This window comes from Tachyglossus aculeatus, chromosome 2 (assembly GCF_015852505.1).
Source record: "Tachyglossus aculeatus isolate mTacAcu1 chromosome 2, mTacAcu1.pri, whole genome shotgun sequence".
NCBI lineage: Eukaryota > Metazoa > Chordata > Mammalia > Monotremata > Tachyglossidae > Tachyglossus > Tachyglossus aculeatus.
This window is the reverse complement of record NC_052067.1, coordinates 5,507,458-5,579,546: the sequence shown is the minus strand read 5'-3', so window position 1 is coordinate 5,579,546 and position 72,089 is coordinate 5,507,458. Positions and strand designations below refer to the sequence as shown.

The 72,089-nt window shown below is 45.9% G+C and overlaps 1 protein-coding gene across 1 annotated transcript; it reads right to left on the bottom strand.

Annotated features, from left to right (window-relative positions):
• Nucleotides 1-22,887: 22,887 nt before the first annotated feature.
• TMEM106B (transmembrane protein 106B) lies at nt 22,888-68,909 on the bottom strand. Its single transcript, XM_038760285.1, has 8 exons — nt 68,772-68,909; nt 50,801-51,022; nt 42,273-42,336; nt 41,095-41,254; nt 34,533-34,673; nt 34,397-34,446; nt 32,927-32,980; nt 22,888-28,543 (listed from the first exon to the last, which is right to left on the bottom strand). Exons 2-8 carry the CDS (start codon nt 51,018-51,020, stop codon nt 28,405-28,407), a joined length of 828 nt encoding a protein of 275 aa, XP_038616213.1. The 5' UTR covers nt 51,021-51,022; nt 68,772-68,909; the 3' UTR covers nt 22,888-28,404.
• Between the last annotated feature and the right edge of the window lie 3,180 nt (nt 68,910-72,089).

Sequence of the window (72,089 nt, the reverse complement as noted above, 5' to 3'; positions counted from 1 at the left end):
TCTGTCTCTCTCATCCATTTAAAGTAACCAGGATCCCACTGTCATGGTGTCATGTGGCCAATCCTACTGCAGAGAACCACCTGAAATCTTGTCAGTCAATCCAGCCCTTGGCTCCAAGCTTGCTGCTGATCTGAGCCACCTCAAGGATTATATCTCTACACAAACAAGTTGAGGCAGAAGTTCACGTCTTATTCTCCTCTGTGTGTCCCCCGCAAGTCTACTCATCACTGCCTAAACAGAAGACACAGGATAAGAAGCAGTGCAGCCTAGTGCCAAGAATCTGGGCCTGGGAGTTAGAAGACCTGGTTCTAATCCTGGCGCTGCCAAATGTGTGCTGTGTGACCATGGGCAAATCACTTCTCTGTGTCTCAGTTTCCTCCTCTGTAAAATGGGGTTTACCCCTCTCAGGGTCGCACCTGGAGAGTTTCCAGTCCTCTACCAGTCTCGGCTACTGGAGGGAGAGTCAAGCCGAGGTCTACCCATTCCATTCCTAGCTTGGGCAGTGGCTAACGAAGGGCAGGCCATCTGCTACAAGTCAAAACTTCTCTGTGCTGGGCAGCAGCAGCATGGGAGAGAGTCGAGGGCGAAGATTCGAGTTGACTGCGCGGAAGGTGGCAAATGGTCAACCACTTCCAGATTTTGACCAGGAAAACTCTCCGGATCCACTACCAGAACGATGGCAGATGGAAGTGGGGGGGCTCTGGGAGAGGTGTATCCGTTGTGTCGTTATGGGCCGGAGACGACTCGATGTCATAAGACCTGACAAGATGGGGTTTAAGTACCTGTTTTCCCTCCATAAACTGAGCCCCTTTTGGGACAGAGACTCTGACCTAATTATTTTGTATCTACCCTAGTGCTTATTACAATGCTTAGCATGTAGACTTTTAGACTGTGAGCCCACTGTTGGGTAGGGACTGTCTCTATATGTTGCCAATTTGTACTTCCCAAGCGCTTAGTACAGTGCTCTGCACATAGTAAGCGCTCAATAAATACGATTGATGATGATGTAGTAAACACTTTAATACCACAATTACTGCAGTAAATACTGTTTATTATCAGGAAATAGACTGCCATTAATCACGTAGGCTAGCAAATCAACCCAATATAGAGTACATGCTCAAAACCATCATTGCATCCCTACTTTATTATGAGTCTTCAATTCAAACATTCTGTCTTGTCGATATGAACCACATCTGAGTTTTTTAGTGCTCTTTTATTAGCTCCCTCATCAATTTTTCTCTTCCAAGATGGAAAAAAAAAGCCCAGCACAAATGTGATTTATACAATGCATTCAGTTGGTTATGGTACCTGCTTTTTTCACCTTGAAATTTATCCCACTGGCAATAGATTCAATTTATAAAACTCACCTCCAGTCAATACCATTTTCAGTTACAGTGACAAGCAATAGCACGTGGCCCAGCCTTACGATTTAATAAGAACACTTTTTAAATGCACGTGTGCTCACAAAAGAGAGAGATGCAATTTTCCTTTCAGCTATCCATTTCTCCCACTTTTTGTTATGGTCTTCTTCGAGACGCATTTACTGGGGAAAGTCCTGCTTTGAAAATTGAGTTTTCGAATGACTATCTGGCCTGTTTATGCATTTCTAAAGGCCTTGCTGAAATGTATTCTACACTGAACTGATTTATCATCTAGCCGTTCTCAGAGAGCAAAGATGCAGGGCTGCTGATGGGGAAAAACCAGATGCCAACAAGGTGGAAACAAGGAAAACAGGTGTTCGTGTCTAATTAGAGAAGCAGCGTGCCCTAATGGGAAGAGCATGGGCCTGGGAATCCAAAGACCTGGGTTCTCACCCCAGATCTTCCACTTGCCTGTGGTATAACCTTGGACAAGTCACTTCACTCTTCTGTACCTCAGTTTCCTCATCTGTAAAAAAAAAATAGGGATTCAATACCTGTCCACCACCCTCTTTCCTCTGTCAAGCCCATAACCTTGGCATTATTCTCGACTCATCTCTCATTCAACCCACATATTCAATCTGTCACCAAACCCTGTCTTCAGAATATTGCTAAAATCCATCCTTTCCTCTATTCAAACTGCTACCACATTAATCCAGGCATTGATCCTGTTCTGCCTTGATTACTGCAAAACACGGGCTTTGGAGTCAGAGGTCAGGGGATCAAATCCCGGCTCTGCCAATTGTCAGCTGTGTGACTTTGGGCAAGTCACTTAACTTCTCTGTGCCTCAGTTCCCTCATCTGTAAAATGGGGATTAAGACTGTGAGCCCCCCGTGGGACAACCTGATCACCTTGTAACCTCCCCAGCGCTTAGAACAGTGCTTTGCACATAGTAAGCACTTAACACATACCATTATTATTATTATTATTACCCCAGCGCTTAGAAATTTTTATTCTCTGTCTCCCCCTTCTAGACTGTGAGCCCACTGTTGGGTAGGGACCGTCTCTATATGTTGCCAACTTGTACTTCCCAAGTGCTTAGTACAGTGCTCTGCACACAGTAAGTGCTCAATAAATACGATTGATTGATTGACTGATAGAACAGTGCTCGGCACATAGTAAACGCTTAACAAATGTCATCATCATCATCATCCTGTATCTCCCCACTCCAGTCCCTACTTTACTCTGTTGCCCAGATCATTTTCTACAAAACCATTTAGGACATGTCTCCCCACTCCTCAAGAACCTCCCGTGGTTGCCCATCCACTTCCACATCAAACGGAAATTCCTCATCATTGGCTTTAAAGCGGTTACTCACCTTGCCTCTCCTACCTCACCTCGCTACTCTACTCTGACTCAGCCCGAACACTTCAAACCTCTAATGCCAACCTTCTCACCATCTCTCGATCTCATCTCTCTCACCTCCGACCTCTCGCTCACATACTGCCTCTGGCCTGGAATTCCCTCTCTCTTCGTATCTAATAGACAATGACTCTCCCCACCTTCAAAACCGTATTAAAATTACAACTGCTCCAAGAGGCCTTCCCTGATTAAGCCCTCATTTCCTCTTTTTTTTTTAAAGGCATTTATTAAGCGCTTACTATGTGCAAACCACTTCTGCAGTGCTCTTGCACTTTTTTTATTTTTTATGGTATTTATTAAGCACTTACTATGTGCAAAGCACTGTTCTAAGCACTGGGGAGGTTACAAGGTGATCAGGTTGTCCCACGGGGGGCTCACAATCTTCATTCCCATTTTACAGATGAGGGAACTGAGGCCCAGAGAAGCTAAGTGACTTGCCCAAAGTCACACAGCTGACAAGTGGCAGAGCTGGGATTTGAATCCCTGACCTCTGACTCCCAAGCTCGGGCTCTTTCCACTGAGCTTCTTCTTTTCACCCCTTCCTCAGCCCCACGGCACTTATGAACCACTCCATAATTTCCTTATTTATCATAATATCTGTCTCCCCCTCTGAACTGTCAGCTCGTTGTGAGCAAAGGATGTGTCTACTAACTCTGTTATATTGTTGCCAACTTGTACTTCCCAAGCGCTTAGTACAGTGCTCTGCACGCCGTAAGCGATCAATAAATACGATTGAATGAATGAACAAATGAATTGTACTCTCCCAAGAGAAGCAGCGTGGCTCAGTGGAAAGAGCCCGGGCTTGGGAGTCAGAGGTCATGGGTTCAAATCCCAGCTCCGCCAATGGTCAGCTGGTGTGACTTTGGGCAAGTGACTTCTCTGGGCCTCAGTTACCTCATCTGTAATATGGGGATTAAGACTGTGAACCCCACGTTGGACAACCTGATCACCTTGTAGACTCTCCAGCGCTTAGAACAGTGCTTTGCACCTAGCAAGTGCTTAACAAATGCCATTATTATTATTATTATTATTATTATTTAGTACAGTGCTCCTCATACAGTAAGAACTCAATAAAAATGACAGATTGATTGACTGATACCTTGAACGTGAGCCTCATTTAGGATAGGGGCTATGTCTGACCTGCTTATCTTTTATCTACTCCAGCACTAAGTATAGTGTTTGGCCCATAGTAAGCACTTAAATGCCACAGTTTGCCTAGACTTATTTATTTTATTTTATTTTGTTAGTATGTTTGGTTTTGTTCTCTGTCTCCCCCTTTTAGACTGTGAGCCCACTGTTGGGTAGGGACTGTCTCTATATGTTGCCAATTTGTACTTCCCAAGCGCTTAGTACAGTGCTCTGCACATAGTAAGCGCTCAATAAATACAATTGATGATGATGATGATGTAGGATGCGAGAAAATAGCTATTTTGAGTAAAAATCAACATCTTTGAGGAGAAACTGTGGCCATGTGACTTGCGTTGGAGGCCTGACAATACAGGGTGAATAATAATGGCATTTATTAAGCACTTACTATGTGCAAAGCACTGTTCTAAGCACTGGGGAGGTTAAAAGGTGATCAGGTTGTCCCACGGGGGGGCTCACAGTCTTCATCCCCATTTTACAGATGAGGTCACTGAGGCCCAGAGAAGTGAAGTGACTCGCTCAAAGTCACACAGCTGACAATGGGCAGAGCTGGGATTTGAACCCATGACCTCTGACTCCAAAGCCCGGGCTCTTTCCACTGAGCCACGCTGCTTCTCTGAACCGATTCAGCTGAATTGGTGAACCAATTCATAACTACATTTTCATGGAACCAGAAGGATTTGACTTTATCCTTGCCTCGAAGGATATTGTCCTCCCCCAAGAGCTTAATACCGTGCTCTGCACACAGCAAACACTCAATAAATACACCGATTGATTGGGCAAGAGGACTTTGTGGGGTGCTTTTCAGCCAACATTTTCAGGCCCTGCAGAGCTGACAGGCAGGGGTTTCTTTTTCCTATGGTATTCGTTAAATGCTTACCATGTGTCAGGTACTGTTTTAAGTGCTGGGGTAGAAACAAGCTAATCAGCTTGGCCCATATCCCACATGAGGCTCACAGTCTTAATTCCCATTTTCCAGATGAGGTAACGGAGGCCCAGAGAAGTGAAGAGACTTGCCCAAGGTCATACAGCAGACAAGTGGTAGAGAAGGGATAGACTGTGAGCCCGTTGTTGGGTAGGGACCGTCTCTATATGTTGCCGACTTGTATTTCCCAAGCGCTTAGTACAGTGCTCGGCACACAGTAAGCGCTCAGTAAATGCCACTGAATGAATGAACCCAAGTCCTCTGACTCCAGAGCCCAGTTCTAATCCTGGCTCTGCCGCTTGTTTGCTGTGTGACCTAGGGCAAGTCACTTCACTTCTGTGTACCTCACCTACCTCACCTGTAAAATGGGGAAGAAGATTGTGAGCCCCATGTAGGACAGAATGAGGCCCCTCCTTCCCAGACTGAGCCCCGTCCTTCCTCTCCCCCTCGTCCCCCTCCCCATCCCCCCTGCCTTAACTCCTTCCCCTCCCCACAGCACCTGGATATATGTATATATGTTTGTACGTATTTATTACTCAATTCATTTATTTTACTTGTACATATTTATTCTATTTATTTTATTTTGTTAATATGTTTTGTTTTGTTGTTTGTCTCCCCCTTTTAGACTGTGAGCCTGCTGTTGGGTAGGGACCATCTCTATATGTTGCCAACTTGTACTTCCCAAGCGCTTAGCACAGTTCTCTGCATACAGTAAGCGCTCAATAAATATGATTGAATGAATGAATGAATGACAGGGACTGTGACCAACCCAATTTCCATGCATTCAGCCTAGTGCTTAATACAGTGTTTGGCACGTAGTAAGCATCTAAACAAATACCACAGATACCTATTAGGCTAATTCAGCTTACTGTGATTATTCTATACATTTTGTACATCTATCCCATCAGTTGGAATGCAAGTTCCTTGTGGACAGGGAACACATCACTTCTTTGGTTTCCACTTCCCGAGCGTTTAGTACAGTGCTTTGCATATTGCCACCACTGCTACTCACCAACCCCTCATGTCCTTTTCATTCATTCAATCGTATTTATTGAGCACTTACTGTGTGCAGAGCACTGTACTAAGCGCTCGATTGAAGGAACAACCAGACTGAAATGATGAAATTAATTTTGATTGGGAACAAAGTCTTGTTTTCTTTTCACTTACTTCCGGAAAGAAAAGAAACACACCGTTTCCCCAGCTAACATTCTTGAGGCAAAGCTAGCAGTTTCAAGTTCCTTAATCGGCAAATCTTGTGACTAGTCTTTTTCCCTGCTTTCAGTGGCACTTGGGGTGTCAAAGTCAATCCCATTACAAAGGGAGAAATCAATGAGAGGTGCAAAACTAGGCTATCGTCCAAGCAAAATAATGAATCTGATTCTTCTTCCATGGATTAGAGTGCTGTGCAAGACACTCCCAGCCCTCCCCCATCCCTTAACCGTCAGGCAGACAAAAAAAAATAGGAACAATTTATCCAAGGAAGCCTTTGGAATCTCCCTCCGTTTTACAGGCCAACAGTTCTTTGCCTTGAATGGTTTAGTTATTGACCTCTCTGGAGGCTGCAGGCTGGACTTGGTGAGAACACTTATGGTTCTAAGACTCCACGACAGATTTCTCCGCAAACAAGCAATCGATAATTTATGTCACCTATGTTTCCATGTCAGTGTTGAAAAACGCAAGGCTTAGTGGAAAGAGCCTGGACCTCGGATCTAATCCTGGCTCTGCCACTTGCCCACTGTGTGACTTTGGGTCAGTCACTAGCCTTCTCTGTGCCTCAGTTCAATCAATTATAATAATAATAACGATGGCACTTATTAAGCATTTACTATGTGCAAAGCACTGTTCTGAGCACTGGGGAGGTTACAAGGCAATCAGGTTGTCCCACAGGGGGCTCAAAGCCTTAATCCCCATTTTATAGATGAGGTAACTGAGGCACAGAGAAGTTAAGTTCAGCGCTTAGAACAGTGCTTTGCACATAGTAAGCGCTTAATAAATGCCATCGTTATTATTATTATTATTAAGTGACTTGCCCAAAGTCACACAGCTGACAATTGGCAGAGCCGGAATTTGAACCCTTGACCTCTGCCTCCAAAGCCCATGCTCCAAAGCCCATAATCATATTTATTGAGGGCTTACTGTGTGTACAGCACTGTACTAAGCCCTTGGGTGAGTATAATATAATCATATAACAGTGTTTTTTTTTTGTTGTTTTTTTAATGGCATTTATTAAGCACTTACTATGTGCAAAGCACTGTTCTAAGCACTGGGGAAGTTACAAGGTGATCAGGTTGTCCCACGGGGGCTCACAGTCTTAATCCCCATTTTACAGATGAGGGAACTGAGGCCCAGAGAAGTGAAGTGACTTGCCCAAAGTCACACAGCTGACAAGCGGTGGAGTCGGGGTTTGAACCCATGACCTCTGACTCCAAAGCCCGGGCTCTTTTCCACTGAGCCACGCTGCTTCTCTTGTTGATAGACACGTTCCCTGCCCTCAGTGAGGTTACAACGAACAGGAGCCGGAGACGGACAATCATATAAATTCCCTTTTGATGAGGAACAAAGGAGAGTCCCCGTCATTTCCCACGTTCTCCTTTCGCTTCCCGCTCCAGTACCCCTGTCCATTCGAACAGCTGAAAGTGATAAAACACATTACAATAGCAAAACCCTTTATAGTCTTGTAGCCCTCAAATGTCTGTTCTCCTATGGAAGGGCCCTTATCTTCCGCAGCAGGAATTACTCTTTTGAGGGGCAATTAACCTCCCCGCTTTTTACTTCTCCTATCAGAGACTGTAACTATCTCATCAGAAATAACAGCTATATATTATTTCTTGCATGCTGTCTCCCACCCAGGATTTTGCTTTAATCTTCCCATGTGACTGATTTAGGCCCCAATGGGCATTCCGGACTTCTTTCCCCACGCAGGAAATGGACAATGCAAGGAACTTGAGGTAAATAGAGCACCGGGATAGTGACTGGAAAAAGCCTATCCTAAACTGGCATTGACTGGCACATACGCCCGCTCTAGAATGCTCCTCTCCCATCACTATCACCTCTACAATTGGACTCTGGGCTGAGCTAATAATAATATTTTAAATAAGAATAATAATTGTGGTATTTGTGAAGCACTTTGTTCCAGGAACTATACTAAGCACTGGGGTGGATATGAGTAAATCAGATTGGACACAGTCCCTGTCCCACATGGGACTCACAGTCTCAATCCTCATTTTACAGAGGAGGAAACCGAGACCCAGAGAAGTGAAGTAATAATAATAATAACTGTTATTATAATTATGGTATTTGTTAAGCGCTTTCTATGTGCCAAGCACTGTTCTAAGCACTGGTGTAGATACAAGGTAATCAGGTTGTCCCACGTGGGGCTCACAGTCTTAATCCCTATTTTACAGAGGAAGGAAGTGAGGCCCAAAGAAGTGAAGTGGCTTGCCCAAGGTCACAGAGCAGACAAGTGGTGGAGCCGGGATTCAAACCCATGACCTTCTGACTCCGAGGCCCAAGCTCTATCCACTGGGCCATGCTGCTTCCCTAAGTACTTCATCAATCATCATCATCAATTGTATTTATTGAGCACTTACTGTGTGCAGAGCACTGTACTAAGCGCTTGGGAAGTACAAGTTGGCAACATATAGAGACAGTCCCTACCCAGCAGTGGGCTCACAGTCTAAAAGGAGGAGACAGAGAACAAAACCAAACATACTAACAAAATAAAATAAATAGAATAGATATGTACAAGTAAAATAAATAAATAAATAGAGTAATAAATATGTAGAAACATATATACATATATACAGGTGCTATGGGGAAGGGAAGGAGGTAAGATGGGGGGGGATGGAGAGGGGGACGAGGGGGACGAGGGGGAGAGGAAGGAAGGAGCTCAGTACTTACTGTGTGGTAAGCACTGTATCCCAAGCCCTGGGGTTGTTTTGAGATAATTAGCCCTGTCCCCCATGGGGTTCACAATTTAAGTGGAAGAGACAAGAGGTATTTAATCCCCATTTACAGAGGAGGAAACATGAGGGAGGAATGAAATGACTTGCCACAAGGTCACATAGTTGGCACATGGCAGAGTTGGGATTAGCACCAAAACCTGCCGGTCTCACCTTCACAACATCGCCAAGACCCGCCCTTTCCTCTCCATCCGAACCGCTACCTTGCTGGTTCAATCTCTCATCCCGTCCCGCCTGGATGACTGCATCGGCCTCCTCTCCGATCTCCCATCCTCCTGTCTCTCCCCGCTTCAGTCTATACTTCACTCTGCTGCCCGGATCATCTTTGTACAGCAACACTCCGGGCATGTCACTCCCCTACTTGAGAATTTCCAGTGATTGCCTGTCAACCTTCAAATCAAGCAGAAACCCCTGACTCTCGGCTTCAGAGCTGTCCATCCCCTGGCCCCCTCCTTCCTCCCCTCCCTTCTGTCCTTCTCCAGCCCAGCCCGCACCCTCCGCTCCTCTGCCACCTCTAACCTCCTCACTGGGCCTCATTCTCGCCTGTCCCACCACTAACCCCTGGCCTACGTCCTCCCGCTGGCCTGGAATGCCCTCCTTCCTCACATAATAATAATAATAATAATAATGGCATTTATTAAGCGCTTACTATGTGCAAAGCACTGTTCTAAGCACTGGGGAGGTTACAAGGTGATCAGGTTGTCCCACGGGGGGCTCACAGTCTTCATCCCCATTTTACAGATGAGGGAACTGAGGCCCAGAGAAGTTAAGTGACTTGCCCAAAGTCACAAAGCTGATAAGTGGCGGAGCCGGAATTTGAACCCATGACCTCTGACTCCAAAGCCTGGGCTCTTTCCACTGAGCCATGCTGCTTCTCACATCCACCAAGCTAGCTCTCTTCCTCCCTTCAAAGCCCTATTGAAAGCTCACCTCCTCCAGGAGGCCTTCCCACACTGAGCCCCCTTTTTCCTCTGCTCCTCGTCACCATTGCCCCTACCCCCTCCCTCTGCTCTACCCCCCTCCCCACCCCACAGCATTTGTGTATATTTGTACATATTTATTATTCTATTTATTTTATTAATGACATGTATATATCTATAATTCTATTTATTTATTTTGATGCTATTGAATGTGTATATATCTATAATTCTATTTATTTTGATGCTATTGATGCCTGTCTACTTGTTTTGTTTTGTTGTCTCTCCCCTTCTAGTCTGTGAGCCCGCTGTTGGGTAGGGATTGTCTCTATCTGTTGCCGAATTGGGAGTCAGAGGTCATGGGTTCAAATCCTGGCTCCGCCGATTGTCAGCTGTGTGACCTTGGGCAAGTCACTTAGCTTCTCTGTGCCTCAGTGACCTCTTTTGTAAAATGGGGAAGAAGACTGTGAGCCCCACACGGGAGAACCTGATCACCTTGTATCCTCCCCAGTGCTTAGAACAGTGCTTTGCACATAGTAAGCGCTTAACAAATGCCATCATTATTATTATTACTTTCCGAGCACTTAGTACAGTGCTTTGCACACACTTAGCACACACTTAGCACTCAATAAATATGATTGAATGAATGAATGAATTAGCAGTCTGCCCTCTCCAGCAGGTCTCAAAATCACCCATCCTTGCCTCTCCTCACTGCTCTTCTTTCTCCTCAGGCGGTCCCTGTTTGGGATAGATGCAGAGCCAATAATAATAATAATAATGATTTTGGTATTTGTTAAGCGCTCACTATGTGCAAAGCACTGTTCTAAGCGCTGGGGAGGATACAAGGTGATCGGGCTGTCCCATGTGGGGCTCACTATCTTAATCCCCATTTTACAGATGAGGTAACTGAGGCGCAGAGAAGTGAAGTGACTTGCCCAAAGTCACACAGCTAAGCGGTGGAGCAGGGATTTGAACCCAGGATCTCTGACTCCCAAGCCCGGGGGCTTTCCACTGAGCCACGCTGCTTCTCATTAGGAATTCCAGATCCAGAGGCAGCCACCCAGATACCTTTGAGTTGCTGTCTGTCCTGTGCCGAACTAGAACTGCTGCTCAGGATCGACTCACTGACGCTCAGCAGCCCACGGGCACAAATCACAGGCCACGGCTACCCTTCTCGCCATACCTAAGTCTCATCTATCTTGCCGTCAACCTCTCGCCCACATCCTGTCTCTGGCCTAGTACGTCCTCCCTCCTCAAATCCTTACTCTCCTTCATCTTCAAAGCCTTATTGAAGGCCCGTCTCCTCCAAGAGGCCTTCCTTGACTAAACCCTCATTTCCTCTTCTCCCACTCCCTTCTGCGTCGCCCTGACTCGCTCCCTTTATTCATGGCTCAGTGGAAAGAGCCCGGGCTTTGGAGTCAGAGGTCATGGGTTCAAATCCTTGCTCTGCCAACTGTCAGCTGTGTGGCTTTGGGCAAGTCACTTAACTTCTCTGGGCCTCAGTTACCTCATCTGGAAAATGGGGATTAAAACTGAGAGCTCCCCATGGGACAACCTGATCACCTTGTAACCTCCCCAGCGCTTAGAACAGTGCTTGGCACATAGTAAGCACTTAACAAATGCCATCATTATTATTATTATTATTATCCCTCCCTCCCAGCCCCATGGTACTTATGTCCGTAACTGTCATTTATTTATTTATACTAATGTCTGTCTTCCCCTCCAGACTGTTAGCTCGTTGTGGGCAGGGAATGTGCCTGTTACTGTTATATATACTATACTCTCCCAAGTGCTTAGTACAGTGCTCTGCACACAGTAAGCACTCAATAAATACGACTGAATGAGCAACGACTACAGTTCAGGATTATTAAAGCATTCATTCAGTCGTATTTGAGTGCTTACTGTGGGTAGATCACTATACTAAATGCTTGGAAAAGCACAATACAACAATCAACAGACACATTTCTGGACTGTGAGCCCGCTGTTGGGTAGGGACCATCTCTATATGTTGCCAACTTGTACTTCCCAAGCGCTTAGTACAGTGCTCTGCACACAGTAAGCGTTCAATAAATACGATTGAATGAATGAATGAATTCCCTGCCCACAACGAGCTTACAGTCTAGAGGGGGGACAAGTTCCCCCATAAGCCTTGGCTGAACTCTAGACTGTAAGCTCCTTGTGGGCAGGAAACCTGCCTACCAACTCTGTAGTATTGTCCTCTTCCAGTCATTCCAGCTCTGTGCACAGTAAGCGCTCAATAAATACTATTGGCTAATTGGGTTGGCAGCACTGTTGGTGGCTAGCCAGTGCCAGGCTTCCCAGGGTCACAATAATAATAATAATAATAATAATAATAATAATAATAATAATAATAATTCCGGTATTTGTTAAGTGCTTACTATGTGCTGAACATTGTTCTAAGTGTTGGGGGTAGATATGATAATAATAATAATAATAATAATAATTCCGGTATTTGTTAAGTGCTTACTATGTGCTGAACATTGTTCTAAGTGTTGGGGGTAGATATGATAATAATAATAATAATAATAATAATAATAATAATAATGGCACTTGTTAAGCACTTACTATGTGCCAAGCACTGTTCTAAGTGCTGGGGAAGACACAAGGTAATTAGGTTGTCCCACGTGGGGCTCACAGTCATAATCCCCATTTTACAGATGAGGTAACTTGAGGCACAGAGAAGTGAAGTGACTTGCCCAAGGTCACACAGCTGACAAGTGGTGGAGCCGGGATGAGAACCCATGACCTCCGACTCCCAAGGTAATGAGGTTGTCCCACCTGGGGCGCCCGGTCTTCATCCCCATTTTACAGATGAGGTAACTGAGGCCCAGAGAAATGAAGCGACTTGCCCAAAGTCACACAGCAGACAAGTGGCGGAGCCGGGATTAGAACCCATGTCCTCTGACTCCCAAGCCTGGGTTCTTGCCACTAAGCCATGGTGCTTCTCTAAAACACTGGCAGCGGGTCAGAGACAACAACTCACTTACCACACAACCCTACTGCTGTGTGCGTCTCAAAAAACTGCTGTTCCAGTTGAGGAGCAGAGGCCTTGCTTCCAGAAACCCTAGCCTTGGAGATTCAGGGATGAAATCCTATTACCCCACAAGCAGGAAGGCGGCAAAAGATACTCTAGAGATGAGCCGTAACCATAAACACCACGGCACTCCATTTAAAAGGCTCCATCTGGAAATAATGAGGGAATTGTTCAATAGATGCTGACTGTGCTGTGTATGCTCTTTAAACTACTGACACCACAAAAAGAGACCCTCAGGTAGATTTACTTCTAATTATAATCACTCGGTGTTTTGTCAACACAAATTCGTCTGCTTGTTCCTTTATAATACCAAGTATTACAACCTGGGAGAAGGAGAGCCTGCTGTCCTTGCAGTTACTTTAAGCAATTGTACACGAAAACGTCAAATTTAAAATCAACCAGCTGTATTAGTTCAACTTCAACTGCTTAGGATTTTAAAACCGGAGTAGGTTAAAGATTCTGCTACTGTCTTTGTGGAGAAGAATACATGTTCTTTAGAGAATTCCACATTCCCCTCATCCTAGAATTTAGCTACAGCTTTTGTTCAAAGCTTTAGTGTGTTACATACATGTCTTTATACTCACTTGCTCCTTTAACTGCCATTTATTTTAAAGTCTGCCTCTCCAGTTAGTTAAACTAACTTAATCCAGTTAGTTTAACTTCCTTGAGGGTCGGAATCTTCCCTCCCAAAGCCTGCCCTCTCCCTGACTTTCCCATCTCTGTTGACGGCACTACCATCCTTCCCGTCTCACAAGCCCGCAAACTTGGTGTCATCCTCAACTCCGCTCTCTCATTCACCCCTAACATCCAAGCCGTCACCAAAACCTGCCGGTCTCAGCTCCGCAACATTGCCAAGATCCGCCCTTTCCTCTCCATCCCAACCGCTACCCTGCTCATTCAAGCTCTCATCCTATCCCATCTGGACTACTGCATCAGCCTTCTCTCCGATCTCCCATCCTCGTGTCTCTCCCCACTTCAATCCATACTTCATGCCGCTGCCCAGATTGTCTTTGTCCAGAAACGCTCTGGGCATGTTACTCCCCTCCTCAAAAATCTCCAGTGGCTACCAATCTGCGCATCAGGCAGAAACTCCTCACCCTGGGCTTCAAGGCTGTCCATCCCCTCGCCCCCTCCTACCTCACCTCCCTTCTCTCCTTCTACTGCCCAGCCCGCACCCTCTGCTCCTCTGCTGCTAGTCTCCTCACCGTACCTCGTTCTCACCTGTCCCGCCATTGCCCCCCGGCCCACGTCATCCCCCGGGTCTGGAATGCCCTCCATCCCTCTGCCCATCCGCCAAGTTAGCTCTCTTCCTCCCTTCAAGGCCCTACTGAGAGCTCACCTCCTCCAGGAGGCCTTCCCAGACTGAGCCCCTTCCTTCCTCTCCCCCTCGTCCCCCTCTCCATCCCCCCATCTTACCTCCTTCCCTTCCCCACAGCACCTGTATATATGGATACATGTTTGTACATATTTATTACTCTATTTATTTTACCTGTACATACCTATTCTATTTATTTTATTTTGTTAGTATGTTTGGTTTTGTTCTCTGTCTCCCCCTTTTAGACTGTGAGCCCACTATTGGGTAGGGACTGTCTCTATATGTTGCCAACTTGTACTTCCCAAGCGCTTAGTACAGTGCTCTGCACACAGTAAGCACTCAATATATACGATTGATGATGATGATGATGATGTCAGCTTTGGCGACTCTACTCCCTCAAGCACTTAGTACAGTGCCCTGTACATATTGAACACTCAATAAATGCCGATTGACTCACAAAACCCTCCACCTTAGCAACTGGACTTCTGACCGTTTAAGCCCTGTTTTTGCCAAGCTAAGAGGCAGCTCATTTCTTAACAAACAACTCGATTGTCCAACAAATTGTTTCATCTAAACCTATTCCCATCCTTATCAATTTATCAGTTATTTACACTTGTTATAGTCAATGATTGTAGGCTCATTACGAATGGTATCCACTAATTGTCACACTGTGCTCTCCCAAATGCTTAGTACAGTGCTCTGCACGTAGTAAATGTTCAAAAAAGGATTAATTGTATCAGAAATTTCACCCTGATAGAGTTACATTTTGTGTTACACCCTTGTTTTCCCTTTTACTTCCATAATTCATAAAGTATTTTTGCCTGTCACCCTCAGAATCTAAGTTCTTTGGAAAGCAGCATGGCCTGGTGAAAGTCATTTGATCGTAGTTATTAAGCTCTTTGTGAGTGCTTGGGAAAGTATAACAAAAAACAGTGAGTCGGGAGTCCTGGGTTCTCATCTCTGCTGTGTGACCCTGGGCAAGTCACTTCACTGCTCTGTTCCTCAGTTGCCTCATCTGCAAAATGGGGATTTGATCATTGTTCTACCTCCTATTGCCTCTGAGAGCCCCACGTGGAACCTGATTATTCTGTATTGAACTCCACACTCAGTACAATCTTTGGCATACAGTAAGTACTTAACAAATAACACAATCATTGAAGGGCAGTAATCTTGCCTGACTTTCCTTAACTACCTCTCTGATGCCCTCAGGGTAGTGCTCAGCACGTAATAATAATAATAATAATAATAATGGCATTTATTAAGCACTTACTATGTGCAAAGCATGGTTCTAAGAGCTGGGGAGGTTACAAGGTGATCAGGTTGTCCCACATGGGGCTCACAGTCTTAACCCCCATTTTACAGATGAGGTCACTGAGGCATAGAGAAGTGAAGTGACTTGCCCAAAGTCTCACAGCTGACAAGTGGCGGAGCTAGGATTTGAACCCATGACCTCTGACTCCAAAGCCTGTGCTCTTTCCACTGAGCCACGCCGCTTCTCAATACATATGGATGATATTTATTGAGCACTTTTTACGTGCAGAGCATTATACTAAGCGCTTGGGAGAGTACAATTAAATATAATTAGCAAACACATTCTCAGCCCATAACAAACTTACAGCACAGAGGGGGAGACAGACATTAAAACAAGTAACATCATAATGATGGTATTTGTTAAGCACTTACTATGTGCCAAGCACTGTTCCATTATAATTTATTCATTCATTCATTCAATCGTATTTATTGAGCGCTTACTGTGTGCAGAGCACTGTACTAAGCACTTGGGAAGTACAAGTTGGCAACATATAGAGACGGTCCCTACCCAACAGTGGGCTCACAGTCTAGAAGACTGTGAAGAATTTCTAGATATGTACCTAAGTATTGCAGTGTGAGGTGAATATCAAACGTCCACATGGGCCTGGGTTCTAATCCCGGCTCCACCACAAGTCTGCTGTGTGACCTTGGGCAAGTCACTTCACTTCTCTGGGCTTCCGCTACCTCATCTGGAAAATGGGGATGGAGACTGTGAGCCCCACATGGGACAGGGACTGTGTCCAACCCGATTTGCTTGTGCTTAGTAAGTGATTAGTGATTAGTAAGTGCTTAACAAATGCCCCTATTTGTATTATTATTATTATTGTGTCCCCCTGGTGTGTGTTCTCTCTCCAGGAATGGTCAGTCAACAGTGTCGCAACCTCTATAGTTTGATGATCCTGCCCAAATAACAATTCCATCCTTAGTACCAAAGGATTCTTTGCAGTTGGATCGGCCTTGGAGGATTCAGTTCTCTGGAAGTCAAAATTCCCCAGAAATCAGATCATGGTTTCTGTTCCCAGCCACTCAATCAATCAACCGTATTTATTGAGCGCTTACTGTGTGCAGACCACTGCCCCTGGGAGACGTTCTTATCAGACTGTAATCCCATTGTGGGCAAGGATTGTCTCTCTTTATTGCTATATTGTACTTTCCAAGTGCATAGTACAGTGCTCTGCATGTAGTAAGCGCTCAATAAATAGGATTGAATGAATTCATCCAACTCATTCTTCCCAGGGGATATTGGGAAATAAAGCACGTCACCTTCAACTTTAACCAAAACACTTGAGGTCCTACCTGCTAATGGAACCCCAATAACAAGAAATTCATTTAGATCAGTCGTTTTGAGCAAAAGCTAAAAAGGTACAACTTTTTCCAAATACCATGTCACATAGGATTCTTCTCCCCAGTTCAATAATTAACGGAGCTCATCTGTCCCCTCCAAATGAAATTAGCTCCCGAAACTACTCCATCTACATAAATCATCCTTTTTTTTTCCCGTGGATGGGGCAGTTAATCTTGGTCCAACTGCATAGAATCCCATTAGAATTATCTTAATTACACTCTACCTTTGGAAAAAAAATACACTTACCTTTCACTGGATGGAAGCCTCTGATAATTTATTAGCAGGTCAACCAATTTATTAGACAGTCATGAAATAATTCGTCATAGTGTCTCGGAAGTTGTCAAAAGACAGGAAAAATAAAAGAAAGAAGGTCTCTGGCTCTATTTCTGCTCCAAAAAGTGACACCAAGCCCAATGTGGAAAAGGAACTATGTCTGATCTGATCATCTTGCATCTACCCCAGTGCCTAGTACAGTGGTTGGCACATAGTAAGCACTTAAACCCCCCACAAAGCAATGGGAATCTAAATATCAAAAAATAAGAGGCAGATGCAAAGTTTTATGGAAGAATCTGTGAAGCTTTCATGCTGAATTCACACCCGGATTCTTTCTCGATCTCCCCATGCAGCATGGAGAATATATTTCTTAAGTTACCTATCTTTTGAGTCCCCTAGGAAAGGGCTTTTTAAAATTCGTGACACGATGGCAGTAACCCGGGGAAGACACGGGAACACCACCGGTAATAAAACATTAAAGGTTAAGTTGGGCCATGAGACATTTTGTACGGAGAATGACCATCGGTTGGATCACTGTAACCGCTGCAATTGTTTTAGCCCAGGATAATTAGAACATGGCAAGGATGATGCCCCTTCTAACCCATTTAAACCATCAAGAGTACAGTGCTCTGCACACAGTAAGTGCTCAATAAATACGATTGAATGAATTGTACATATTTATTCTATTTATTTTATTTTGTTAATATGTTTTGTTTTGTTGTCTGTCACCCCCTTCTAGACTGTGAGCCCACTGTTGGGTAGGGAACGTCTCTATATGTTGCCGACTTGGACTTCCCAAGTGCTTAGTGCAGTGCTCTGCACACAGCAAGCGCTCAATAAATACGATAGGATGAATGCAAGAGTATGTAATAATAATAGTAATAATAATGATGGCATTTATTAAGCGCTTACTATGTGCAAAGCACTGTTCTAAGCACTGGGGGGATACAAGGTGATCAGGTTGTCCCACGGGGGGCTCACAGTCAATCCCCATTTTACAGCTGAGGGAACTGAGGCACAGAGAAGTGAAGTGACTTGCCCAAAGTCACAGCTGACAACTGGCAGAGCCTGGATTAGAACCCATGACCTCTGACTCCCAAGCCAGTGCTCTGTCCTCTGAACCACGCTGCTTCTCTTCCCCACTTTCCAGATGAGGGACTAAGGCCCAGAGATAGGAAACGACTTGTCCAAGGTCACGCAGCGGACGAGTGGTGGAGTCAGGATTAGAGCTCGGGTCCTCTGATGCCCAGGCCCGTGCTCTTTCCACTAGGCCATACTGCTTTCCATTTGTTCATTCCCACTAGTTCGCCCATTGGCTTTGTCCAGTGGAGAACCTGACACACTTGGTAATTAAAGTAATAATAATAATAATAATAATGGTATTTGTTAAGCACTTACTATGTGTAGCTATAATTCTATTTGTTCTGACGATTTTGATTTCACCTGTCTACATGTTTTGTATTGTTGTCTGTTTCCCCCTTCTATAATAATAATAATGATGGCATTTATTAAGCGCTTACTATGTGCAAAGCACTGTTCTAAGCGCTGGGCAGGTTACAAGATGATCAGGTTGTCCCACAGGGGGCTCACAGTCTTCATCCCCATTTTACAGACGAGGTCACTGAGGCACAGAGAAGTGAAGTGACTTGCCCAAAGTCACACAGCTGACAACTGGCAGAGCCGGGATTTGAACCCACGACCTCTGACTCCAGAGCCCGGGCTCTTTCCACTGAGCCACGCTGCTTCTAGACTGCGAGCCCGTTGTCGGGTAGGGACCGTCTCTATATGTTGCCGACTTGTACTTCCCAAGCGCTTAGTACAGTGCTCTGCACACAGTAAGCGCTCAATAAATACGATTGAATGAATGAATGAAGCACTGTCCTAAGCGCTGATAATAATGATAGCATTTATTAAGCGCTTACTATGTGCAAAGCACTGTTCAAAGCGCTGGGGAGCTTACCAGGTGATGAGGTTGTCCCACGGGGGGCTCACAGTCTTCATCCCCATTTTCCAGATGAGGGAACTGAGGCCCAGAGAAGTGAAGTGACTTGTCCAAAGTCACACAGCGGACAAGTGGTGGAGCCGGGATTTGAACCCATGACCTCTGACTCCAAAGCCCGGGCTCTTTTCACTGAGCCACGCTGCTTCTCTGGACCTGACACTGCTTTCGGTTCTTCGTCAAGGTGTCGGCCTTTCCAATCCTTCCCTCCAAATGGGACCGTCCAGTCTCTCTGCAGGGAAGGGGTCAACCTGGATCCCAGCCTACTGTCCTTCCCAAGAAGAGGGGGGTCACGGAAAAGGTCCCCAGGAGAGAGGGAGAGGGGGGACGGTGGGAGAAGTCACCACTCACTTGAAAAGCAGCACGGCTCAGCGGAAAGAGCCCGGGCTTTGGAGTCAGAGGTCCTGGGTTCAAATCCGAGCTCCGCCATCTGTCATCTGGGTGACTTCAGGCAAGTCACTTCACTTCTCTAGGCCTCACCTACCTCATCTGTAAAGTGGGGATTAAGACTGTGAGCCCCCCGTGGGACAACCTGATCACCTTGTAGCCTCCCCAGCGCTTAGAACAGTGCTTTGCACATAGTAAGCGCTTAATGCCATTATTATTATCAGGGAACAGAGTATTTGGGGCAAACCTGCTCTGGAGAGAGGGAAGGTAGGTGGTCTAGCCTTAAAAGAGGGCCACGTTTGTCAAGGAGACAACTATCTAGACTGTGAGCCCACTGTTGGTCAGGGACTGTATATGTTGCCAATTTGTACTTCCCAAGCGCTTAGTACAGTGCTCTGCACACAGTAAGTGCTCAATAAATACGATTGACTGACCAAATGACCCAACAATCTTTTAGTCTTATTTATCCAAAAGTGCCACTGCTAGTTTTAGCATTACGGCATGTTAATTGGACATAAAAATGCATCCTTGGGACGAGGGGGCAATCGTTATTCACCCCACAGGATCTGTGTACATAATAGTTAATTCATTTTAATGTCTATCTCCTCACGTGGAGTGTAAACTCCTTATGCGCTGGGAACGTTTCTATCCAACTCTGCTGTACAGAATTCTCCCCAAGTGCTTAGTACAATGCTCCGGGCACAGTAAACGCCCAATAAACAATACAGATTGGTTGGATGACATTCACCAGGGCCCTGGGCATGAGATTTGGCAGTTTGTGGCTCTGAACTTTGGTTTTTCAAGTTTCGAGAGACTCACATTACTCCAAAATCATCATCTTCATTATTTATTGAGCACTTATGTGCAGAGCACTGTAGTAACCGCTTGAGAAAGTGCAACGCAACAGAAGTAGCAGACATGTTCCCTGCCCACATTGAGAATCTCTGCTCACTTGTGGGCATTTCTACTACTTTCAGTTTTCAGGCCAATATAACCATCATAAACCGCTCTTTTGCCAGATCATCAAATCCGTCTCCGAGCTACCTTCTATGACCGTGGCAAGATATGATGACGATGGGATTTATTAAGCGCTTACTACGTGCAAAGCACTGTTCTAAGCGCTGGGGAGTTTGCAAGGTGATCAGATTGTCCCACAGGGGGGCTCACAGTCTTAATTCCCATTTTCCCGATGAGGTAACTGAGGCCCAGAGAAGTTAAGTGACTTGCCCAAAGTCACACAGCTGACAAGTGGCGGAGCCGGGATTTGAACCCATGACCTCTGACTCCAAAGCCCGAGTTCTTTCCACTGAGCCACGCTGCTTCTCTATATGTGCCGTTTACACACATCAGGTGACAAGACGGGAAGCAGTGTGGCCTAGCGGAGAGCGCCCGGGTGGCAGAAGGACCTGGGTTCTAATCCCAGCTTTACCACCTGTCTGCTGTGTGACCTTGGGCAACTCACTTCACTTCTCTGGGCCTTTCTTCAACTAAAAACGTGGGGAGACCTGTTCTCCCTCATACATAGATTGTGAGCCCCATGCGGGACAGGGACTGCATCCAACCTAATTTGTACCTCTTTCAGTGCTTAAAACTAACATACAAAAAAAAAAAAAAAGAAAAACAAAACAAACAAAAAAAGAAAACAGGAAAAAAAAATCAACAGCAACAAGGTTCTCAAACCCAGTCCTTTTAGCATCAATAGTTGGTGCAGTTCTCTGCCAAGCAAGACGGCAGCAGGAGAATGGAAGATGGCAGGCAATACTTTAAAGATGTGATGAAGCTTAGCCTCAAATTTATTCGTTCAATCGTATTTATTGAGCGCTTACTGTGCGCAGAGCACTGTACACAAATGACACTGCTTACCTGACAACAGTTAGGAGACAGACCAGTTTGGTCTGTAATTGTGGTATTTATTAAGGGCTTCCATGTGCCAACAACTGTCCTAAGTGCTGGGGTAGATACAAGATAATCACATCCCAAAAGGAATTCACTGTCTAAATAGGAGGAAAAGGGATTGAATCCCCATTTTGCAGAGGGGAGAACTGAGGCACGGAGAAGTTGAGTGGCTTGCCCTACATCATACAGCAGACCAGGGGAGGAGTCAGGATCAGAACTCAGGTCTTCTGGGTTCATTCCTTCATTCATATTTATTGAGCGCTTACTGTGTGCAGAGCACTGTACTACGCGCTTGGGAAGTACAATTCAGCAACAAATAGAGAATTCCTTCAAATAGGGCAATGCTTAGAAAGGAGGCTTTGAAAAGGGTAAGTAAACTCGTTGTGGGCAGGGAACGTGTCTGCCAACTCCGTTGTATTGTCTTCTCCCAAGCGCTTAGTTTAGTGTTCCGCACACAATAAGTGCTCAATAAATATAATTAAGACAAACGGGGAGAAGCAAAGCGGAACCGAGCATTATGAGTAGGAAATGCGGTAGTGCAAGAAGAGGTGACTGCATGCACCCTGCTTGGGACGGTTGGGTAATTATCAGTTCTACCAGTCCAAAACAAGTACCCCAATAAAATCCTGGAATAATAATAATGATAATGATGGCATTTATTAAGCGCTTACTATGTGCAAAGCACTGTTCTAAGCGCTGGGGAGGTTACAAGGTGATCAGGTTGTCCCACAGGGGGCTCACAGTCTTAATCCTCATTTTACAGGTGAGGTAACTGAGGCACAGAGAAGTTAGGTGACTTGCCCAAAGTCACACAGCTGACAATTGGCGGAGCCTGGATTTGAACCCATGAACTCTGACTCCAAAGCCCGGGCTCTTTCCACTGAGCCACACTGCTTCCCTAATAATGGTATTTGTTAAGTGCTTACTAGGTGCAAAGCATTGTTCTGAGCACTGGGGAGGTTACAAGTTGATCAGGTTACCCCACAGGGGGCTCACAGTTTTAATCCCCATTTTACAGATGAGGTAACTGAGGCACAGAGAAGTTAAGTGACTTGCCCAAAGTCACACAGCTGAGAGTTGGCGGAGCCGGGATTTGAACCTATGACCTCTGACTCCAAAGGCCGTGCTCTTTCCACTGAGCCACGCTGCTTCTCCATGGAAGCAGCTGCTTCTTGGAATGAGTGGCATATTGAAGGTGGCATTTTCGCTGAGGAGGTACGGAGGAGATCAAGTCCCTGTCTAAACAACAGTATGTCTGCCAGGGGTTTTGTGTTAAGGATGGGCTCCGATGCCACCCCCAAAACGTTTATGAGCGCCTCACTTAGTCACCTCAAAATAGCATGCTAAATAGTCCACAGAACACTACATCCAGGCTTCAAACAAAATTCTTACTACTGATCCTTTAAAACGTTAACAACTCAAAATATTTTAAAAAGCAACAGAATCAACAGTATTTCACTAAGCACTTCCACCCCACGCTTCAGCGATCCTTTAACTCCGCGATGAATCCATTAAGAGCTTTAAGCCTGGACACTGGACGGAATTTCTTTTTTAGGAATCAAAAACTCAACTGCATCGAGTTCTAAACGTCGACATATGGAAACTTTATTATTCATGCTTAAGAAATGTTTTGTACAAACGGATTAGATTTTGACGTTCACCATTACAAGAGCAACAGGTACCACTCTTGGATTACAAAAATAGTTATCACTTTTTAGCATCTCTATACAACTGTTAACGACCATGTGCATATTTGATATAAATAATGGCTAGGGGCACAAGGATTACCCATTAATGCTAAAAGTCCAGGGGGTGGGGGGGGGGTGGGGGTGTGTGTGTCTCTCTCTCAACATATAGCTTAAATGACTGTGAATAAAACTACCCCCCCGAAAAGGGAACACTAGTGCCCCAAACCCCCCAAACCCAAGTTTTAAATTCCTGTTTTAATCCTCATGGCAGCTACAATAATCCCTCATTAGCCGGACTACCCGAAGTAAACAATTCACAAGGTCAAGCTTGCTAGGTCACGGGTCCAGTTTTATTTCTATCATCTTCCTGGGACGTCTGCTCTGGGACCAAGAGTCAACATGATCCCGATAACCACACACAGCCCTTGTGCTTCTCAAAACCTTGTATTTCAGAAGGGGTCCCACTCTAAAATGCAATTCCAGAATGGTAAAATATTTCATCTTTGGGAACGAATCCTGCTCCGTGGCTTAAGCGAAAGACCTCATTGTGGTAATGCCACCTTTTTAGGAAGCCAGAGCAGTGCAATAATGTATCCCAATTTCTAATTCTTACAATTCTGGGGGCACGAGACTAACTCCAGATTATCGAGTGCTCAGTACAATGCTCTGCACACAGGACACACTCAAATACCATTTATTATCTTCGCGGCAGAGAGCGAGAATTAACATAGAGCGACTGGCTCAATACTCTCACCCCACTTTTTATATATCAAAAAAAAAAATAAAACCAATTGAAAAAAGGTTCTGTGCTTCTGCCTTGAAAAGGCATTTCAATTCAGGTCATCTGCCGGAAGGCTTCTGAAAGCATTTAATTTGGAAAATACCGAGTTTGTGGTGATGAATAATGGGTCTTTGAAGTTTTAGTGCCCAAGGTCCGGTACAGTTTGGTCCAGACCAGTTTGTGACCCCATAGCACCAAATTACAAAGTCAGAGTTGTGTGTGGGGTACTGGGAAACTTCCAATCAGTTGGGAAGAAAAGCACCTTTCCAAAGTCAAAATTTTCCACACCTCCTCGTTCGTTTACCTACACGTCTCGACCAATTCTGCTCGGCACCACTCAGGTGAGAAAACTGGCTGAAATGCACTTTAGACACTTTCTCCTGTACAAAAGAAGATGAGGCTTCTAGGCCCCAAAGCACTCAAACAGGACAATTTTAGCTAATGGAATATAGGAAAGCTTAAACTTGAGGATGTTTCTATGGGTTTATGTCAAATGATTTTAGTTTATATACCCAGTACGCATGTCAAACATAGTCTAGTTTTAATTGGATCACACAACTTACATTGGTTTACAAAGTACAGCTAGGCAGTAGTAGTCTTCTTTAAACCAGACTTTACAGTCTCAAGTATTCAAGGTAAGCAGATGAGTTTGAGTCACCTAGTAAAACTGGAAGCAAAAGGAGACAAAAATAATATATTGTCCACTTTAAACTTTTTTTTAGAACAAGGAACATTTCCAAGTCCATAGGAACAGAGCAGCTATTGCCTCTAAAAACACAAAGGCTTAACATACATCACTTTGTATATGCTGAGTGTACCCTAATTGCCCACAAATACCCAAACTTCAGTGTTCACATGACTTACCAGAGCAGATCGCATAAGCTTATATTGAGCATTTTCCAAAGCTGCAATTGTCGTGAAGATTTTGGGTTTCACGAGTAGTCTACATTCAAAAAAGAATTTAAGTCCCTATGGAAAAAAATCAGTTATGTTTTTTGTTCCCCAAACGACAGGGCTCTGCTAGAGAACGAGATACCCGAAGAGATAAGTTTGCAAAACCACATTAAAAACATCCTGGAAAGCCTACCTCTTCATTTACAGCATCCTAGCAAGATATAAATGTACTCGAGGGTTTCCACAAATATAAAAATCGAGGGGAGGAGGGGAGTTTGATAAAGGGAATGATTGCAATACCTGCATTTCCCACCCCGAGGCTTCGCTTTCAAGGTTACTTAGGGTAGGTCAGTTTTCCTAAAAGTTAGCGACATTCGTTTTAAAGTTTACATTTATTTCTTGCATGACGCTGTGAAGTGAAAAAACTTACCAAGAGAGGGAAAACACCAGCCAACTGAGCCTGGCTGCCTATCTGGGGGAAGAAGCCACCAGAGGGGAATGTGTCCATGTATCAGGGAAGTCCAAGAAGCATAATCCCAAGGAAGGGGTATATTTCATAATGATCTTATTCTCCACAGATTGAGCCCCTTTTACTCCAAAGCACCTGGAGTTCTAGCACTGACACCTCCTGTCAAATCCTGCCAGCTCGATGTTAAAGAGTCTGGGGATGTGGAGAGAAAATGAGAGGATTTGGAATACAGGAGATAATCATGGCGGAGGGAGGGAAAGAGGGAGGGAGAGAGGGAAAAAACACTGTTCAGTAGGGGAGAGAAGGTTTTGAACCACCAGTGTGGTCACGCTGAGATGTGGGGCCCCGGATCTCCAGGCAACCCACTCACTCTTCTGCTTTCCAACTCACACCAAACAAGAGACTGATCCCCCTATTAAGCGGTCAGAGCTCCGCTATGCTCCAACAGTATCCCAATGAGCGTCTTCTCCATAAAAAAATCATTCTAACACCGGGAAGTACCTTTCACATCTTCTGCCACGTCAAGGCTACCGTGCTGATACCGACGCTAAACAGTTAATGCACCTGTCAACAGGTCTCTTTCGACCCGAGTTTTGTCCCCAGCTGCAACTGAAAGTTTTCCCTTGAATTAAAATTCTACAGTTTGAATTAAAATTCTAAACTTTCAAGACCTAGAAATAGATGATTTTAGCTGGCATGAACATGAAGTTAAATATTACATGATTCACTTGAAAAAACTGTTCTATAAAGGCAGTCATAAATATCTGAAAAGCGCTACTGTCATAACAATGGTTACGTAATCCAATACCAAAGAAACAGGATTAATATATTATGTACCTTTCCTCACTTTAGTACAGATATGTATATTTTAGCTTATTTACACAAAAAGACTCCATGAATGGACATATCATAATTTACATACTTTTCTGCAGTAATACCCACAGATAAATGACCAGTGAAAAATGTTAGGATTCTCCCGCCACCTCACCCAGAACACCAAATTCTGTTCTGTAATGCTTAGTCTAATTTCATTATTAAGTTATTTTAGAAGATGCTCCAGATACTTTAGTGTTCACCTGATTTTATCCTTTACGGGGGTGAAGGGGGGAAAAATCACTATTATTAAACCACTCAAGCCTCTACTAACGCAAGAGTGTGACATTAATTGCACAACAATGTATTTACAACTACTGTTGTTAAAACTTGTTTTTACAAGAGGATTCAAAACCAATCTTAAAAACTCATTCGTCCTAAGTTATCAGAGCTATTTTGTCTCCATTTGAGCAGCAGAATACCTAAAATTGTGCAATGGATAGTTCAGTGCTGTAGTAGTAACATCAATGCTATTTATAGTTTGTCACTTGAAATCTTAATATCCAAATTCAACATCCCATTTTTATATTTTGGAAAAACACATTTATAAAGATCATTAATTAAGCAACCCAGGAAGTTGGTCTGAGTCCTGTATTTACTGGCAAGTAGTTTGTTATCCACTCTCTCTCTCTAGTAATTGCCTTTGGAAAAATATCTTTCCCCACCTTAGAAACTATTCTTTAGAAGATTCGTCCTGCCACTCGTAACGAGCTGGACTTGGGAAGTAGTGTCCGTTTAAAGATGGAATACAAAAACACAACACAAAGGAAACCTGACAGGGATCAAATTTAGAGCCTGGAAATCAACCGTTGCCCCAATTATGACTTCCACTTGGGAGGTTAGTTCCTTTGGGTCCTGATTCATTCTCCCAATCCTCTGTTCGACTCTGAAGCAGAATACAAATTAAGATTGATTTCCTGAAGTTTTCAGTCTACCGTGACATCCTGACAGGGGGAGGGAAGGGCTAGCCTCTTCCGAACCCCAAAAGTGCCACGGAGCACAAAGAAACCTGATGACCAACTGCTGTTAGCTGGGCTGAAATTCCCAGAGTGAAACAAGTTAATTCTCCAGGTGAGTCAGTCAGGAACTACTTAACCCTCACTAACTGCCAAGATAAAGCTAGAGTGAGGAAACTGTGATGAAAAACCAAGCCCGTTCAGATTCAAGCATCTAAAAAAAATACAATAAAAACGGGTGGCTGTGGATGGACCGGTTGAGGGGGAAAAAAATTTTCAGCATAATTCAACTTAAAGTGCAAGAATACTGAATTCAGTGATCTGGCATTTAATGCATTACTTAAACCATCTAACCAGCGGGATATTTCCTTCCATTACAAAGCGTGCTCAACGCAGCCTCTATTTAGGCACTTGATTATTAGGGAAGGAAAACCAATCTCTGGGATCGTAGTCTGGGAAAAACAATGCAGGAGTGGAGCAAAGTGGTTTGATTATCTTTGGCTGACTACGTCCTTCTGCATTATGCCACATCAGGTTACAAAGATGCACACGGTATCGGCAGGGTCCAAACCGGGTGCAGACCCCCTGCCTCGTACCCAAGCGATCGTCTGAGTACCTTCGGTTTTCGATTTACTATACGCTGATTTCACATCTAAGTGACAGGAGTCGCAGAAAAGCCATGCCAGGGATAACTACTTACAACGACGGAGGGTCGCGGAGACCCACACCCTCAGAGTCACAGCGGTAAGAGAAGGGAGAGGCGGTTTATCGCCACACTCGAGACACCTGCAGATTCTGACGAAGATGCCTACAAGGGGAAGGTCTCGCCCAGGAGGAAGGGGCTCTCTACGGGATGTTAGAGCAGCCCAGGGGCACGATCCTGATCCAGGGAAAGCGAACTATCACGGAGACACCGAGGCGTACCTTCTCCTTAGAGATCACGGAACACTACTGCGCGGGGGAAAAGGAGAACCCTGATAACGGGCTTTATGTGTGGCAGGAGGTGATTTAGCAATGGCCACGTGAAGGCCGAAGCTCTCCTGTGTTCCTAACTACTGGCTGGCCCAGGGACCATTCAGGAAACTCTCCGGAATTCTGCACGCAGCCAGAATTAACAGAGCTGTGAGCCCGCGACCAAGACCTAGCGTTCCCTAGGGGGAAAAAAAACACGAAACGAAACACTCCCCCCTTTCCCGAGAGGGTCTGGGAGCGGCGGTGACTGCTGGGTGACGCGTGCCTGACAATGGCGGGGAGAGGCAGGGACAGTTTTGAACAGTCGCGGTTCAACACGTGGTGAGTGCCGCCCTGGGGACGGACGGTCGGCGCGGAGACCCGTGGGTCAGCGAGCTTGGTCTGTGACCCGTCCTACAGTTGTCCGTGCGAGCGGGGGGGCTGGGAGCGGGTTTCCCGGCCCCGGGGCGGGGAGGGTCTTCACTGCGGCGGCTGAAGCACGTTTAGGTACTCGGAGCGGCCCGATTGGTAGGTAGTGTTTCTGCCACAGTCGACGTACTGGTAGCGCTCTTGGGATATTTGTTCCGAGTGCCCGAAATAGGTGGTTGTCACAGTCACCCTAAAGAGAGGTGGAGATGGGGAGGGGGAAAAAAAAAATAAAACAAAAAAACACACACCCCCAATGTTGGCAATCTAGATTACCACCCTCGAAGCTCTGGAAAACTGGTCATAGGCAGTGAACCCATCTAACAATTCTGTTACTCCCCCAAGTTCTTAACACAGTACTCTGCACACAAGAACGGTGCTTGGCACGCAGTAAGCACTTCACAGATACCGAATAACAACTCTAGATTAACTGAAAATGCCACTGCACACAAGAACAGTGCTTGGCACGCAGTAAGCACTTCACAGATACCGAATAACAACTCTAGATTAACTGAAAATGCCATTCCAAATAGGGTGAAGTGACAGAAACATTAGACACCTCTGGGGAAGGCCTTCAACAATATAAGCAATTATTATTAATAATAATAGTGATGGCATTTGTTAAGCCTTATGTGCAAAGCACTGTTCTGAGCGATGGGGAGTTTACAAGGTGATCGGATTGTCCCACGGGGGGCTCACAGTCTTAATCCCCATTTTACAGATGAGGTAACTGAGGCCCAGAGAAGTTAAGTGACTTGCCCAAAGTCACACAGCAGACAACTGGCAGAGCTGGGATTTGAACCTATGACCGCTGACTACAAAGCCCGGGCTCTTTCCATTGAGCCACGCTGCTTCTCTATTAAGTGCTCAATACTACTGATTGATTTTTCCATAACATGGGTTTTGTCCAACACTGCCAGAGAACCGAGGTGTTTTTTAATGGTATTTATTAACTGCTCATTATGTGCTTATTATACATTGCCGATTTGTACTTCCCAAGTGCTTAGTACAGTGCTCTGCACCCAGAAACGCTCAATAAATACGATTGAATGAAACGAATGAATGTGCCGGGCACTATAGTAAGCACCGAGGTAGGTACAAGCTAATCAGGTTGGACACAGTCCACGTCCCACAAGGGGCTCACAGTCTCTATCCCTATTTTACAACGGAGGGAACTGAGGCACAGAGAAATGAAGTGACTTGTCCAAAGTCACACAGACAGGTGGCAGAGCCGGAATTAGAACCCAGGTCCTTCTCACTCCCAGCCCTGTGCTCTACCCACTAGGCCACGCTACTCGGTGTGAGACAAACCCTTCTCTTAAAGAAGCGGCGTGGCTGAATGTGGACAACGGGTAGAAGAATAGTTGTGGTGTTTGTTAAGCGCTTGCAGAGTACTGCAGCGTGGCTCAGTGGAAAGAGCCCTGGCTTTGGAGTCGGAGGTCATGGGTTCAAATCCCAGCTCGGCCATTTGTCAGCTGTGTGACTTTGGGCAAGTCACTTCGCTTCTCTGGGCCTCGGTTCCCTCATCTGTAAAATGGGGATTAAGACTGTGAGCGCCCTGTGTGACAACCTGATTACCTCGTAACCTCCCCAGCGCTTAGAACAGTGCCTTGCACAAAGTAAGCGCTTAATAAATGCCATCATCATTATTATTATTATTATTATTATTACTGGGGCGGATACAATGCCATGGGCTCAAACAGAGGCCCTAGCCCCATTCAGCGCTCACTTATCGCTGGGCAGATGCCGCTGAGTGGCAAAAGAGAACAAAGGGTGAAAAATCAGGGCACATGAGGAAAGAATAAGGAAGTTGGGAAAATTCTCGCCTTGGGTAGGGAACGTGTCTACCAACTCTGTTAGAGTTTACTCTCCCAAGCGCTTAGTACACTGCTCTGCGCACAGTAAACATTAGACAAACACCACTGATTGATGAACCACAGGAAAGCAGTGTGGCCTCATGAAAAGAGCACAGAATTGGGGAGTCAGGTGACCTGGGTTCTAGGTCTGGCTCTGCCACATGCCTGCTGTGTGAGCTTGGGCAAGTCACCGGACCTTCCTGGGCCTCAGTTTCCTCTACTCTGAAATGGGGACAAGAGCGCTACTCTCCCTCCTTTTTAGACCGTGAACCCCACGTAGACAGGGACTGTGTCCGCTCTGATTACTGGACAGCCACCCTAGCATTCAGCACATAGCACTTGAAAGTACCGCGATTATTATGACATTTGATGGGCGTAATTCAAGAATGGGGCTGCCTTTCTGTTCTCTGCCTCTAAGCAGGTAGATGAGGGGAAATGATCTTAATTGCGGCCAGGGGCCCTAGGGTAAGCTCCTGCTGCGCTTCAGAGCTCTGCACACATTAAGCCCACTGTTGGGTAGGGACTGTCTCTATATGTTGCCAACTTGTACTTCCCAAGAGCTTAGTACAGTGCTCTGCACACAGTAAATGCTCAATAAATATGATTGATGATGATGATGAAGCCCTTAAATAGCAGTGACTGATTCTCCCCGATGGGTCAATTTCCAATCCCTGCTCATCACTTGGATCGGGAGGCCCAGGTTCCATGTCTAATTCCCACCTAGGCGCTCTTTCAGTCCAGGGCTCTGCACCAAGCGAGCGCTCAATACAATTAATCCCAGTGTTTTCCTCTCCTAGTGCTTAGTCCAGTGCTCTACATACCGTCAGTTCTTAATACTATCATTACTATTACCACCACTACCAACACCAGTGGATTCTCTCCGCAGGAAGCAGTGTGGCCTCATGGAAACAGCCCGGGCCTGGGTTCTAATCCCATTCACTCAATCGTATTTATTGAGCGCTTACTGTGTGCAGAGCACTGTACTAAGCGCTTGGGAAGTCCAAGCTGGCAACATATAGGGACGGTCCCTACCCAACAGCGGGCTTACAGGCCAGCGCTGCCGACTGCTTTTAGACTGTGAGCCCACTGTTGGGGAGGGACTGTCTCTATATGTTGCCAACTTGTACTTCCCTAGTGCTTAGTACAGTGCTCTGCACACAGTAAGCGCTCAATAAATACGATTGATGATGATGATGATGATGATGCTAGCTGTTATCATCTCAGGCAAGTCACCTCACTTCTCTGTGTGTCAGTTTCTTCGACTAGAGTGGGGATTCAATCCTGGTTCCCCCTCCTACTTACAGCCCCAGGTGGGACAGGGACTGTGTCCACCCTAATGAACATGTACCTGCCCCAACACTTAGAACAGTGTTTGACAGATAGTAAGCGCCTAACAAATATCATAAAAAACCTCAAAGCCTTCACCCAGGGTTCTGCGGGCATTAAGGGGTCAATACAATGATTATTAGGAGAAGGTGAAGCTCAGCTGATCATGGGGCTTAGTACAGTGCAAGCGCTTAGTACAGTGCTCTGCGCACAGTAAGCGCTCCATAAATACGATCGAATGCATCGGGAAACGGTCAGAGTCAAGCGGGAATGGCTTGGGTGAAGACCGGTTTCTGGATTAAGTGGCCAGATGAGGTCTTCTAGACTGTGAGCCCACTGTTGGGTAGGGACTGTCTCTATATGTTACCAACTTGTACTTCCCAAGCGCTTAGTCCAGTGCTCTGCACACAGTAAGCGCTCAATAAATACGATTGATTGACTGATTGATGATCCTTGGCTTCCCTTGGACACGGTGGATGGGATTTTCTTGTCTGCCCCTCAGCTTTTAAAATGGTAGGCCGAGGGCGGCAGGATGCTGACCTTTTAGACTGTGAGCCCACTGTTGGGTAGGGACTGTCTCTATATGTTGCCAATTTGTACTTCCCAAGCGCTTAGTACAGTGCTCTGCACATAGTAAGCGCTCACTAAATACGATTGATGATGATGCTGACCTGTCAACACTGTGAAACAGGCTGCGCTGGTAGAAACTATTCTTGGTCTCTTCGCAGGGCACCTAGTTGAATAAAACTGGAGCAGCCTGGCGTAGTGGCGGCAGCCTGGGAGTCAGAAGGTCAGGGGTTCTGACCCTGACTCTGCCACGTGTCTGCTGTGTGACCTTGGAAAAGTCACTTCACTTCTCTGTGCCCCTGTTTTACTTCACCTTTAACATGGGGATTAAGACTGTGAGCCCCGTGTGGGGCAGGGGCTGTATCCAACCCGATTTGGTTGTATCCACCTCAGCGCTTCATACAGTGCCTGGCACGTAGTAAGTGCCTAACAAATACCATAATTATTATCCAATCAATGGCATTTGAGCACCTACTGTGTGTAGAGCACTGTACTGAGCACTTGGGAAAGCGCAATAGCCCCAAAGGCCTAAGAAACCACCACCAGACCCAAGTGTATATATGGTTATACATATTTATTACTCTATTTATTTATTTATTTTACTTGTACATATCTATCCTATTTATTTTATTTTGTTGGTATGTTTGGTTTTGTTCTCTGTCTCCCCCTTTTAGACTGTGAGCCCACTGTTGGATAGGGACTGTCTCTATCTGTTGCCAATTTGTACTTCCCAAGCGCTTAGTACAGTGCTCTGCACATAGTAACCGCTCAATAAATACGATTGATGATGATGATGATGATGAAGTGAGGAAATAAGTCATACTTACTGCATCATGACCACTATGTTATGGACTTTGATAGTTGGTAGTGTACAGAAATCACTGGAAAAGGAAAAAAAAGGACACCATTAATGAAAAAGGCCTCAGTATAATATCCTATCTGATCTACACTTCTAAGCCGTACATAGAAAACATCATAAATGCTCCACAGTCATACTTATTGAGCATTTACTGTATGCACAGCACTGCACAAAGTGAAGAAGCAGCGTGGCTCTGTGGAAAGAGCCCGGGCTTGGGAGTCAGAAGTCATGGGTTCCAATCCTGGCTGTGCCACTTGTCAGCTGTGTGACTTTGGGCAAGTCACTTAACTTCTCTGGGCCTCAGCTCCCTCATCTGTAAAATGGGGATTAAGACTGTGAGCCCCACATGGGACAACCTGAGCACCTTGTAACCTCCCCAGCGCTTAGAACAGTGCTTTGCACATAGTAAGCACTTAAATGCCATTATTATTATTATTATTATTATTATTATTATTATTAAGTGCTTGGGAGAGTACAACCTGAGTTGGGAGACACTTTCCCTGCCCATAATGAACTTCCAGTCTAGGGCAGTCAGAACCAAAACAGAAGTTTGCCAAGTGTAGCAAGTACGGCAGACTTTGTGCCAGATAATTCTTTAATAGGGCACTGCCTACAGTTATTAAGTGCCCGCTGTGTCCTGAGCTCCGGCCCATGAGCTAATAATAATAATAATAATGGTATTTAAGTGCTTACTACGTGCCAGGCACTGTCCTAAACATGGGTAGATACGAGCCAAGTGGGTTGGGCACAGTTCCGTCCCCACACGGGGTTCACCATCTTAATCCCCAATTGACAGATGAGGGAACTGAGGCACAGAGGAGCAAAATGACTTGCCCAAGGTTGCGCAGCAGACAACTAGTGGAGTGGAATTAGAATCCAGGTCAGCACCTGTATATATGTTTGTACATATTTATTACTCTATTTATTTATTTATTTATTTTACTTGTACATATCTATTCTATTTATTTTATTTTGTTAGTATGTTTGGTTTTGTTCTCTGTCTCCCCCTTTTAGACTGTGAGCCCACTGTTGGGTAGGGACTGTCTCTATAGGTTGCCAACTTGGACTTCCCAAGTGCTTAGTACAGTGCTCTGCACACAGTAAGCGCTCAATAAATACAATTGACTGATTGATTGATTTTAACTCCCAGAACCTTGTTCTATCTATTAGGCCGTGCTGAGAGCTTACGATGCACAGGGAGAATAAGCGAATGAACACCCAGGGATCGGATGTTTTTTGGAACAAAGGCGATAGAGCAAAGAACTACGATGGCATTTCAAAACATCTCCAACTTTTACATCAAAGGTTAAAATTGCAGATGTTAAAAGCGTTGAAAACTTTTGACGGACAGCTCTCACTTCATACAAACAGAGCATTATCTATTTATACTTCTATATTTTTATACCCTCCCCGTGAAAATTACAAAATTACCACTTACTACATGTAACTCATTTCATCAGCTATAACCGTAGGCACCGTGTAATCAATCTGAAACAGAAATACAAATAGGAACGAGTAAGAACCAACACAGTTGGTGTTAAAGGCTTCGAAAACACTCCACCGCTGAGGTTTACCTGTTTCATATCTAGTGGGCTGATAGCCGTCATGTTGTTCAAACGTGCTTTCCCAATAACCGTTTTCGAAAACAGGACTTGGGCTGTGATGTTGGCGACTTCCACGGCATAGTAATTGTTGTTTGTAATATTTAATGTGTTCTGAAAAGAAGTGTGTGGGGGGAACAGAACGGGTGGGTTGGGGGGAGAAGATGTTAAAGCACATCAACACACCGGAATTTGTCAAGCAAATTCTAAACGCATTCTGAAAATAAGCTAGAAGAACCAAGAGACTAATGCAGAACCCGAGAGTCAAATTAACCTTCAAGGAAATTAGTTACTCTGTCTTAACCTTGTGCAGTTCTTCCAGAAGATGGAGAACTATGTTCTCAAGCTCCAGACCTGAGCTAATAATAGCAATAATGGTATTTGTTAAGCGCTATGTGCCAGGCACTGTACTAAACACTGTTAGAACCAACAGTCTGTTTGCATTCCTTAATCGTCATCAGGCACGTGGACACAACCATTTCTTGCACTTGGATTTCATTCATTCATTCAATCGTATTTATTGAGCGCTTACTGTGTGCAGAGCACTGTACTAAGCGCTTGGGAAGTCCAAGTTGGCAACATCTAGAGACGGTCCCTACCCAACAGCGGGCTCACAGTCTAGAAGGGGGAGACAGACAACGAAACAAAACATATTAACAAAATAAAATGAATTGAATAAATATGTACAAGTAAAATAAATAAGTAGAGTAATAAATACGCACAAACATATATACATATATAGAATAAATATGTACAAGTAAAATAAATAGAGTAGTAAATATGCACAAACACATATACATATATACAGGTGCTGTGGGGAGGGGAAGGAGGTAAAGCGGGAGGATGGGGACGGAGATAGGAAGCAGCGGGCTCAGTGTGGGAAGGCCTCCTGGAGGAGGTGAGCTCTCAGTAGGGCTTTGAAGGGAGGAAGAGATTTGTACTCTTTATTCACCCTGCCCTCAGCCCCACTGAGATACATGTCTGTAATTTCTTGACATGAATTCATTCATTCATTCAATCATATTTATTGAGCGCTTACTGTGTGCAGAGCGCTGTACTAAGCACTTGGGAAGTACAAGTTGGCAACACATAGAGACAGTCCCTACCCAACAGCGGGCTCACAGTCTAGACGGGGGAGACAGACAACAAAACAAAACATATTAACAAAATAAAATGAATAGAATAGTAAATGTGTACAAGTAAAATAAATAGAGTAATAAATCTGTGCAAACGTATATACAGGTGCTGTGGGGAGGGGAAAGAGGTAGGGCAGGGGGGAGGGGGAGGGGGAGGAGGGGGAGAGGAAGGAGGGGGCTCAGTGTGGGAAGGCCTCCCGGAGGAGGTGAGCTTTCAGTAGGGCTTTGAAGGGAGGAAGAGAGCTAGCTTGGCGGATGTGCGGAGGGAGGGCATGCCGGGCCAGGGGGAGGACGTGGGCCGGGGGTCGACGGCGGGACAGGCGAGAACGAGGCCCAGTGAGGAGGTGAGCGGCAGAGGAGCGGAGGGTGCGGGCTGGGCTGGAGAAGGACAGAAGGGAGGTGAGGTAGGAGGGGGAGAGGGGATGGACAGCCTTGAAGCCAAGAGTGAGGAGTTTTTGGTCTGTCTCCCTCCTCTAAATCGTGATGCTTGTGGGCAGGGAACACGTCCACCAACTCTGCTGTTCCAGACTCTTCCAAGTGGTTAGTAAAGTGTTCAGCACACAGTCAGTGCTCAATAAAGATGATTGATTGATTGACTGAATCTTCCAAGCCCACGTGGTGTTCTATCCAGACAGATGCATGATGTTGGAAGGTTTCCTAGATCCCGACAGTGTTCAATCTAGAGTGAACGGGGGCCGGGGGGGGGAAACCAGAGAAAGAATCTCTCCTGACCAGGAAAGCCTATTTAAGGCTAGAACATGAAGCACAGCCTAATGGCTAGAGCCCGGTTCTAGACTGTGAGCCCACTCTTCTAGACTGTGAGCCCACTGTTGGGTAGGGACTGTCTCTATATGGTGCCAACTCGTACTTCCCAAACGCTTAGTACAGTGCTCTGCACACAGTAAGTGCTCAATAAATACGATTGAATGAATGAATGAATGACCTGGGTTCTACTCCCAGCTCCTCCATTTGTCTGCTGTGTGACCCTGGACAACTCACTTCACTGGGCCTGTCACCTCATCTGTAAAATGGGGATTGAGTCCCACGTGGGAAAGGGACTGTGATTGGCCTGTATCCACTCCAGGGCTCAGTAAAGTGCCTCACACACGGTACGTAAATACCATAAAAAGATGCAAAAAACATGCAACTCACCACAAGCCCCTCTGCAATGAAGTGGATTATAAAGCTGACTACCATCACTAAGTTCAAACCCCTTCTAAAATCAAAAATGTGTGGCTATAGTGGAGATGTCTGCACACAGCCAGATATGTGTCTCACTTCCCTCTGTTATTAGGTTATGTGGGGGCCTGGAGGCTAGAGAATAATAATGATGGTAGGTTGTTAAGCACTTTCTAAGTGTCTAGCACTGTACTAAGCGCTGGGGTATATATAAAATAATTAGGATGGATACAGTCCCTGTTCCACAGAGGTTCACAGTCCAAATAGGAGAGAGAAGAGGTCCTGAAGCCCCATTTCACAGATGAGAGACCTGAGGCACAGAGAAGTTGAGTGACTTGCCCAAGGCCATTCAGCAGCTAAGTGGCAAAGCTGTGATTAGAATAATAATAACTGTGGCATTTGTCAAGCATTTACTACGTGCCAAGCACTTTACTAAGCACCTGGGTGGATACAAGCAAATTGGGTTGGACACAGTCCCTGTCCCAAGTGGAGCTCACTGTCTCAATCACCATTTTACAGATGAGGAAACTGAGGCCCAGGGAAGAGAAATGACTAGCCCAAGATGACACGGCAGACAGGCAGAGGAGCCGGGATTAGAACCCATGACCTTCTGACTCCTAGGCTTATGATCTAATCCACTTCACCATGCTGCTTCTGGTCCTCTGATTCCAAAGCTCGTGCTCTTTCCCACCCAATACATTTATTTAGTCTCACTGTGGGCCCGATGACTTCAGGGTTTAAGTGTTAGGTCAAAACTGAGCCTAGGCTTCCTCATCTCCAGCTCTTATTACTTCCTTCAAAGAGCCGACGGTGCAAGTGATTACAAAAATCAGATACAGAAAGAAACGCATTAAAGCAATAAAGCTGAATAAGAAACAGGAAATAACAGATAGAAAATTCCCCAAGTATGATGCTAAGTCTGAGGCCAACAGAACCCATCTGTTGCACATTAAGGAAGTTATCGCTCCCTTGTCCTCTCCCACATAAAATATCATGCTCTTCTTTGGATGCCTTTTACGAGAGAAATATCAATCGGAAGGAGCTCCGACGAGAGAGGCGAAAAGGATGGGTTTAATTTGCAAGGAAATGGAGTAGATGAAAAATAATTAAGTGTGTGTGGCTTGGCTGAGTGGGTGATAGAGGAAAAAAAAACACAAGGTATGTGCATCAGAAATCAGCCCCCTCCTTCCTCTCCCCACAGCACCTGTATATACGTTTGTACATATATAAATTTACTCCATTTATTTTACTTGTACATATTTATTCTATTTATTTTATTGTGTTAATACGTTGTGCTTTGCGGTCTGTCTCCCCCTTCTAGACTGTGAGCCCGCTGTTGGGTAGGGACCGTCTCTGGATATTGCCGACTTGTGCTTCCCCAACGCTTAATACAGTGCTCTGCACACAGTAAGCGCTCAATACGACTGAATGAATGAATATATGTTTGTACATATTTATTACTCTATTTATTTCCCTTGTACATATTTATTCTATTTATTTTATTGTGTTGACATGTTGTGTTTTGTTGTCTGTCTCCCCCTCCTAGACTGCGAGCCCGCTGTTGGGTAGGGACCGTCTCTAGATGTTGCCGACTTGGACTTCCCAAGCGCTTAGTACAGTGCTCTGCACACAGTAAGCGCTCAGTAAATACGATTGAATGAATGAATGAGGAGCAAAACTGCTGAGCTACTTGTGATTAAATTATGGAAAAAAAAAACCCAGACAAAATGCCAGGAAATAACCTTCAGCGGTGACACCCATGGCAAATTCTCCCTTCTGGGCTTGGAAGGAGGCAAGCCACGGGACAGGACGTTGGTTCACCCCCTCGTTTCTCCCCTGAAGCAGTCTTAAGTCACGCCTTGCTCCCTCCCGACCCAAGAGGGAAGTTACTGAAAATATCTGTGGGGGAAGTGGGAAAAGAAGAGTATGCGGTTGATGCAACTGCGGTATTTGTTAAAGCTCTTACTATGTGCCAAGCACTGGCATAGGCACGAGGTCACCCGACTTGTACTTCCCAAGCGCTCAGCACAGTGCTCTGCACACAGTAAACGCTCAATAAATGCGACTGAATGAATGAATGGGGCTCACAGAAACTGAGAGGGGAGTCACCCCCACGTCATCTCGAGCTCCCAGCACGCCGGGGGAATCCTAACCCTGCCTCCCCAGGGGGCTCAGAGGCAGGGGGATGGCGCCGATAAGACTGTGAGCCCGTTGTTGGGTTGGGACCGTCTCTATATGTTGCCGACTTGTACTTCCCAAGCGCTTAGTACAGTCCTCTGCGCACAGTAAGCGCTCAATAAATATGACTGAATGAATGAATGAATAAGAGCACGGGATCTCACCCCCCAATTTTTTTTAATGATATTTGTTAAGGATTTACTATGAGCCAGGCACCGTACTAAGCACTGGGGTAGATACAACCCGATCAGGTTGGACACAGTCTCTGTCCCGTGTGGGGCTCAGTCTTAATCCCCATTTTCTAATAATAATAATAATGATGGCATTTATTAAGCGCTTACTACGTGCCAAGCACTGTTCTAAGCGCTGGGGTAGATACAAGGTAATCAAGTTGTCCCACGTGGGGCTCACAGACTTCATCCCCATTTTCCAGATGAGGGAACTGAGGCCCAGAGAAGTGAGGTGACTTGCCCAAAGTCACCCAGCTGACAAGTGGCAGAGCGGGGATTTGAACCCATGACCTCTTACTCCAAAGCCCGAGCTCTTTCCACTGAGCCACGCTGCTTCTCTGATTTTCTAGATGTGGGAATGGCAGCAAAGAGAAATGACTTGTCCAAGATCACCCGGCAGACCGGTGGCGGAGGCAGAATTAGAACCCAGGACCTTCCAACTCTCAGGCCCGTACTCTGTCCGCTAAGCCAGGCTGCTTCTGCCCTGGACCCTGTAAAAGGCCGAGCCTCCACAGCTTGCTTTTCCTTGATCCCATTCACAGACACCCAGAGAGTTGGCAAAGATGCCCTTGGCACAACGAGGCCAAAGTCGAACTTCTGTTTGATCGCAGAGGAGACCCATCCTCTACCCTTCTAGACTGTGAGCCCGCTGTTGGGTATGTTGCCAACTTGGACTTCCCAAGGGCTTAGTACAGTGCTCTGCACCCAGTAAGCACTCAATAAATATGACTGACTGAATGAATGAAAGATCTGGCAGCAGCGATGATTTTCCCTTTTAACCCAAATCAAAAGATGAGGAAATGATAGCTGCTCATTTATTTTATTTTGTTAGTATGTTTGGTTTTGTTCTCTGTCTCCCCCTTTTAGACCGTGAGCCCACTGTCAGGTAGGGACTGTCTCCATATGTTGCCAATTTGTACTTCCCAAGCGCTTAGTACAGTGCTCTGCACATAGTAAGCGCTCAATAAATACGATTGATGATGATGATGAACTGCTCATCGCATTCTCTCTCTCTCACACCTCCCCTGCCCGCCCCCACTCTCCCAAAAAAGTGCTGCCACTACCTTGTGGCTTTCCGGGAATATCTCTCTCCCCCTCTAGTCTGTAAGCTCCTTAGGGGTAGGGAATGTGGTCCATAATTTTGCCGTCTTATACTCTCCCAAGCAATTAAGACGGTGCTCTACACATAGCAAGCGCTCAGCGTGGCTAAGTGAGAAGCAGCGTGGCTTAGTGCACCGAGCACGGGTTTGGGAGTCGGAGGACGTGGGTTCTAATCCACTACGTTTCTGCTGTGTGACCTTGGGCAGGCCACTTCACTTCTCTGTGCCTCAGTTACCTCAGCTGTAAAATGACGATTGAGACGGTGAGCCCCATGTGGGACAACCTGATTACCTTGTATCTAGAACGGCGCTTGACACACAGTAAGCACTTAAATACCATCATTAGTGGCTAGAATGTGGGCCTGGGAATAAAGCACTTAAATACCATCGTTATCATTAGTGGCTAGAATATGGGCCTGGGAATCAGATTATTATTATTATTATTATTAGAAGGACCTGGGTTCTAATCCCAGCTCTGCCTCTTGTCTACTGTGTGACAAGTGTTGGGCAAAGTGGCTTCACTTTTCTGGGCCTCATTTCCCTCATCTGTCAAACGGGGATGAAGACTGTGAGCCCCATGTGGGACACGGACCGTACCCGGCCTGATTAGCTCGTACCTACCCCACTGCCTGACACTTACTAAGCGCTTTACAAACACCACTGTCACCCATCCACACCGTCGATGGACTGAGAAAGGAACAGGGAGGCGTACCGTGATATTTAGATAGATCATCCGTTTACTCTGGTCATAGCTGACGTAGGCCGACTTCACCCCGACGTACTTCACGTCGATGGAGCGAGGGAACAGGAAGAAGACGGCCAGACCCGAGAGGAGGAGGCACACCGACACAGAGGCCATCACGTACAGCTTCCTGAAATGACACCGCCCGCGTTTTCCGCCTGGCCATCGGGATACAGGTCACTAGCCGAGATTCCCAAGGCCATTTTGAACTGGGATGAGAACTGGAGAGTGGGAACCTAAAGTGGACTGAGCACCACGTAGGGATCTCAGCAAACTTGGGAAGAGCAGGGAGCTGAGACTACAATTCTACTGACGATGGTCCACACCCTGAATGGTTTTAGGTCGTGGAAGAGGAGCAAATATTTCAACTGTTGACTTGTAAATATTATGCAGAAAAAAAAAGCTTATAAAGGGAAGATCTCATTCACCTTCTAAAATGGTCATACCATACAACTACATTTGTATCACTCAGAAAAGGAACTGCCATATAGTCTTAAAAAGAAAATCTATATAAAGGAAACTGTGAATGTGCAACCCGGTAACCCTCTTCTGGTATCACACACTGAAAATACTCTCTTTAGCGCTAAGTGAAGAGGTTTAATATCGCACATTAAACTGGTGACACTATTTCCTCTTGGCCCAAAGCAATCTGTTTCACTTTAAAAACCCGATTAATCTTGGAAACTAATAACAAACTTATATTATAAACACATTCTTTTTCTAAATTGCCTAATATTTCAGGCTAATAGGCAGAAGAAACATATTTAATGCTATTGAGGACAAAAAATAATGGAAATCATTTTATCCCCAGTGTTACCACTATCCATTCCCACCACTGTGAATGCACCACATGATTTTCATTCCCATTTGCTTCCATATCATAAAATTTGCGGGGAAAATCATGACGAGAAAGCCAAACACTGGGAATTAAACTTGGGGAGCACCGTGGGTAATTCTATCTACAGTTAAGGAAATGCAACTGGAAATGAGCGTTCAGTTTTCCAAAAATCAAATATTCTTATACACTTTGCATACTGAAAGGTTACCAGGAAGAAAAAAAAAAAAGGTCGGCCATTCCTTTCAAAATAATCCAAGAATTTGGAATAAGTTCTGTTGGCAGCACACGGTTTCACACAAAGACTACTTACGTTCGTCTGGGCCTCAGTCTCTGGTCACTATACGGAATCAGGGCTACCAGCTGGTTTTCCTGACCTAAAATACAGGACATATTTTTAAGGCAGGGAAGGAGAAAGGTTGCAGTGGTACAAATTTGAATGCATAGATAAGCCTCTAGTACAGTTAAGCTGGAACAGAAAGACCAGATTTTGAGACAGTGGCTTTTTAAAAATTGTTTTAATTTAAGGGACTATGCTTCCCAGAGCACATGAGTACCACACAATCCGTTACCTACACACTGCGTCATGTATGTAGCCCCTTTCCCATCCTATGCCAATTTTTCATTTCTATTAGCGTCAGCCTCCCCAGAAGGACTGCAACCTCCATGAGGGCAGGGATCTTGAGCACTAGCTTTTGAATGCTCCCAAAGCACTCAGAGTGCTCTGCACCGTGGCCCAGTGGAAAGAGCATGGGCTTGTGAGTCAGAGGACCTGAGTTCTCATCCCAGCTTCACCACAAATCTGCTGTGTGACCTCACGCAAGCCGCTTGACTTCTCTGTGCCTCAGTTCCCTCATCTGTAAAACTAGGATTGAGACTGTGAGCCCCATGTGGGATGCAGATTGCGTCCACCTTGATTAGCTTGAATCCTTCCCAGTGCTTAGGACAGTGCCTGGCACAAAGCAAGTGCTAAAATACCACTGGGGGAGGGAAAAAAAATCAAGAAGTAGGCAAATGTGACTCATACATCTAATGCAGTAAATTTGAGGAATTGGATAAAATTGTGGTTAAGGGCACAGGATGTTTTCAACCAAATCAATCAACTACCTGAAAACAAGTCATTTAAAGGTCTTTTTTTTTAAAAAAAAATGGCACATTAAGTGCTTACTATGTGTCAAACACTGGTCTAAGCTCTGGGGTACATACAAATCAATCAGTCCCTGTCCCTTAAGGGGCTCACAGTCTAAGTAGGAGGGACAATGGGAAAACTGAGGCACGCAGAAGTTAAGTAACTTGTTCAAGGTCACCCAACAAGTATTTGGCAGAAACGGGGTTAGAACCTACCAAGGAATGGTACAGAAGTCTGGCAAGAGGATGCGACCTACCATTACAAATAGCCACTGAGGTAGGAGATCATTTTATGGCCAAAGTACCTCCCAAATAGAATAAGCAGCTCTAAGGGGGCTGCCCTGAGAACTGCAGACTGGGAAATCTCCCTTCAAACCCATACATCCACAGACAAAATAACCTTTTTGGGAGGGGGGAGAAAAAAAACACGGTTTATGTAAGGCAAAAAAATCACGCCTCTCCAATCTACTGAGGTTCCTCGAAGGGGTCAGGAAGTGTGTGGCTAGAGGAGAGCTGCTACACTAAATATGTTTAGATTTTTAAATGGTTTTTGACAAGGTTCTTCACCAAGCGCTTTTGAAAAACTGCATACCTGTATCTTGGAATTCGGGGGGGGAAATATTTTGGTCTGGCAACGGATAAGAAATAAAGGGGAAGGGAAAATGACTACTTTTTAGCTAGGGAAGTTTAAAAAGTGGGGGCCTCCAGGAACTGCCACTGGGAGCTATTGCTGCATTTAGTATTATCCTAAGGAATCTGACTTTTCCTAAGGGAAAAGAGGCAGTCAACTCTCCCAGCTGGGCAGATGACATGCCCTTTCGGAGGTTGAAATACGTTGATGGGGATACACTGTGGGAAGATTTCAAAGTGGGTAGGAGAGAGGCAAAGAAGCTTCACGACTAAAGGGTGATTAAAATCATTAATTTAAGGCAGGGAAACCCCCCGATGATAACAACACATTAGAGTCCTTTGAGCTTTAAGGTATGACTTTAGGATGATACCTTGGACTCTCCTTTGACTCGTTTCCTCAAATCATCAGTAGTGTTGTTGCCAAATTGGACTTTCCAAGCGCTTAGTACAGTGCTCTGCACACAGTAAGCATTCAACAAATACGACAATGAATCCAGGCCCAAGGAAGTTATACAAGGCAAGTACCAAAGGGCTCAGGGGGTCTGTAATAAATTCTGGAAGAGCCCCCTGACACTTATTAAGAAAGCAAGCTAGGCCCCTGACGCTTATTGAGAGAACAAGCTAGCGATGGCGGAAAGCTCGAGATGGACGAAAGAGATGCATGAAGGATAGGGCCACCCACCGTGGACAATTACAGAAAACTGGAAGACGCTCAATAAGGCAGAAGCCCAGCTGAGAGGAAAGATTTCCAGGGTAGCAACCTTCATTCTGGAGTATACAGAATAACGGGGCTGGAGGGCCTATATAACATTTTTCTCTCTCCCTCTTTGAGTTTTCATTTGGTAAAATCGGTATTCACTGTAAAACTCTTTAATGTCAACGAAAGCACAATTTTATCTACAGCATCATGTGGCGATGGGCCTTTCTTGTACAAGAGCTACCACACTAGAACATGGAATAATAGAACTGAAGCTCTTTGGATTGCTTACAATCAGTGATGATTTAACAGTAATAATCGTATTTAAGAGCTTACTATGTGCCAGCACTGTACTAAGCGCTGGGGTGGATAGACGAAATCAGGTTGGACATAGCTCCTGTCCCACATGGGGCTCACAATCTCTATCCTCATTTTAGAGGAGGTAACTGAGGCACGGAAGAGTCAAGTGACTTGCCTAAGGTCCCACGGCAGACAAATGGCAGAGTCGGGAATAGAACTCATGACCTTCTGACTCCCAAACCTGTGCTCTATCCACTAAGCCGTGCCGCCTCTAATGATTTGATGATGCTAGTGATGATTTACGACTGGACAGAGTGCTCATGTGCCCAGTGGTTAAATTCGCTCAATCGTATTTATTGAGTGCTTACTGCGTGCAGAGCACTGTACTAAGCGCTTGGGAAGTACAACTTGGCAACATCTAGAGACGGTCCCTACCCAACAGCGGGCTCACAGTCTAGAAGGGGGAGACAGACGACAAAACAAAACATATTAACAAAATGAAATAAATAGAATAAATATGTACAAGTAAAATAGAGTAATAAATATGTACAAACATATATATATATACATACAGGTGCTGTGGGGAGGGGAAGGAGGTAAGGTGGGGGGATGGGGAGCAGGAGGAGGGGGAGAGGAAGGAGGGGGCTCAGTCTGGGAAGGCTTCCTGGAGGAGGTGAGCTCTCACTAGGGCTTTGAAGGGAGGAAGAGAGCTAGCTTGGTGGATGTGCGGAGGGAGGGCAGTCCAGGCCAGGGGGAGGACGTGGGCCGGGGGTCGACGGCGGGACAGGCGAGAACGAGGCATAGTGAGGAGGTTAGCGGTGGCAGAGGAGCGGAGGGTGCGGGCTGGGCTGGAGAAGGAGAGAAGGGAGGTGAGGTAGGAGGGGGTGAGGGGATAGACGGCCTTGAAGCCGAGAGTGAGGAGTTTTCGCTTCATGCGAAGGTTGACAGGCAACCACTGGAGGCTTTTGAGGAGGGGAGTGACATGCCCAGATGCAAACAGAATAAGAGTCGACGCCCCTAAGTTGGAAAAGGGACAAAGATGTGTGTCCCGGGAGGCTGGGAATCTGAAGTGTCATTTCCGAGGAGAGGGGACGGGTCTCCCAGGCCCACTCCCGCCCGGCCCCTGAGCTACAGCAGTGTCCCGAAGCTGGGCCAGACCTGCCAGATCACCAAACCCGGGCCCGCTTGCTCTCCTCCAGGGCTCAACTGACCTCCGGCCCCCCCAAGACTCACAATGGGGGGCCACCTAAGCCAGGAACTGTGTGCCCAACGATACATCCAACAGAGCTTCCTCTCCCTCTCGCCGGTCAACGATCCCGACACTGGCTCTACTCAATACCCAGGCCCTCGGTGGGCTGCCCTCCCAGCATCCTGTCCCATTTTCTCCCATCTGGGAACTCACACGCTCACGGGTGGAAGGGTCGCTGAACAATCTGAGCTTCTTTCCGGATGGAGTGCCTCACAATGCTAAAATTCCTCTGTACCAATTTCTCCCGACATACCGTAAGGAGCCGAGACCCAAGACGCTGACAGCTGTACCATCTCCAAGGCCAAATAATAAAAGTTTGAATACTAATAATAATGATAATGATCCCATTTGTTAAGCACTTACTGTATGTCAGGCACTACACTAAGCGCTGGGGTGGATACAAGCAAGTCGGGTTGGAGAACAGGCGCTGTCCCGTGTGGGGCTCACAGTCTCAACTGCCATTTTCCAGATGAGGTAACTGAGGCCCAGGGAGGTGAAGTGACTTGCCCAGGGTCACACAGCAGACAAATGGCGGAGATGGGACTAGAACCCAAGCCCACGGCTCTATCCACTAAGCCAGGCTGCTGTTGGAGTGCTGAGATTTTAATCCAACAGTTTTCCCAAGGCTGTCTCCCCTATTAGAGGGTAAGCTCCTTGAAGGAAGAAGTTGTGCTAACTCTACCGTACTCTTCCAAGCGTCTAGTACAGTGCTCCTTACTCCAAGGGTAGGGATTGTGTCTCCTAATTCTACTGCGCTCTCCCACTTGCTTAGTACAGTGCTCTGCACCCAATAAACATTACAGATTAATTTGTACTCTCCCAAGGGCTTACCACAGTGCTCTGCAGATGGTAAGTGCTCAATAAATATCACTGATTATTTGGGTTGTGGATTACGTCAACCCTTTCCTTCTTCCTTCTCTCCCGCCCCCATCTTACGTGAACCTTCAAGAAAGAAAGTGAAACTTAAAGGAGCAAATTTAGATGAGTAATACCTGAGGTCAAAAGGTAACGGTGACATTATTTCTTGGCACCCAGTAAGTACGTACTTAATACATATATAATAATAATAATAATAATGATGGTATTTGTTAAGCGCTTACCATGTGCAAAGCACTGTTCTAAGCGCTGGGGAGGTTACAAGGTGATGAAGTTGTCCCACGGAGGGCTCACAGCCTTAACCCCCATTTTCCAGATGAGGTAACTGAGGCACAGAGAAGTTAAGTGACTTGCCCAAAGTCACACAGCTGACAACTGGCAGAGCTGGGATTTGAACCTATGACCTCTGACTCCAAAGCCCGGGCTCTTTCCATTGAGCCACGCTGCTACTCTACTCTGGAGACCGGAGCTTACACACAGCACGGCATGGTGGATAAAGCAGGGGGCTGGGGGTCAGAAGGTCACGGGTTCTAATCCTGCCTCTGCCATTTGTCTGCTGTGTGACTTTGGGCAAGTCACTTCACTTCTCTGGGCCTCAGTGAGCTCATCCGTAAAATGGGGATAAAGACTGTGAGCCCCACGTGGGACAAACTGATTACCTTGTATCTACCCCAGCGCTTAGAAAACTGCTCGGCACATAGTGAGCACTTAAATTCATTCATTCAATCGTATTTATTGAGTGCTTACTGTGTGCAGAGCACTGTACTAAGCGCTTGGGAAGTACAATTTGGCAACGTATGGAGATGGTCCCTACACAACAGTGGGCTCACAGTCTAGAACAAATGCCGTCATTATTTCGTTATTATTATTAATAAATATTACAAACTAATTGGGACTCTCCCCAGGGCTTAATGTAGTGCTCTGCACACAGTAAGTGCTCAATAAATTCACTGATTGATTATTGATTGATCTATGTATGTACCCTCACCTCGCTCCTCTCCCACTCCAATCCAGCCCACACACTTCGCTCCTCTAATGCTAACCTCCTCACTAAGCACTTAGTACAGTGCTCTGCACACAGTAAGCGCTCAATAAATACGATTGATGATGATGATCTCGCCGCCAACCTCTTGACCACGTCCTGCCTCTCGCTTGGAACGCCCTTCCTCCCTCATAACCGACAGCATCGCTCTCCCTCCCTTCAAAGCCTTATCGAAAGCCCATCTCCTCCAGGAGGCCTTCCCTGATTAAGCCTCCCTTTCCTCTTCTCCCACTCCCTTCTGCGTCGCCCTGACTTGCTCCCTTTATTCATCCCCCCACCCCCAGCCCCACACCACTTATGTCCATACCTGTAATTTATTTCTATTAATGTCGGCCTCCCCCTCTAGATTGCCAGCGCGTTGTGGGCAGGAAATATTATATTAAAGTCTCCCAAGCGCTCAGTACAGTGCTCTGCACGCAGTAAGCGCTCAACAAATACGATTGAATGAATGAAATACAACTGACTGACGCTGGTCCGCTTGGATCATATCTATGCCAGTGTGTAATAATAATAATAATGGCATTTATTAAACGCTTACTAAGTGCAAAGCACTGTTCTAAGAGATGGGGAGGTTACAAGGCGATCAGGCTGTCCCACTGGGGGGCCTCACCACTGTTGGGTAGGGACTGTCTCTATATGTTGCCAACTTGTACTTCCCAAGCGCTTAGTACAGTGCTCTGCACATAGTAAGTGCTCAATAAATACGATTGATTGATTAATGCCCATTTTACAGATGAGGTAACTGAAGTCTGGTAACTGAGGTAATCTCTCACTCCATCCCTTCTCCCCTCCTTAACTTCCATCTTCAACCGCTCACTCTCCACTGGTTCCTTCCCCTCTGCCTTCAAACATGCCCATGTCTCTCCCATCCTACAAAAAACCCTCTCTTGACCCCACCTCACCTCCTAGTTATCGCCCCATATCCCTCCTACCACTCCTTTCCAAACTCCTTGAATGAGTTGTCTACACGCGCTGCCTCGAATTCCTCAACAACAACTCTCTCCTCGACCCCCTCCAGTCTGGCTTCCGTCCCCTACATTCCACGGAAACCGCCCTCTCAAAGGTCACCAATGACCTCCTGCTCGCCAAATCCAACGGCTCATATTCTGTCCTAATCCTCCTCGACCTCTCAGCTGCCTTCGACACTGTGGACCACCCCCTTCTCCTCAACACGCTATCCGACCTTGGCTTCACAGACTCCGTCCTCTCCTGGTTCTCCTCTTATCTCTCCGGTCGTTCTTTCTCAGTCTCTTTTGCAGGCTCCTCCTCCCCCTCCCATCCCCTTACTGTGGGGGTTCCCCAAGGTTCAGTGCTTGGTCCCCTTCTGTTCTCCATCTACACGCACTCCCTTGGTGACCTCATTCACTCCCACGGCTTCAACTATCATCTCTACGCTGATGACACCCAGATCTCCATCTCTGCCCCTGCTCTCTCCCCCTCCCTCCAGGCTCGCATCTCCTCCTGCCTTCAGGACATCTCCATCTGGATGTCTGCCCACCACCTAAAGCTCAACATGTCGAAGACTGAGCTCCTTGTCTTCCCTCCCAAACTTTGTCCTCTCCCTGACTTTCCCATCTCTGTTGACGGCACTACCATCCTTCCCGTCTCACAAGCCCGCAACCTTGGTGTCATCCTCGACTCCGCTCTCTCATTCACCCCTCACATCCAAGCCGTCACCAAAACCTGTCGGTCTCAGCTCCGCAACATTGCCAAGATCCGCCCTTTCCTCTCCATCCCAACCGCTACCCTGCTCATTCAAGCTCTCATCCTATCCCGCCTGGACTACTGCATCAGCCTTCTCTCTGATCTCCCATCCTCGTGTCTCTCCCCACTTCAATCCATACTTCATGCCGCTGCCCGGATTGTCTTTGTCCAGAAACGCTCTGGGCATGTTACTCCCCTCCTCAAAAATCTCCAGTGGCTACCAATCAATCTGCGCATCAGGCAGAAACTCCTCACCCTGGGCTTCAAGGCTGTCCATCCCCTGGCCCCCTCCTACCTCCCCTCCCTTCTCTCCTTCTACTGCCCAGCCCGCACCCTCCGCTCCTCTGCCGCTAATCTCCTCACCGTTAGGCCTCGCTCTCGCCTGTCCCGCCATCGACCCCCGGCCCACGTCATCCCCCGGGCCTGGAATGCCCCCAATCCCTCTGCCCCTCCGCCAAGCTCGCTCTCTTCCTCCCTTCAAGGCCCTGCTGAGAGCTCACTTCCTCCAGGAGGCCTTCCCACACTGAGCCCCTTCCTTCCTCTCCCCCTCGTCCCCCTCTCCATCGCCCCCATCTTACCTCCTTCCCTCCCCCACAGCACCTGTATATATATATATATGTTTGTACAGATTTATTACTCTATTTATTTATTTATTTATTTTACTTGTACATATCTATTCTATTTATTTTATTTTGTTAGTATGTTTAGTTTTGTTCTCTGTCTCCCCCTTTTAGACTGTGAGCCCACTGCTGGGTAGGGACTGTCTCTATATGTTGCCAATTTGTACTTCCCAAGCACTTAGTACAGTGCTCTGCACATAGTAAGCGCTCAATAAATATGATTGATGATGATGAGGTCCAGAGAAGTTAAGTGACTTGTCCAAAGTCACACAGCTGACAGTTGGCGGAGCCGGGATTTGAACTCCAAAGCCCGGGCTCTTTCCACTGAGCCACGCTGCTTCTCTTACATAGTAATAATGGCATTTGTTAAGCACTTACTATGTGCAAAGCACTGTTCTTATACCACAACCATTAGTAAGCTCATCCCTCTAGACTGTTAGCTCCTTGTGGGCAGGGAACGCATCTGTTTATTGTTGTATTCACCTCTCCTAAGCGCTTAGTACAGCGCTCTGCACCCAGCAAGTGCTCAATAAATAAGACTGAATAAATTACACTGCTACGATCCGGCTAGTAAACATCACACAGGGCCACCTACCCCGAGGGATCCGTCCCGTGCCTTGACAGGTGGGACAGGTGACACTGTCTCTTCCCGTGAATTCCACGTAGGGAAACTGGGACACATCGCTGGGCCGCCCGTCCTCGTTGGTGACTTCCGAGTGGATGAGGCCGCTCCGCATGTTATCTCCCGAGCCGGACCCATTGGCCTTCTCTTCCTTGCTCGAGTGCAGGGGCAGGTGTGAAAGGGATTTCCCCATGTCTGAGGAACAAAGGGAACGGTCAGCTTCGGGGACGGCTCCCCCTCCTCAAAGTCCAACTCCAACACCGTCAATCAATCAATCAATCGTATTTATTGAGCGCTTACTATGTGCAGAGCACTGCACTAAGCGCTTGGGAAGTACAGATTGGCAACACATAGAGACAGTCCCTACCCAACAGTGGGCTCACAGTCTAAAAGGGGGAGACAGAGAACAGAACCAGACATACCAACAGAATAAAATAAATAGGATAGAAATGTACAAGTAAAATAAATAAATAAATAAATAGAGTAATAAATATGTACAACCATATTTACATATATACAGGTGCTGTGGGGAAGGGAAGGAGGCAAGATGGGGGGATGGAGAGGGGGACGAGGGGGAGAGGAAGGAGAGGAAGAAATCCGTCATCAATCGGATTTATTGAGCGCTTACTGTGTGCAGAGCACTGTACTAAGCGCTTAACACGATCGGTGCGATTTTGATAAGGAATTTGCATTCGCGCGGTTTAGAGATCTGAGGCGCGTGTGTGCCTCACGTGATTCTCTGAAGGCGCGGGGGACAAAGAGTCAGGTTGCGTCCTGGAATAAAATACAGTTTGGTGAAGGGAGACTTTAACATTTCATTCATTCAATCGTATTTATTGAGCGCTTACTGAGTGCAGAGCACTGCACTAAGCGCTTGGGAAGTACAATTCGGCAACATTTAGAGACGGTCCCTACCCAACAGTGGGCTCACAGTCTAGAAGGGGGAGACAGGCGACAACAACAAAACAAGCTGAGAAGCAGCGTGGCTCAATGGAAAGAGCCCGGGCTTTCGAGTCAGAGGTCATGGGTTCAAATCCCGGCTCCGCCACTTGTCAGCTGGGTGACTTTGGGCAAGTTACTTCACTTCTCTGGGCCTCAGTTCCCTCATCTGTAAAATGGGGATGAAGACTGTGAGCCCCCCGTGGGACAATCTGATCACCCTGTATCTCCCCCAGCGCTTCGAACAGTGCTTTGCACATAGTAAGCGCTTAATAAATGTCATCATTATTATTATTATTATTATTATTATTAAGTAGACAGGCATCAATAGCGCCAGCGTTTCAAGCTTTTAGGCTGGTCGCAAGAAAAAGAGGCTGTGAGGGGAGGGAGAAAGAAATCACAGCGTAAAAAAAAAGAAAAAAAAAAGATTTTGATCAATAGCCGAGGTACCAAATGGACCCCCGACACAAAAATAACTTTAGCGGAAAGAAAATAAGGACTCGAACACTTCGGAAAGAAAACGCTGCCCCAGACAGAAGCGGAAGGACAATGTTTTAGCAACGCTTTGATGAGGGGGACACCCTTTTCCTAGTTCTGCTAGAACTGGGTAGACTGTGAGCCCACTGCTGGGGAGGTACTGTCTCTATACGTTGCCAACTTGGACTTCCCAAGCGCTTAGTACAGTGCTCTGCACACAGTAAGCGCTCAATGAATACGATTGATTGATTGTGTTCTCTAAGAATCTCGTGCTACAGAAGGGTTGCATTATGTACCTCCACTCCGTGAACCTTGAGTTCCATTCAGATCAGGGAGTGGGATCTGATTGTCTTATAACTCTGCCGGGGCTTAGTTCTTGGCTCATAATAAATAAAGGTTTAAATACCACCATTATTTTGTGCACAAGTTTCCTTCTAAAATGTCTCTGGGCACCGATGAGGCCTGTGTCGCTCCCGGAAAGACCGACGCTGCAGGAAGAACAGTCCCTCGTTCTCCAGCAGTGGTCCATCCACATCGCCAAATTAAAAAGGTAGGCTAAAGCAGAACTGATCATCATCAATCGTATTTATTGAGCGCTTACTGATGATTTCCTTAGGTTCATAAAACCCCCTCGACTCCCCGCTCTAGACTGTAAGCTCATTGTAGGCAGGGAACATATCGCATTGTACTTTCCCAAGTGCTTAATAGTACTATAATACAGTGGGAAGGAGCATGGCCTAGTGGATAGGGACTGGGAGGTTTAAGGACCTGGGTTCTAATCCTGTCGGAGGTTGAAGGACCTGGGTTCTAATCCTCACTCCACCACTTGTCTGCTGTGTGGTCTTGGGCAAAGTCACTTCTCTTTTAGACTGTGAGCCCACTGTTGGGTAGGGACTGTCTCTCTATGTTGCCAACTTGTACTTCCCAAGCGTTTAGTACAGTGCTCTGCACACAGTAAGTGCTCAATAAATACGATTGATTGATTGATTGATTCTCTGGGCCTCAGTTACCTCATCTGTAAAATGGAGTTCATGACTGTGAGCCCAATGTGGGACAGGGACTGTGTCCAATCTGATTAGCTTATATCATATCTAGCGCTTAGAGCAGTGCTTGACACACAATAAGTACATAATGCTCTGCACACAGTAAGCGCTCAATACGATTGATGATGATGATAATAATAATAATAATAATAATAAACAATAACCGTGGTTTCTGTTGGCCACCTACTATGTGCCAAGCACTGCACTAAGCACAGGGGTGGATAAAAGAAAATCCCTGTCACACATGGGGTTCAGTCTCAATCCCCATTTTCCAGATGAGCTGAGGGACAGAGAAGTGATTTGCCCAAGGTCACACAGCAGACACTGCTTCCCAAATATTATTATTATTATTATTATTATTATTATTATTATTATTATTATTATAGTGCTCTGCTCACAGTAAGCACTCAAATACCACTGCCTGACTGATTCATAAATACAAGCTAATTTTCCACAAAGAAGTGCTTTTGCATATTGCATCATCGTCCTCACTTAAGTATAAAGTCTAGGCATGCAGTTTAGGATGAGAACCGGGGAAAAAGTACATTCAATCGTATTTACTGAGCGCTTACTGTGTGCAGAGCACTGTACTAAGCGCTTGGGAAGTCCAAGTTGGCAACATATAGAGACGGTCCCTACCCAACAGCGGGCTCACAGTCTAGAAGGGGGAGACAGAGAACAAAACCAAACATACTAACAAAATAAAATAAATAGAATATGTACAAATAGAGTAATAAATACATACAAACATATATACATATATACAGGTGCTGTGGGGAGGGGAAGGAGGGGGCTCAGTCTGTGTCCAATCTGATTACCTTACATCTAGCGCTTAGAGCAGTGCTTGACACACAATAAGTACATAATAATAATAATAATAATAATCATGGTTTCTGTTGGCCACCTACTACGTGCCAAGCACTGCACTAAGCACAGGGGTGGATAAAAGAAAATCCCTGTCACACATGGGGCTCAGTCTCAATCCCCATTTTCCAGATGAGCTGAGGGACAGAGAAGTGATTTGCCCAAGGTCACACAGCAGACACTGCTTCCCAAATATTATTATTATTATCATTATTATTACTATTATTATTATTATTGTTGTGCTCTGCTCACAGTAAGCACTCAGATACCACTGCCTGACTGACTCATATATACAAGCTAATTTTCCACAAAGAAGGGCTTTTGCCTATTGTATCATCGTCATCACTTAAGTATAAAGTCTAGGCATGCAGTTTAGGATGAGAACCGGGGGAAAGTACATGGAAAACAGAAACAAGTGAGACCCCTGCCCCAAGGTGTTTGTAAACGAAAGGTGGGAAGGAAGAAGAAACCACGCAAGTAACACTAAAACTCCTCAGAAATGTATGGAAAAGCGTATAGGAAAATGAGGATTAAAACCTGTCCTTCTTACTCGTGTCACTTACTGCTTTATCAATCCGGCATGGAGGGAGACTGCAAGGCGTAAGGGAATTCAATTTGCAAACTTAGAGGAATTCTAGAAACAAATGAATTTCCACCATTCGAGTGCTACTGTAATAGCCCAAATGTGATTTGCTTGAGGTCACCCTTATTTAGAACGACAAATTGGATAGCCCTTTTCTTCCCCGAAGCATCTCCGCATCAGTAATTGCATTTCTGTCTTACCCCCATTCTGATGAGGTGGGGAGAGGAGGATGCGTCTGTGTATAATAATAATGATGATGGCATTTATTAAGCGCTTACTATGTGCAAAGCACTGTTTTAAGCGCTGGGGATGGTACAAGGTGATCACCTACTGTAGATTTTCCTTTGGTCACAGTTCCTTCTCCATTAAAGGCCTGGATATTTTTACTCCCCTAGCCTGCAGGCTCGTTATGAGGCATGGAGTGTGTCTGTTTACTGTTACATTGTAATAATAATAATAATGATAATAAGGACGATGGCATTTATTAAGCGCTTACTATGTGCAAAGCACTGTTCTAAGTGCTGGGGAGGTTACAAGGTGATCAGGTTGTCCCGCGCAGGGCTCACAGTCTTAATCCCCATTTTAGAGATGAGGGAACTGAAGCACAGAGAATAACAATAATGATGGTATTTGTTAAGCGCTTACTATGTGCAAAGCACTGTTCTAAGCGCTGGGGGGATACAAGGTGATCAGGTGGTCCCACGGGGGGCTCACAGTCCTCATCCCCATTTTCCAGATGAGGGAACTGAGGCCCAGAGAAGCGAAGTGACTTCAAAGTCACACAGCTGACAAGTGGCGGGGCCAGGATTTGAACCCGTGACCTCTGACTCCAAAGTCCGGGCTCTTTCCACTGAGCCACGCTGCTTCTCTATGTGTATGCACGCGTGATCAGCTCCATTGCGCTGATGAGGAAGCAATGCAACGATGAGGTGGAGGTTTGTTTCTGTTCCTTATTTTCGTCTGACTCTTTTTTTTCCCGGCTGGATTATCAACTCCTTGCAGGCTGAAGGTGCTTCCCAACTCCTCTGTGCTCTCCCAGTGTTAAGCGGAGTGTTCAGCACACGGTAATCACTGAATCAAAACCCACCGCCTGATTATCCAAGTAGAGCTGAGAATGGAATTGGGTTTCAGGCTTCCCGAGCTGGCCTATTTCCCCTGGGACTACACTGCTTTCTTCCCATTAATAATAATAATAATAATGTTGGTATTTGTTCAGCGCTTACTATGTGCCAAGCACTGTTCTAAGCACTGGGGAGGTTAGAAAGTGATCAGGTTGTTCACGAGGGGGGCTCACACAATTTTAATCCCCATTTTATTCATTCATTCATTCAATCGCATTTATATATGTATATATGTTTGTACATATTTATTACTCTATATACCTATTTATTTTACTTGTACATATCTATTCTATTTATTTTATTTTGTTAGTATGTTTGGTTTTGTTCTCTGTCTCCCCCTTTTAGACTGCGAGCCCACTGTCGGGTAGGGACTGTCTCTATATGTTGCCAAATTGTACTTCCCAAGCGCTTAGTACAGTGCTCTGCACACAGTAAGTGCTCAATAAATACGACTGATGATGATGATGATGATTGAGTGCTTACTGTGTGCAGAGCACTGTACTAAGCGCTTGGGAAGTCCAAGTTGGCAACATATAGAGACGGTCCCTACCCAACAGTGGGCTCATACCTCCTTCCCTTCCCCACAGCACCTGTATATATGTATATATGTTTGTACGGACTTATTACTCTATTTAACTTGTACACATCTATTCAATTTATTTTATTAATATGTTTTGTTTTGTTCTCTGTCTCCCCCTTCTAGACTGTGAGCCCACTGTTGGGTAGGGACCGTCTCTATATGTTGCCGCCTTGGACTTCCCAAGCGCTTAGTACAGTGTTCTGCACACAGTAAGCGCTCAATAAATACGATTGATTGATTGATTGATTCTCTGTCTCCCCCTTCTAGACTGTGAGCCCGCTGTTGGGTAGGGACCGTCTCTACATGTTGCCAACTTGGACTTCCCAAGCGCTCAGTCCGGTGCTCTGCACACAGTAAGCGCTCAATAAATACGATTGAACGAATGAATGAATGCTCTGCACAAAGTAAACACTGTTATATTATGCTCTTCCATATAACTTGTACTTCCCAAGCGCTTAGTCCAGTGCTCTGCACACAGTAAGCGCTCAATAAATACGACTGAATGAATGTGGGGCAGGGACTGTGTCCAACTTGATTAGCTTGTAACTACCCCAGCGCTTGACCCATAGTAAGCGCTTAACATACCATCATTTAGACTGTGAGCCCACTGTTGGGTAGGGACTGTCTCTATGTGATGCCAATTTGTACCTCCCAAGCACTTAGTACAGTGCTCTGCACATAGTAAGCGCTCAATAAATACGATTGATTGATTGATCATTTTATTATTATTATTAAATCAGAGGGGAGGGGGAATGAGCCAAGGAGAGGTAGGTGTTTACTGAGCACTGACTGTGTGCAGAGCACTGTACTAAGCACTTGGGACTGTGAGCCCACTCTTCTAGACTGTGAGCCCACTGTCGGGTAGGGACCGTCTCTATATGTTGCCGACTTGTACTTCCCAAGCGCTTAGTACAGTGCTCTGCACACAGTAAGCGCTCAATAAGTACAATTGAATGAATGAGTGAGTGTACAATGCAACAGAGTTGATAGACACGTCCCCTGCCCATGATCAATCTCACTAGTTACTGCCAACATTGAACGGCCGCCTCTAGGCATTTCACGTATCTGTCTCCTTTAATAATAATAATAATGATGATGATGGTATTTGTTAAGCGCTTACTATGTGCCAAGCACTGCTCTAAGCGCTGGGGGAGATACAAGGTTTATCAGGTTGTCCCATGTGGGGCTCACAGTCTTAACCCCCATTTTACAGACGAGGGAACTGAGGCCCGGAGAAGTGAAGCGACTTGCCCAAGGTCACCCAGCAGAGAAGCGGCGGAGCTGGGATTATAATAATAATAATAGCATTTATTAAGTGCTTACTATGTGCAAAGCACTGTTCTAAGCACTGGGGGGGGATACAAGGTGATCAAGGTGTCCCACGTGGGGCTCACAGTCTTCATTCCTATTTGACAGATGAGGAAACTGAGGCCCAGAGAAGTGAAGTGACTTGTCCAAAGTCACAAAGCTGACAAGTGGCGGAGCCGGGATTTGAACCCACGCCCTCTGACTCCCAAGCCCGGGCTCTTCCCACTAGGCCACAGTGCTTCTCAACGTGCTTTGATCTATACTCCTTGAGCACTTAGATAACCCACCCCCCACGGCTCTTACGCTTATAGCCTTAAAGCAGCACGGCCTAGTGGAAAGAGCCTGGACTTGGGAGTCAGAGGTCGTGGGTTCTAATTCTGCCTCTGCCACTTGCTAGCTGCGTGACTCTGGGCAAGTCACTTCCCTTCTCTGGGCCTCAGCTGCCTCATCTGTAAAATGGGGAATAAGACTGTGAGCCCCACCTGGGACAACCTGACTACCTCCGGCGCTTCAGGGCTTGACACATAGTAAGCGCTTAACAAATACCTTCATTATTATTATTATTATTATTATTATTATTATTTGATAGCTGTAATTTACTTCACTAGCAGCGTGGCTCAGCAGGAAGAGCCCGGGCTTTGGAGTCAGAGGTCATGGGTTCAAATCCCCACTCCGCCACGTCTGCTGTGTGACCCCAGGCCAGTCACTTAACTTCTCTGAGCCTCAGTTACCTCATCTATAAAATGGGGATTAAGACTGTGAGCCCCACATAGGACAACCTGATCACCTTGTATCCCCCCACAGCGCTTAGAACAGTGCTCTGCACATAGTAAGCGATTAACAAATGTCATTATTATTATTATTATTATTTATTATTAGACTGTCAGCTTCTTGGGAACAAGGATCGTGTCTCTAAATTCTCCTGCACTGTGCTTTTCCCAAGTGCTTAATACAGAGCTCTGTCCCTGGTAATCACTCAATAAATACCACCGACTGGGAAAGAACTGAGGAACGTGCATTAAGACGCGTTCCCTTGTCCACAGGGGAAGGGAGGATTCATCCCCAATTTATTTATTTATTTGTACATATCTATTCTATTTATTTTATTTTGTTAGTATGTTTGGTTCTGTTCTCTGTCTCCCCCGTTTAGACTGTGAGCCCACTGTTGGGTAGGGACTGTCTCTATATGTTGCCAATTTGTACTTCCCAAGCGCTTAGTACAGTGCTCTGCACATAGTAAGCGCTCAATCAATACGATTGATGATTGATGATGATCCCCAAGGCAGTGGAGGGCTCAAGTCAGCAATTCTAAAACAAGTCTGTTGGTGCTTTAAATAATAATTAACAGTATTTGTTAAGCGCTTACTATGTGCCAAGCACAAGAACTGAGCCACACTTCTTCACCTCCCCGGCATGGCATGGATTGGGACTTCCCAAGCGCTTAGTACAGTGCTCTGCACGCAGTAAGCGCTCAATAAATACGATGGAATGGATGGTCAGCCCCCGCTGACCCCCGAAACCACCTTCCACCAGACAATCTGGATTATAAACTCCTCGAGGGCAGGGTTAACACAGAATACGGCTGTACCCTCCTCGTCCTCGTACAATCAATCAATCAATCGTATTTATTGAGCGCTTACTATGTGCAGAGCACTGTACTAAGCGCTTGGGAAGTCCAAATTGGCAACGTATAGAGACAGTCCCTACCCAACAGTGGGCTCACAGTCTAAAAGGGGGAGACAGAGAACGAAACCAAACATACGAACAAAATCAAACAGAATAGATATGTACAAGTAAAATAAATAGAGTAATAAATATGTACAAACATATATACAGGTGCTGTGGGGAAGGGAAGGAGGTAAGATGGGGGGGATGGAGAGGGGGACGAGGGGGAGAGGAAGGAAGGGGAGTACAGTGTTCTGCGCAAAGTAGGAGCTCAAATCAGTGCTTTTGATTGACTGCTTGGGCACCCCAGAGCCTCAAGTAGGCATTGATATTGAAAACCAGAAACCTCCAGCCCTGTAAGAAGGAAAGCTCTAGGCAGCTGGAGAAATGCGCAACAGGGCAGGTCAGGGAGAATCAATCAATACATAAATCAATCAATCGTATTTATTGAGCGCTTACTATGTGCAGAGCACTGTACTAAGCGCTTGGGAAGCACAAATTGGCAACGTATAGAGACAGTCCCTACCCAACAGTGGGCTCACAGTCTAAAAGGGGGAGACAGAGAACAAAACCAAACATACTAACAAAATAGAATAGATATGTACAAGTAAAATAAATAAATAAATAAATAGAGTAATAAATATGTACAAACATATATACAGGTGCTGTGGGGAAGGGAAGGAGGTAAGATGGGGGGGATGGAGAGGGGGACAAGGGGGAGTGTTCTGCGCAAAGTAGGAGCTCAAATCAGTGCTTTTGGTTGACTGCTTGGGCACCCCAGAGCCTCAAGTAGGCATTGCTATTGAAAACCAGAAACCTCCAGCCCTGTAAGACGGAAAGCTCTAGGCAGCTGGAGAAATGCGCAACAGGGCAGATCAGGGAGAATCAATCAATACATCAATCAATCAATCGTATTGATTGAGCGCTTACTGTGTGCAGAGCACTGTCCTAAGCGCTTGGGAAGTACAAGTTGGCAACATATAGAGACGGTCCCTACCCAACAGTGGGCTCACAGTCTAGAACTTCTAAGTACCCACAATCTCACGTCTTGCTAAACAACCTCTGCCCTTTGGGCTCTATTTCCCAACATTAGACTCTGAACTCATTGCAACCAGGACCTTTCGCACAAAAACTAAAATACATTAGACTCCTACCACTCCATTTCCAAATGCAGGCTGTTTCCCCCAACAGGCTACAGAGTAAGGATTGAGCCACCCCAACTTCAGTTCCTTAAGCACGGGAAAACGATTTTCCTAGAGGGTTTTCCAGCCTCTCCCCCACGTGCTTTCTTAATAATAATAATAATAATAATTATGGTATTTGTTAAGCGCTTACTATGTGCCAAGCACTGAAGCGCCGGAGGTAGTCAGGTTGTCCCAGGTAGGGCCCACAATCCTAATCCCCATTTCACAGGCGAGGCAACTGAGGCCCAGAGAAGTGAAGTGACTTGCCCAGAGTCACACGGCTAGCAAGTGGCAGAGCCAGAATTAGAACCCACGACCTCTGACTCGGGTTGACCCACGTGGGGCTCACCCTTTTAATCCCCATTTTACAGATTCATTCATTCAGTCGTATTTATTGAGCGCTTACTGTGTGTAGAGCACTGTACTAAGCGCTTGGGAAGTACAAGTTGGCAACATATAGAGACATTCCCTACGCAACAGTGGGCTCACAGTCTAGAAGGTAATTGGGATGAGGTAAGATAAGCGCTTTCAATCCTCCTTGGTCGTTTCACCACTCCGACAGGGTGGTTTCCAGCCACCCAAGCTGTTCACATGAAGAAGACACTCCTGTTTTTGGCTCAACTCCAAGCTCCTCTCCATTTAAAAAAAAAATAAAATAAAAATAAAAAATAAAATAATAATAATACAGAGAAAGAAAGGTGGGGGATAGAAAAGCTAAGACACGAGAAGCAGCACCGTGTTGTGGATGGCGCACGGCCCTGAGAGTCAGAAGGTCTAAATCTGGTTCTAAATCCAGTTCCACCACCCATCTGCTGGATGACCTTGGATAAGTCACTTCCCCTCCTCCCCCCTCCCCCCGGCCTTACCTCCTTCCCCTCCCCACAACACCTGTATATCTGTTTGTACGGATTTATTACTCTATTTCATTTGAAAATACTTATCCTATTTATTATTTTGTTAATATGTTTTGTTTTGTTCTCTGTCTCCCCCTTCTAATAATAACAATACAAGTACAAGCCCAACTTGTACTTCCCAAGCACTTAGTACAGTGCTCTGCACACAGTAAGTGCTCAATAAATACGATTAATTGATTAATAATAATAATAGTGGCATTTATTAAGCGCTTACTATGTGCAAAGCACTGTTCAAAGCGCTGGGGAAGTTACAAGGTGATCAGGTTGTCCCACATGGGGCTCACAGTCTTAATCCCCATTTTACAGATGAGGGGACTGAGGCCCAGAGAAGTTAAGTAGGGACTGTCTCTATATGTTGCCAACTTGTACTTCCTAAGCGCTTAGTACAGTGCTCTGCACACAGTAAGCCTCAATAAATACGACTGATTGATTAAGTGACCCACTCTTGGGTAGGGACCGTCTCTATATGTTGCCAACTTGTACTTCCCAAGCGCTTGGTACAGTGCTCTGCACACAGTAAGCGCTCAATAAATACGATTGAATGAATGAATGAACTTCACTAGGCCTCAGTGACCTCATCTGTAAAACGGGGATAGAGACTGTGAATCCCATATGGGACAGGGACTGTGTCCAACTCGATTTGCTTGGATAATAATAATAATGATGATGATGGCATTTATTAAGCGCTCACTATGTGCAAAGCTGGGGTGGTTACAGGGTGATCAGGTTGTCCCACGGGGGGCTCGCAGTCTTAATTCCCATTTTACAGATGAGGTAACTGAGGCACAGGGAAGAGAAGTGACTTGCCCATAGTCACACAGCTGACAACTGGCGGAGACGGGATCTGAACCTCTGACTCCGAAGCCCGGGCTCTTTCCACTGAGCCACGCCAGCGCTTAGTACAGTGCCTGACACACATCCCCCCTTCTGGACTGCAAACCCGGCGTGGGTAGGGATTGTTTTTATTGCTGAATTGTACTTTCCAAGAGCTCAGTACAGTGCTCTGCACACAGTAAGTACTCAGTAAATACAACTGAATAAATGAATACCATCATTATTACTATTACAAGGAGGGGGAGCAAGAAGATTGTGGTGGGGGGGACACGGAAAGGGTAATCGAGGGTATTTACTGAGCACCCACTGTGTGCAGAGCACTGTACTAAGCATTTGGGAGAGTACAGTGCAACAACATTGTCATTATATAAATGACAATATAAATACAATAAATACAATAAATAACATACAATATATAAATGTCATTATAAAAACAACAGACACAGTCCCTTACCACAGTGAGCTTACAGTCTAAAGGGGGAGACAGGCATTAATATAAATGAATAAATTACAGATAAAAAATAAATTGCCGATATAATACATACATTACGTTAGTATGCTTGGTTTTGTTCTCTGTCTCTCCCTTTTAGACTGTGAGCCCACTGTTGGGTAGGGACTGTCTCTATATGTTGCCAATTTGTACTTCCCAAGCGCTTAGTACAGTGCTCTGCTCATACTAAGCGCTCAATAAATACGATTGATGATGATGATACATTACAGTTACGATAAATACATTTCAGATATAATAAAGAAGTTACAGCTACTAAAAGCACCCACTGTGTGCAGAGCACTGTACTAAGCGCTTGGGAGAGTCCAATAAACCCCAACAGGCATATCCCCTGCCCACAAGGAGCTTCCAGTACAGAGGAGGAGACAGACACTCAGACGGGGGCAGGGAGGGGAGGGAGGAAGGAAGGTCCCAGCGCTTAGAACAGTGGTTGGCACATAGTAAGCGCTTAATAAATACCATAATTAATTAACCATCGAGGCTGCGGAGGCTCCTTGAGCAGGTGACAGCCGAGGGACAGAGAAAGGGGCAATCAAGGATCAATCAATCAATCGTATTTATTGAGCGCTTACTGTGTGCAGAGCACTGTACTAAGCGCTTGGGAAGTACAAGTTGGCAACATACAGAGACAGTCCCTACCCAACAGTGGGCTCACAGTCTAAAATTTTTGATATTTACTGAACACCCACTGTGTGCAGAGCACTGTACTAAGCGCTTGGGAGAGTCCAACAGGCACATTCCCTGCCCCCAAGGAGCTTCCAGTATAGAAGAAGGCAGGGAGGCAGAACTATGGAGGCTGTAGAGGCTCCTCAGCTGGGGGAGAGACGACCAAGGGGGCAATTTACTGAGCGCCTCCTGTGTGCACAGCACTATACTAAGCGCTCGGGAGGGTCCAACAGACACATGCCCTGCCCACATGGAGCTTCCAGTACAGAGGAGGAGACAGGCGCTCGGAGGTGGGCAGGGAGAGAGGAGGAGGCCACAGTCCCTCCCATGCCGGTGAAAGGGGAAATCAAGCACAGGGCACTGTACTAAGCGCTCAGGAGGGTCCAACAGAGTCCAACAGGCACATCCCCTGCCCACAAGAAACTTCCAGTACAGAAGAGGAGACAGATGCTCAGGGAGGGAGGAAGAACCATGGAGGCTCTTCAGTCGGGGGAGGGACAGAAAAAGAAGCAATCAATAATAATGATGGTATTTGTTAAGCGCTTACTATGTGCAAAGCACTGATCTAAGTGCTGGAGAGGATACAAGGTGATCAGGTTGTCCCACGGGGAGCTCACAGTCTTCATCCCCATTTTACAGATGAGGTAGCTGAGGCCCAGAGAAGTGACTTGCCCAAAGTCACCCAGCTGACAATTGGCAGAGCCGGGATTTGAACCCATGACATCTGACTCCTCTGAATCAAGGGTATTTACTGAGTTTCTAGACTGTGAGCCCGTTGCTGGTTAGGGACCGTCTCTCTATGCTGCCAACTTGGACTTCCCAAGCGCTTAGTACAGTGCTCTGCACACAGTAAGTGCTCAATACGATTGAATGAGTGCAGAGCACTGTACTAAGCGCTTGGGAGGGTCCAACAGGCACATCCCCTGCCCACAGGGGGCTTGGGCTGTAGAGGAGGAGGAGGCCACATGGCTCAGTGGAAAGAGCACAGGCTTTGGAGTCAGAGGTCGTGGGTTCGAATCCTAACTCTATCACGTCTGCTATGTGACCTTGGGCAAGTCACTTAACTTGTCTGAGCCTCAGTTCCCTCATCTGTAAAACGAGGATGAAGACCGTGAGCCTCACGTGGGACAACCTGATCACCCTGTATCCCCCCCAGCGCTTAGAACAATGCTTTGCACATAGTAAGCGCTTAATACAGGCCATCATTATTATTATATTAAGAGAAGCATATATTAAGAGAAGCAGCGTGGCTCAGTGGAAAGAGCCCGGGCTTTGGAGTCAGAGGTCATGGGTTCGAATCCCGGCTACACCACATGTCTGCTGTGTGACCTTGGGCAAGTCACTTAATTTCTCTGAGCCTCAGTTACCTCACCTGTAAAATGGGGATTGATTGTGAGCCCCACATGGGACAACCTGATCACATGGTATCCCCCCAGTGCTTAGGACAGTGCTTTGCACATAGTAAGTGCTTAACAAATGCCATCACTATTATTATTATTATTATTAGGAGGCAGGGAGGGAGGAAGAACCACAGAGGGAGGCCGAGGAGGCTTCTCAGTCAGGGGACAGACGATGAGCGAGAGGGGGATGAGGAGGAGGGGAGAAGGACGATGAGGAGGAAGATGAGGGGAGAAGGAGGAGGAGGAAGAAGATGGGCAGGAGGAGGATGCCTGCTGTTGATTCATTCTTTCATTCAATCGTATTTATTGAGCTCTTACTGAGTGCAGAGCACTGTACTAAGCACTTGGGAAGTACAAGTTGGCAGCATATTCATTCATTCAATCAATCGTATTTATTGAGTGCTTACTGTGTGCAGAGCACTGAACTAAGCACTTGGGAAGTCCAAGTTGGCAACGTATAGAAACGGTCCCTACCCAACAGCGGGCTCACAGTCTAGAAGGGGGAGACAAAGAACAAAACATATTAACACAATAAAATAAATACAATAAATATGTACTACTAAAATCTTTGAATAAACAGAGTAATAAATAGGTACAAACATATATACAGGTGCTGTGGGGAGGGGAAGGAGTGTGGCTCAATGGAAGGAGTACGGGCTTTGGAGTCAGAGGTCATGGGTTCAAATCCCGGCTCTGCCACTTGTCAGCTGTGTGACTTTGGGCAAGTCACTTCACTTCTCTGGGCCTCAGTTACCTCATCTGGAGAATGGGGATTAAGATGGTGAGCCCCACGTGGGGCAACCGGATCACCTTGTATCCTCCCCGGCGCTTAGAACAGTGCTTGGCACGTAGTAAGCACTTCAATACCATCATTATTATTCTCTGTGCTTCAGTTCCCTCATCTGTAAAATGGGGATGAAGGCTGTGAGCCCCATGTGGGACAACCTGATCACCTTGTATCCTCCCTGGCGCTTAAAACAGTGCTTTGCACATAGTAAGCACTTAATAAAGGCCATCATTATTATTATTATTATTATTATTACAAACATATATACATATACACAGGTGCTGTGGGGAGGGGAAGGAGGGGGAAGGCCTGGGAAGGCCTCCTGGGTAGGGACCATCTCTCTATGTTGCCAACTTGTACTTCCCAAGCGCTTAGTCCAGTGCTCTGCACATCGTAAGCGCTCAATACGATTCAGTGAATGACTATGTTGCCAACTTGGACTTCCCAAGCACTTAGTCCATCCTCTGCACATCGTAAGCGCTCAATAAATACGATTACCTGAATGACTATGTCGCCAACTTGGACTTCCCAGGCGAATAGTCCTGTGCTCTGCACATACTAAGCGCTAAATAAATACGATTGAATGAATGAATATGTTGCCAACTTGGACTTCCCAAGCACTTAGTCCAGTGCTCTGCACATTGTAAGTGCTCAATAAATATGATTGAATGAATTAATATTCAGTCATATTTACTGAGCGCTTACTGTGTGCAGAGCACTGTACTAAGCACTTGGGAAGTACAAGTTGGCAACATAGAGAGACGGTCCCTACCCAACAGGGGGCTCACACGATTGAATGAATATGTTGCCAACTTGTACTTCCCAAGCGCTTAGTCCAGTGCTCTGCACATCATAAGCGCTCAATAAATACTACTGAATGAATGACTATGTTGCCAACCTGGACTTCCCAAGCGGTTAGTCCAGTGCTCTGCACATCGTAAGCGCTCAATAGATACGATTGAATGATTGACTATGTTGCCAACTTGGACTTCCCAAGCGCTTAGTCCAGTGCGCTGCACATTGTAAGCACTCAATAAATAGGATTGAATGATTGACTATGTTGCCCACTTGGAGTTCCCAAGCGGTTAGTCCAGTGTTCTGCACAATGTAAGTGCTCAATAAATACGACTGAATGAATATGTTGCCAACCTGGACTTCCCAAGCGGTTAGTCCAGTGCTCTGCACGTCATAAGTGCTCACTATGATTGAATGAATGACTATGTTGCCAACTTGAACTTCCCAAGTGGTTAGTCCAGTGCAGTGCACATAGTAAGCGCACAATAAATACGACCGAATGAATGACTATGTTGCCAACTTGGACTTCCCAAGCGCTTGGTCCAGTGCTGTGCACATTGTAAGCGCTCAATAAATATGACTGAATGAATGAATGTTGCCAACTTGGACTTCCCAAGCGCTTGGTCCAGTGCTCTGCACATTGTAAGCGCTCAATAAATATGACTGAATGAATGACTATGTTGCCAACCTGGACTTCCCAAGCGCTTAGTCCAGTGCTCTGCACATCGTAAGCGTTCAATAAATACGACTGACTGAATGACTATGTTGCCAACTTGGACTTCCCAAGCGCTTAGTCCGGTGCTCTGCACATCGTAAGCGTTCAATAAATATGACTGACTGAATGACTATGTTGCCAACTTGGACTTCCCAAGCGCTTGGTCCAGTGCTCTGCACATCGTAAGCGCTCAATACAATTGAATGAATGACTATGTTGCCAACTTGGACTTCCCAAGCGCTTAGTCCAGTGCTGTGCCCATAGTAAGCGCTCAATAAATACGACTGAATGAATGACTGTGTTACCAACCTGGACTTCCCAAGCGGTTAGTCCAGTGCTCCGCACGTCATAAGTGCTCAATATGATTGAATGAATGACTATGTTGCCAACTTGAACTTCCCAAGCGCTTAGTCCAGTGCTCTGCACATCGTAAGCGCTCAATAAATACAACTGAATGACTATGTTGCCAACTTGTACTTCCCAAGCAGTTAGTCCAGTGCTCTGCACATCATAAGCGCTCATTAAATACGATTGATTGATTGATTGACAGGCTCTCGCCTGTCCCGCCATCGACCCCCGGCCCACATCATCCCCCGGGCCTGGAATGCCCTCCCTCTGCCCATCCGCCAAGCTAGCTCTCTTCCTCCCTTCAAGGCCCTGCTGAGAGCTCACCTCCTCCAGGAGGCCTTCCCACACTGAGCCCCTTCTTTCCTCTCCCCCTCGTCCCCCTCTCCATCCCCCCGTCTTACCTCCTTCCCTTCCGCATAGCACCTGTATATATGTATATATGGTTGTACATATTTATTACTCTATTTATTTATTTATTTATTTTACTTGTACATTTCTATCCTATTTTATTTTGTTGGTATGTTTGGTTCTTTTCTCTGTCTCCCCCTTTTAGACTGTGAGCCCACTGTTGGGTAGGGACTGTCTCTATGTGTTGCCAATTTGTACTTCCCAAGCGCTTAGTACAGTGCTCTGCACATAGTCAGCGCTCAATAAATACGATTGATTGATTGATTGATTAAATATGATTGAATGATTGACTATGTTGCCAACTTGGACTTCCCAAGCGCTTAGTCCAGTGCTCTGCACATCATAAGCACTCAATACGACTGAATGAATGATTATGTTGCCAACCTGGACTTCCCAAGCGCTTAGTCCAGTGCTCTGCACGTCATAAGTGCTCAATATGATTGAATGAATGGCTATGTTGCCAACTTGAACTTCCCAAGCGCTTAGTCCAGTGCTCTGCACATTGTAAGCGCTCAATAAATACGACTGAATGAATGACTACGTTGCCAACTTGGGCTTCCAAGCGGTTAGTCCAGTGCTCTGCACACAGTAAATGCTCAATAAATACGACTGAATGAATGACTATGTTGCCAACCTGGACTTCCCAAGCGCTTAGTCCAGTGCTCTGCACAATGTAAGCGCTCAGTAAATAAGATTGAATGAATGAGTGAATGAATGAGTGAATGAGGAGTCAGGCCTCACTAGGCCTTCGAGTCCTGTCAAGCCCCGGCCAAGTCCCGGCATGCCCCGGGGGGCGCCCCCTCACCCGCGCGGCGCCTTCCTTCGGCCCGTCAATCAAACAGTCGGTCAGTCAGTCTGCCCTCGGCCGGTCCGATCCGGTTCGATCCGGCGGGAGGTGGGGGAGGGGGGGGCTGCGTCACCTCAGCTCCGCACCCGCAGCGGCGGCCGGCATTAATGGGCGCTCTGCGCAGGCGCGGCGGCTCCTCCGGCTCCCCCGCCGGGCTCCAGTGCGCAGGCGCGGCGGCTCTCCGGCCTCGCGCACGCGCGCGCCTGGAGGCCGGCCTCCCGCCTGCCTGTTTACCTCAGCGCTGTCGACGCTCACTGTAATAATAATAAAATAATAACAATAATAAAATAATAATAATAATAATCACTTATTAAACGCTTACTATGTGCAGATCACTGCTCCAAGCGCTGGCGAGCTTACAAAGTGATCCGGTTGTCCCACACGGGGGGGGGCTCAAAGTCTTCATCCCCATTTTCCAGATGAGGTCACTGAGGCCCAGAGAATCAGTCAATCAATCAATCGTATTTATTGAGCGCTTACGGGGTGCAGAGCACTGTACTAAGCGCTTGGGAAGTACAAGTTCGTTCATTCATCCATTCATTCAATCGTATACATTCGTATATCGTATAATCCCGGCTCCGCCAATCGTCAGCTGGGCGACTTTGGGCAAGTCACTTCACTTCTCTGGGCCTCGGTCACCTCATCTGGAAAATGGGGATTAAGACCGTGAGCTCCCCGTGGGACAACCCGAGCACCTTGCAACCTCCCCAGCACTTAGAATGGTGCTTTGCACATACTAAGTGCTTAATAAATGCTATCGTCATTATTATTATTGTTATAATACAGACATCAAAACAAGTAAACAGGCATGAAGTCTCCTCTTTACTAAAAAAAACCCTTCTTTTAAATCCCACTGCTTCCTCCAGCCATCGCCCCATCTCCCTGCTCCCATTCCTAACCAAATTCACAAGGTCTCTAAAATCCACCCCTTCCTCTCCATCCAAACTGCTGCCACATTAATAGAAGCAGCTCTCCTATCCTGCCTTGATTATCATATCAGCCTCCTTGCTGACCTCCATACTGCCTTTCTCTCCCCATTCTAGTTCATACTCCACTCTATTGCCCGGATCATTTTTCAACAAAAACGTTCAGGCCATTTTTTCCCCACTCCTCAAGAAACTCCGGGGCTTGCCCACCCACATCCTCATCGAACAAAAAGTCTTCACCATTGGCTTCAAAATATTCAATCCCCTCGCCCCCTCCTATCTCACCTAGCTCCTCTACTGCTACAGCCTAGTCGGCACACTCCACTCCTCTAACGCTGACCTTCTCACTGTGTCTCGATCTCGTCTATCTCGCCACCGACTTCTCACCCACATCATCATCAATCGTATTTATTGAGCGCTTACTATGTGCAGAGCACTGTACTAAGCGCTTGGGAAGTACAAATTGGCAACAAATGGAGACAGTCCCTACCCGACAGTGGGCTCGCGGTCTGAAAGGGGGAGACAGAGAACAAAACCGAACATACGAACAAAATATAATAAATAGAATAGATGTGTACAAATAAAATAAATAAATAAATAAATAAATGGAGTAAAAATTATGTACAAACATAGAACGCCTTCCTTCCTCTTATCAGACAGACAATTGCTCTCCCCCATTTCAAAGCCTTATTGAAGGCATGTCTCCTCCAGGAAGCCTACCCATACTAAGCCCTCCTCCTCTCCTCTTCTCTCACAACCTTCTCTGCCACCCTGACTTGCTCATCCCCCTTCCCAGCCCCAAGCACTTACGTATTTATCTTTTATGTATTTATTCATTTAGGTGTATTACTGTCTGTCTCCCCCTCTAGACTGTGAGCTCACTGTGGGCAGGGAATAAGTCTGTTTAGTGTTGTAGTGTACTCTCCCAAACGCTTAGTCCAGTACTTTGCACACAGTAAGCACTCAATAAATACCATTAAATGAATGAATTTATTTTATTTTGTTCGTATGTTTGATTTTGTTCTCCGTCTTCCCCTTTTAGACTGTGAGCCCACTGTTGGGTAGGGACTGTCTCTATATGTTGCCAATTTGTACTTCCCAAGCGCTTAGTACAGTGCTCTGCACATAGTAAGCGCTCAATAAATACGATTGATGATGATGATGATGAATGGGTTTTATGCCCCTCTGCCATAACTTCTCCTTCCCTCCTCTCTTACCTTATTATATTATTTTATTTTATTTTGTTAATGATGTGTATCTAGCTTTATTTCCATTTATTCTGATGACTTGACACCTGTCCACACGTTTGGTTTTGTTGTCTGTCTCCCAGCTCTAGACTGTGAGCCTGTTGTTGGGTAGGGACCGTCTCTACATGTTGCCAGCTTGTACTTCCCAAGCGCTTAATACAGTGCCCTGCACACACTAAGCGCTCAATAAATATGATTGAATGACTAAATACGATTGAATGAATATATTGAGCGCTTACTGTGTGCAGAGCACTGTACTAAGTGCTTGGGAAGTCCAAGATGGCAACATCTAGAGACTGTCCCTACCCAACAGCGGGCTCACAGTCTAGAAGGGGGAGACAGACAACAAAACAAAACATATTAACAAAATAAAATAAAGAGAAGTGAAGTGACTTGCCCAAAGCCACACAGCTGACAATTGGCGGAGCTGGGATTTGAACCCACGACCTCTGACTCCAAAGCTTGGGCTCCGGGCCAATCAATCAATCAATCGTATTTATTGAGCGCTTACTATGTGCAGAGCACTGTACTAAGCCATTGGGAAGTGCCAATCAATCAATCAATCATTATTGACCAATTACCTTGTGCGGTACACTGTACTAACCACTCGGGTGAGGACACTACCATTCATTCATTCAATCGTATTTATTGAGCGCTTAATCAATCAAACAATCAATCGTATTTATTGAGCGCTTACTGTGTTCAGAGCGCCTACTATGAACACTGTACTAAGCACTTGGGAAGTCATCATCATCATCATCATCAATCGTATTTATTGAGCGCTTACTATGTGCAGAGCACTGTACTAAGCGCTTGGGAAGTACAAGTTGGCAACATCTAGAGACGGTCCCTACCCAACAGTGGGCTCACAGTCTAGAAGGGGGAGACATAATCAGATGCAAATGAGAAATTCCACCCTCTTTGAGGATAATGAGAACCTGCGGGCGGGACTTCATGAAGTCTCCATTGGCTCCACGGCAACCCTACAAGCGCTTAGTACAGTGCTCTCCACACAGTAAGCGCTCAATAAATACAATTGAATGAATGAACCCGCCAACCACTAAGAGCAACAAGTCCAACTTGTACTTCCCAAGCGCTTAGTA

Bases quoted from the DNA above. Each gene is read 5' to 3' on its own strand.
- TMEM106B (XM_038760285.1), bottom strand. From the start codon at position 51,020: ATGGGGAAATCCCTTTCACACCTGCCCCTGCACTCGAGCAAGGAAGAG. The intron at 34,674-41,094 runs GTACGCCTCCCT...ACTTCTTTTCAG, and splicing joins TGATCTATCTAAATATCACG to AACACATTAAATATTACAAA. The intron at 28,544-32,926 runs GTAAGTATGACT...ACCTCTCTTTAG, and splicing joins AACATAGTGGTCATGATGCA to GGTGACTGTGACAACCACCT.